Here is a 61,085-nt window from a genome sequence, read left to right on the forward strand (position 1 = left end):
ATTAAGTCGTTTTCCTGAGCACCAGGTGCTAAACTTCAGGTAAATACATGCACAGGACTTTCAAGCCTATAATATGTCCTTTTATGACCTAATCTGGACTCTACACGTATATCACCTGGTTCCACGTGCCCAGACAGGTGACCATCGGCCGAGTTCTTTTAGTCTCCTTGAACTACGACGTTTTAAGTCGTTTTCCTGAGCACCAGGTTCTAAAAAAGCTCCTAAGTACGGGCAAAATCCTTCAAAGCCTGCAATATGGTCTTTTGCGGCCTAATCAGGACTCTAGACGTAAATGACGTGACTCCACCTGCCCAAACAGGTGGCCACGGGTCTAGCCCTTTCAACCTCATTGGACTCCGAGGTATTAAGTCGTTTTCCTGAGCACCAGGTACTAAATTGCTAGTAAATACGTGCACAGGCCTTTAAAGCCTATAATATGTCCTTTTATGGCCTAATCAGGACTCTACACGTGGATCACCTGGTTCCACGTGCCCAGACAGGTGGCCATTGGTGTAGATCTTTTAGTATCTTTGGACTACGATGTATTAAGTCGTTTTCCTGAGCACCAGGCGTTAAGAACGCTCCTAAGTACGGGCAAAAGCCTTCAAAGCCTGTAATATGGTCTTTTGCGGCTTAATAAGGACTCTAGACGTAAATGACGTGGTTCCACTTGCTCAAACTGGTCGTTACCGATCTAGTCATTTCAGTGTGATTGGACAACGATTCAGAAAGACGTTTTTATGAGCACCAGGTACTAAATTGCTGGTAAATACGTACATAGGACTTTAAAGCCTATAATATGTCCTTTTATGGCGTAATCAGGACTCTACACGTATATCACCTGGTTCCACGTGCCCAGACAGGTGGCCATCGGTTGAGTTCTTTTAGTCTCATGGGACTACGAAGTTTTAAGTCGTTTTCCTGAGCACCAGCCTCTAAGAACGCTCCTAAGTACGGGCAAAATCCTTCAAAGCCTGTAATATTGTCTTTTGCGGCTTAATCGGGACTCTAGACGTAAATGACGTGGTTCGACCTGACCAAACTTGTGGCCACCGGTCTAGTCCTTTCAGTCTCATTGGACTACGATGTATTAAATCGTTTTCCTAAGCAACAGGCACTAAGAACGCTGCTAACTTCGCGCACAGGCCTTTAAATCCTTACGGCCTAATAAGCACCCTACGCGTAAATGACGGGGTTCCACCTGTCCAGACAGGTGGCCATCGGTCTAGTTAATTCAGCCTTAGTGTACTACGATTTACTAAGTTCTTTTCCTGAGCACCAGGTACTAAAAACGCTGGTAACTACGTACACAGGCCTTTAAAGCCTATAATATGTCCTTTTATGGCCTAATCAGGACTCTACACGTATACATCTGGTTCCACGTGCCCAGACAGTTGGCCATCGGTCTAGTTCTTTCAGTCTCCTTGGACTACGATGATTTAAGTCGTTTTCCTGAGCACCAGTCTCTAAAAACGCTGCTAAGTACGGGCAAATGCCTTCAAAGCGTGTAATATGGTCTTTTACGGCCTAAAAAGAACTCTAGACGTAAATGACGTGGTTCCACCATGCTCAAACTGGTGATTACTGGTCTAGTCATTTCAGTCTCCTTGGACTACGTTGTATAAAGTCGTTTTCCTGAGCACCAGGTACTAAATTGCTGGTAAATTCCTTTCACAGGCTTTTAAAGCCTATAATATGTCCTTTTATGGCCTAATCAGGACTCTACACGTATATCACCTGGTTCCACGTGCCCAGACAGGTGGCCATCGGTCTAGTTCTTTTAGTGTCATTGGACTACGATATATTAAGTCGTTTTTCTGAGCACCAGGCTCTAAGAACGCTGCTAAGTACTTGCAAAATCCTTCAAAAACTGGAATATGGTCTTTTACGGCCTAATAAGGACTCTAGACGTAAATGACGTGGCTCCACCTGCCCAAACAGGCGGACACGGGTCTAACCCTTTCAACCTTATTAGACTACGAGGTATTAAGTCGTTTTCCTGAGCACCAGGTACTAAATTTCTACTAAATACCTGCACAGGACTTTAAAGCCCATAATATGTCCTTTTATGGCCTAATCAGGACTCTACATGTATATCACCTAGTTCCACGTGCCCAGACAGGTGGCCATCGGCGAGTTCTTTTAGTCTATTTGGACTACGACGTATTAAGTCGTTTTCCTGAGATCCAGGCTCTAAGAACGCTGCAATGCAAAAGCCTTTATAACCTATAATATGTCCTTTTATGGGCTAATCAGGACTCTACACGTATATCACCTGGTTCCACCTGCCCAAACAGGTGGCCACGGGTCTAGCCCTTTCTGTCTTACTGGACTACGATGTAATAAGTCGTTTTCCTGAGCACTAGGTGCTAAATTTCCGGTAAATACGTGCACAGGACTTTAAAACCTATAATATGTCCTTGTATGGCCTAGTCAGGACTCTACACGTAAATCACCTGGTTACACGTGGCCAGACAGGTGGCCATCGGTCGACTTCTTATAGGTGGCCACCAGTCTAGTCCTTTCAATCTCATTGGAATACAATGTATTAAATCGTTTTCCTTAGCAACAGGCACAAAGAACGCTGCTAACTACGCGCACAGGCCTTTAAATCCTGTAATATGGTCTTTTTCGGCCTAATAAGGACTCTAGACGTAAATGACGTGGTTCCACCTGCCCAAACATATGGCCACGGGTCTAGCACTTTCAGTCTCATTGGACTGCGATGTATTAAGTCGTTTTCCTGAGCATCAGGCATTAAAAACGCCGCTAGCTACATCCACAGGCCTCCCAAGCTTGTAATATGTCCTTTTATGGCCTAATCAGGACCCTACATGTATATCACCTAGTTGCACGTGCCCAGGCAGGTGGCCATCGGTCTAGTTCTTTTAGTGTCATTGGACTACGATGTATGAAGTCGTTTTCCTGAGCACCAGGTGCTAAATTGCTGGTAACTACGTGCACAGGCCTTTAAAACCTATAATATGTCCTTTTATGGTTAATCAGGACTCTACACGTATATCACCTGGTTACACCTGCCCAAACAGGTGGCCACGGGTCTAGCCCTTTCAGTCTCACTGGACTACGACGTATTAAGTCGTTTTCCTGAGCAGCAGGTGCTAAACTTCAGGATAATACCTGCACAGGACTTTCAAGCCTATAATATGTCCTTTTATGACCTAATGTGGACTCTACACGTATATCACCTGGTTCCACGTGCCCAGACAGGTGACCATCGGTCGAGTTCTTTTAGTCTCCTTGAACTACGACGTTTTAAGTCGTTTTCCTGAGCACCAGGTTCTAAAAAAGCTCCTAAGTACGGGTAAAATCCTTCAAAGCCTGCAATATGGTCTTTTGCGGCCTAATCAGGACTCTAGACGTAAATGACGTGACTCCACCTGCCCAAACAGGTGGCCACGGGTCTAGCCCTTTCAACCTCATTTGACTCCGAGGTATTAAGTCGTTTTCCTGAGCACCAGGTACTAAATTGCTAGTAAATACGTGCACAGGCCTTTAAAGCCTATAATATGTCCTTTTATGGCCTAATCAGGACTCTACGCGTAGATCACCTGGTTCCACGTGCCCAGACAGGTGGCCATTGGTGTAGATCTTTTAGTATCTTTGGACTACGATGTATTAAGTCGTTTTCCTGAGCACTAGGCGTTAAGAACGCTCCTAAGTACGGGCAAAAGCCTTCAAAGCCTGTAATATGGTCTTTTGCGGCTTAATAAGGACTCTAGACGTAAATGACGTGGTTCCACTTGCTCAAACTGGTCGTTACCGATCTAGTCATTTCAGTCTGATTGGACAACGATTCAGAAAGACGTTTTTATGAGCACCAGGTACTAAATTGCTGGTAAATACGGACACAGGACTTTAAAGCCTATAATATGTCCTTTTATGGCGTAATCAGGACTCTACACGTATATCACCTGGTTCCACGTGCCCAGACAGGTGGCCATCGGTCGAGTTTTTTCAGTCTCATGGGACTACGAAGTTTTAGGTCGTTTTCCTGAGCACCAGCCTCTAAGAACCTTCCTAAGTACGGGCAAAATCCTTCAAAGCCTGTAATATGGTCTTTTGCGGCTTAATCGGGACTCTAGACGTAAATGACGTGGTTCGACCTGACCAAACTTGTGGCCACCGGTCTAGTCCTTTCAGTCTCATTGGACTACGATGTATTAAATCGTTTTCCTAAGCAACAGGAACTAAGAACGCTGCTAACTTCGCGCACAGGCCTTTAAATAATTACGGCCTAATAAGCACCCTACGCGTAAATGACGGGGTTCCACCTTTCCAGACAGGTGGCCATCGGTCTAGTTAATTCAGCCTTAGTGTACTACGATTTACTAAGTTCTTTTCCTGAGAACCAGGTACTAAAAACGCTGGTAACTACGTACACAGGCCTTTAAAGCCTATAATATGTCCTTTTATGGCCTAATCAGGACTCTACACGTATACATCTGGTTCCACGTGCCCAGACAGTTGGCCATCGGTCTAGTTCTTTCAGTCTCCTTAGACTACGATGATTTAAGTCGTTTTCCTGAGCACCAGTCTCTAAAAACGCTGCTAAGTACGGGCAAATGCCTTCAAAGCGTGTAATATGGTCTTTTACGGCCTAAAAAGGACTCTAGACGTAAATGACGTGATTCCACCATGCTCAAACTGGTGATTACTGGTCTAGTCATTTCAGTCTCCTTGGACTACGTTGTATAAAGTCGTTTTCCTGAGCACCAGGTACTAAATTGCTGGTAAATTCCTTTCACAGGCTTTTAAAGCCTATATTATGTCCTTTTATGGCCTAATCAGGACTCTACACGTATATCACCTGGTTCCACGTGCCCAGACAGGTGGCCATCGGTCTAGTTCTTTTAGTGTCATTGGACTACGATATATTAAGTCGTTTTTCTGAGCACCAGGCTCTAAGAACGCTGCTAAGTACTTGCAAAATCCTTTAAAAACTGGAATATGGTCTTTTACGGCCTAATAAGGACTCTAGACGTAAATGACGTGGCTCCACCTGCCCAAACAGGCGGACACGGGTCTAACCCTTTCAACCTTATTGGACTACGAGGTATTAAGTCGTTTTCCTGAGCACCAGGTACTAAATTTCTATTAAATACCTGCACAGGACTTTAAAGCCCGTAATATCTCCTTTTATGGCCTAATCAGGACTCTACACGTATATCACCTGGTTCCACGTGCCCAAAGAGGTGGCCGTCGGTCGACTTCTTATAGTCTCATTGGACTACGACGTATTAAGTCGTTTTCCTTAGCAGCAGGCAAAAAGAACGCTGCTAACTACGCGCACAGGCGTTTAAATCCTGTAATATGGTCTTTTTCGGCCTAATAAGGACTCTAGACGTAAATGACGTGGTTCCACCTGCCCAAACAGGTAGCCAAGGTTCTAGCACTTTCAGTCTCATTGGACTGCGATGTATTAAGTCGTTCTCCTGAGCATCATGCACTAAGAACGCCGCTAGCTACATCCACAGGCCTCCCAAGCTTGTAATATGTCCTTTTATGGCCTAATCAGGACCCTACATGTATATCACCTAGTTCCACGTGCCCAGACAGGTGGCCATCGGCGAGTTCTTTTAGTCTATTTGGACTACGACGAATTAAGTCGTTTTCCTGAGCACCAGGCTCTAAGAACGCTGCTAAGTATGTGCAAAAGCCTTTAAAGACTGGAATATGGTCTTTTACTGCCTAATAAGGACTCTAGACGTAAATGACGTGGTTCCACTTGCTCAAACTGGTCGTTACCGATCTAGTCATTTCAGTCTGATTGGACAACGATTCAGAAAGACGTTTTTTTGAGCACCAGGTACTAAATTGCTGGTAAATACGTACACAGGACTTTAAAGCCTATAATATGTCCTTTTATGGCGTAATCAGGACTCTAGACGTAAATGACGTGACTCCACCTGCCCAAACAGGTGGCCACGGGTCTAGTCATTTCAGTCTCCTTGGACTACGTTGTATAAAGTCGTTTTCCTGAGCACCAGGTACTAAATTGCTGGTAAATTCCTTTCACAGGTTTTTAAAGCCTATGATATGCCCTTTTATGGCCTAATCAGGACTCTACACGTATATCACCTGGTTCCACGTGCCCAGACAGGTGGCCATCGGTCTAGTTCTTTTAGTGTCATTGGACTACGATATATTAAGTCGTTTTTCTGAGCACCAGGCTCTAAGAACGCTGCTAAGTACTTGCAAAATCCTTTAAAAACTGGAATATGGTCTTTTACGGCCTAATAAGGACTCTAGACGTAAATGACGTGGCTCCTCCTGCCCAAACAGGCGGACACGGGTCTAACCCTTCCAACCTTATTGGAATACGAGGTATTAAGTCGTTTTCCTGAGCACCAGGTACTAAATTTCTACTAAATACCTGCACAGGACTTTAAAGCCCATAATATGTCCTTTTATGGCCTAATCAGGACTCTACACGTATATCACCTGGTTCCACGTGCCCAAATAGGTGGCCGTCGGTCGATTTCTTATAGTCTCATTGAACTACGACGTATTAAGACGTTTTTCTGAGCACCAGGCTCTAAGAACGCTCCTAAGTACGGGCAAAAGCCTTCAAATCCTGTAATATGGTCTTTTGCGGCCTAATAAGGACTCTAGACGTAAATGACGTGGTTCCACCTGCCCAAATTGGTTGCCACCGGTCTAGTCCTTTCAGTCTCATTGGAATACGATGTTTTCAGTCGTTTTCCTGAGCACCACGCAATAAGAATGCTGTTAAGTACGTGCACAGGCCTTCAAAGCCTGTAATGTGTCCCTTTACAGCCTAATATGGACTCTACACGAAAATCACCTGGCTCTACGTGCCCAGAGAGGTGGCCATCGGTCGACTTCTTATAGTCTCATTGGACTACGACGTACTAAGTCGTTTTCCTTATCAGCAGGCACAAAGAACGCTGCTAACTTCGCGCACAGGCGTTTAAATCCTGTAATATGGTCTTTTTCGGCCTAATAAGGACTCTAGACGTAAATGACGTGGTTCCACCATGCTCAAACTGGTGATTACTGGTCTAGTCATTTCAGTCTCCTTGGACTACGTTGTATAAATTCGTTTTCCTGAGCACCAGGTACTAAATTGCTGGTAAATTCCTTTCACAGGCTTTTAAAGCCTATAATATGTCCTTTTATGGCCTAATCAGGACTCTACACGTATATCACCTGGTTCCACGTGCCCAGACAGGTGGCCATCGGTCTAGTTCTTTTAGTGTCATTGGACTACGATATATTAAGTCGTTTTTCTGAGCACCAGGCTCTAAGAACGCTGCTAAGTACTTGCAAAATCCTTTAAAAACTGGAATATGGTCTTTTACGGCCTAATAAGGACTCTAGACGTAAATGACGTGGCTCCACCTGCCCAAACAGGCGGACACGGGTCTAACCCTTTCAACCTTATTGGACTACGAGGTATTAAGTCGTTTTCCTGAGCACCAGGTACTAAATTTCTACTAAATACCTGCACAGGACTTTAAAGCCCATAATATGTCCTTTTATGGCCTAATCAGGACTCTACACGTATATCACCTGGTTCCACGTGCCCAAATAGGTGGCCGTCGGTCGACTTCTTATAGTCTCATTGGACTACGACAAATTAAGTGGTTTTCCTGAGCACCAGGCTCTAACAATGCTGCTAAGTATGTGCAAAAGCCTTTAAAGACTGGAATATGGTCTTTTACGGCCTAATAAGGACTCTAGACGTAAATGACGTGGCTCCACCTGCCCAACAGGTGGCCACGGGTATAGCCCTTTCAACCTCAATGGACGCCGAGGTTTAAGTCGTTTTCTTGAGCACCAGGTACTAAATTGCTGGTAAATACGTGCACAGGCCTTTAAAGCCTATAGTATGTCCTTTTATGGCCTAATCAGGACTCTACACGTATATCAGCTGGTTCCACGTGCCCACACAGGTGGCCATCGGTCTAGTTCTTTCAGCCTCATTGGACTACGATTTATTAAGTCGTTTTCCTTAGCACCAGGTACTAAAAACGCTCCTAAGTACGTGCAAAAGACTTCAAAGCCTATAATATGGTCTTTTGCGGCCTAATAAGGACTCTGGACATAAATGACGTGCTTCCACCTGCCCAGACATGTGGCCATCGGTCTAGTTCTTTCAGTCTCATTGGACTACGATGTATTAGGTCGTTTTCCTGTGCACGATGCACTAAGAACGCTGATAACTACGTGCACAGGCCTTTAAATCCTGTAATATAGCCTTCAACGGATTAAAAAGGACTCTACACGTAAATGACGTGGTTCCATCTGCCCAGATAGGTGGCCATCGCTCTAGTTCCTCCTGTCTCATTGGACTGCGATGTATTAGGATCACAAATAACTGATAACTACTTGCACAGGCCTTTAAAACCTGTAATATGGCCTTTTACGGCCTAGTCAGGACTCTAGACGTAAATGACGTGGTTCGACCTGACCAAACTTGTGGCCACCGGTCTAGTCCTTTCAGTCTCATTGGACTACGATGTATTAAATGGTTTTCCTAAGCAACAGGCACTAAGAACGCTGCTAACTACGCGCACAGGCCTTTAAATCCTTACCGCCTAATAAGCACTCTACGCATAAATGACGTGGTTCCACCATGCTCAAACTCGTGGTTACCGGTGTAGTCATTTCAGTCTCATTGGACTCCGAGGTGTTAAGTCGTTTTCCTGAGCACCAGGTACTGAATTGCTAATAAATACGTGCACAGCCCTTTAAAGCCTATAATATGTTCTTCTATGGCTTAATCAGGACTCTACTCGTATATCACCTGGTTCCACGTGCCCAGACAGGTGGCCATCGGTCGAGTTCTTTTAGTCTCATTGGACTTCGACGTACTAAGTTGTTTTTTCTGAGCACCAGACTCTAAGAACGCTCCTAAGTACGGCAAAAGCCTTCAAAGCCTGTAATATGGTCTTTTGCGGCTTAATAAGGACTGTTGACGTAAATAACGTGGTTTTACCTGACCAAACTTGTGACCATCGGTCTAATCCTTTCAGTTTCATTGGACTACGATGTATTTAATCGTTTTCTTAAGCAACAGGCACTAAGAACGCTGCTAACTACGTGCACAGGCCTTTAAAGCCTATAATATGTCCTTTTATGGCGTAATCAGGACTCTAGACGTAAATGACGTGACTCCACCTGCCCAAACAGGTGGCCACGGGTCTAGCCCTTTCAACATCATTGGACTCCGAGGTATTAAGTCGTTTTCCTGAGCACCAGGTACTAAATTGCTAGTAAATACGTGCACATGCCTTTAAAGCCTATAATATGTCCTTTTATGGCCTAATCAGGACTCTACACGTAGATCACCTGGTTCCACGTGCCCAGACAGGTGGCCATTGGTATAGATCTTTTAGTATTTTTGGACTACGATGTATTAAGTCGTTTTCCTGAGCACCAGGCGTTAAGAACGCTCCTAAGTACGGGCAAAAGCCTTCAAAGCCTGTAATATGGTCTTTTGCGGCTTAATAAGGACTCTAGACGTAAATGACGTGGTTCCACTTGCTCAAACTGGTCGTTACCGATCTAGTCATTTCAGTCTGATTGGACAACGATTCAGAAAGACGTTTTTTTGAGCACCAGGTACTAAAATGCTGGTAAATACGTACACAGGACTTTAAAGCCTTTAATATGTCCTTTTATGGCGTAATCAGGACTCTACACGTATATCACCTGGTTCCACGTGCCCAGACAGGTGGCCATCGGTCGAGTTCTTTTAGTCTCATGGGACTACGAAGTTTTAAGTCGTTTTCCTGAGCACCAGCCTCTAAGAACGCTCCTAAGTACGGGCAAAATCCTTCAAAGCCTGTAATATGGTCTTTTGCGGCTTAATCGGGACTCTTGACGTAAATAACGTGGTTCTACCTGACCAAACTTGTGACCATCGGTCTAATCCTTTCAGTTTCATTGGACTACGATGTATTTAATCGTTTTCTTAAGCAACAGGCACTAAGAACGCTGCTAACTACGTGCACAGGCCTTTAAAGCCTATAATATGTCCTTTTATGGCGTAATCAGGACTCTAGACGTAAATGACGTGACTCCACCTGCCCAAACAGGTGGCCACGGGTCTAGCCCTTTCAACATCATTGGACTCCGAGGTATTAAGTCGTTTTCCTGAGCACCAGGTACTAAATTGCTAGTAAATACGTGCACATGCCTTTAAAGCCTATAATATGTCCTTTTATGGCATAATCAGGACTCTACACGTAGATCACCTGGTTCCACGTGCCCAGACAGGTGGCCATTGGTATAGATCTTTTAGTATCTTTGGACTAGGATGTATTAAGTCGTTTTCCTGAGCACCAGGCGTTAAGAACGCTCCTAAGTACGGGCAAAAGCCTTCAAAGCCTGTAATATGGTCTTTTGCGGCTTAATAAGGACTCTAGACGTAAATGACGTGGTTCCACTTGCTCAAACTGGTCGTTACCGATCTAGTCATTTCAGTCTGATTGGACAACGATTCAGAAAGACGTTTTTTTGAGCACCAGGTACTAAAATGCTGGTAAATACGTACACAGGACTTTAAAGCCTTTAATATGTCCTTTTATGGCGTAATCAGGACTCTACACGTATATCACCTGGTTCCACGTGCCCAGACAGGTGGCCATCGGTCGAGTTCTTTTAGTCTCATGGGACTACGAAGTTTTAAGTCGTTTTCCTGAGCACCAGCCTCTAAGAACGCTCCTAAGTACGGGCAAAATCCTTCAAAGCCTGTAATATGGTCTTTTGCGGATTAATCGGGACTGTAGACGTAAATGACGTGGTTCGACCTGACCAAACTTGTGGCCACCGGTCTAGTCCTTTCAGTCTCATTGGACTACGATGTATTAAATCGCTTTCCTAAGCAACAAGCACTAAGAATGCTGCTAACTTCGCGCACAGGCCTTTAAATCCTTACGGCCTAATAAGCACCCTACGCGTAAATGACGTGGCTCCACCTGCCCAAACAGGCGGACACGGGTCTAACCCTTTCAACCTTATTGGAATACGAGGTATTAAGTCGTTTTCCTGAGCACCAGGTACTAAATTTCTACTAAATACCTGCACAGGACTTTAAAGCCCATAATATGTCCTTTTATGGCCTAATCAGGACTCTACACGTATATCACCTGGTTCCACGTGCCCAAATAGGTGGCCGTCGGTCGACTTCTTATAGTCTCATTGGACTACGACGTATTAAGACGTTTTTCTGAGCACCAGGCTCTAAGAACGCTCCTAAGTACGGGCAAAAATCTTCAAATCCTGTAATATGGTCTTTTGCGGCCTAATAAGGACTCTAGACGTAAATGACGTGGTTCCACCTGCCCAAACTGGTGGCCACCGGTCTAGTCCTTTCAGTCTCATTGGAATACGATGTTTTCAGTCGTTTTCCTGAGCACCACGTAATAAGAATGCTGTTAAGTACGTGCACAGGCCTTCAAAGCCTGTAATGTGTCCCTTTACAGCCTAATATGGACTCTACACGAAAATCACCCGGCTCTACGTGCCCAGAGAGGTGGCCATCGGTCGACTTCTTATAGTCTCATTGGACTACGACGTATTAAGTCGTTTTCCTTAGCAGCAGGCACAAAGAACGCTGCTAACTTCGCGCACAGGCGTTTAAATCCTGTAATATGGTCTTTTTCGGCCTAATAAGGACTCTAGACGTAAATGACGTGGTTCCACCTGCCCAAACAGGTAGCCAAGGTTCTAGCACTTTCAGTCTCATTGGACTGCGATGTATTAAGTCGTTTTCCTGAGCATCAGGCACTACGAACGCCGCTAGCTACATCCACAGGCCTCCCAAGCTTGTAATATGTCCTTTCATGTCCTAATCAGGACCCTACATGTATATCACCTAGTTCCACGCTCCCAGACAGGTTGCCATCGGCGCGTTCTTTTAGTCTATTTGGACTGCGACGAATTAAGTCGTTTTCCTGAGCACCAGGCTCTAAGAACGCTGCTAAGTATGTGCAAAAGCCTTTAAAGACTGGAATATGGTCTTTTACGGCCTAATAAGAACTCTAGACGTAAATGACGGGGTTCCACCTGTCCAGACAGGTGGCCATCGGTCTAGTTAATTCAGCCTTAGTGTACTACGATTTACTAAGTTCTTTTCCTGAGCACCAGGTACTAAAAACGCTGGTAACTACGTACACAGGCCTTTAAAGCCTATAATATGTCCTTTTATGACCTAATCAGGACTCTACACGTATACATCTGGTTCCACGTGCCCAGACAGTTGGCCATCGGTCTAGTTCTTTCAGTCTCCTTGGACTACGATGATTTAAGTCGTTTTCCTGAGCACCAGTCTCTAAAAACGTTGCTAAGTACGGGCAAATGCCTTCAAAGCGTGTAATATGGTCTTTTACGGCCTAAAAAGGACTCTAGACGTAAATGACGTGGTTCCACCATGCTCAAACTGGTGATTACTGGTCTAGTCATTTCAGTCTCCTTGGACTACGTTGTATAAATTCGTTTTCCTGAGCACCAGGTACTAAATTGCTGGTAAATTCCTTTCACAGGCTTTTAAAGCCTATAATATGTCCTTTCATGGCCTAATCAGGACTCTACACGTATATCACCTGGTTCCACGTGCCCAGACAGGTGGCCATCGGTCTAGTTCTTTTAGTCTATTTGGACTACGACAAATTAAGTGGTTTTCCTGAGCACCAGGCTCTAACAATGCTGCTAAGTATGTGCAAAAGCCTTTAAAGACTGGAATATGGTCTTTTACGGCCTAATAAGGACTCTAGACGTAAATGACGTGGCTCCACCTGCCCAACAGGTGGCCACGGGTATAGCCCTTTCAACCTCAATGGACGCCGAGGTTTAAGTCGTTTTTTTGAGCACCAGGTACTAAATTGCTGGTAAATACGTGCACAGGCCTTTAAAGCCTATAGTATGTCCTTTTATGGCCTAATCAGGACTCTACACGTATATCAGCTGGTTCCACGTGCCCACACAGGTGGCCATCGGTCTAGTTCTTTCAGCCTCATTGGACTACGATTTATTAAGTCGTTTTCCTTAGCACCAGGTACTAAAAACGCTCCTAAGTACGTGCAAAAGACTTCAAAGCCTATAATATGGTCTTTTGCGGCCTAATAAGGACTCTGGACCTAAATGACGTGCTTCCACCTGCCCAGACATGTGGCCATCGGTCTAGTTCTTTCAGTCTCATTGGACTACGATGTATTAGGTCGTTTTCCTGTGCACGATGCACTAAGAACGCTGATAACTACGTGCATAGGCCTTTAAATCCTGTAATATAGCCTTTAACGGATTAAAAAGGACTCTACACGTAAATGACGTGGTTCCATCTGCCCAGATAGGTGGCCATCGCTCTAGTTCTTCCTGTCTCATTGGACTGCGATGTATTAGGATCACAGATAACTGATAACTACGTGCACAGGCCTTTAAAACCTGTAATATGGCCTTTTACGGCCTAGTCAGGACTCTAGACGTAAATGACGTGGTTCGACCTGACCAAACTTGTGGCCACCGGTCTAGTCCTTTCAGTCTCATTGGACTACGATGTATTCAATGGTTTTCCTAAGCAACAGGCACTAAGAACGCTGCTAACTACGCGCACAGGCCTTTAAATCCTTACCGCCTAATAAGCACTCTACGCATAAATGACGTGGTTCCACCATGCTCAAACTCGTGGTTACCGGTGTAGTCATTTCAGTCTCATTGGACTCCGAGGTGTTAAGTCGTTTTCCTGAGCACCAGGTACTGAATTGCTAATAAATACGTGCACAGCCCTTTAAAGCCTATAATATGTTCTTCTATGGCTTAATCAGGACTCTACTCGTATATCACCTGGTTCCACGTGCCCAGACAGGTGGCCATCGGTCGAGTTCTTTTAGTCTCATTGGACTTCGACTTACTAAGTTGTTTTTTCTGAGCACCAGACTCTAAGAACGCTCCTAAGTACGGCAAAAGCCTTCAAAGCCTGTAATATGGTCTTTTGCGGCTTAATAAGGACTCTTGACGTAAATAACGTGGTTCTACCTGACCAAACTTGTGACCATCGGTCTAATCCTTTCAGTTTCATTGGACTACGATGTATTTAATCGTTTTCTTAAGCAACAGGCACTAAGAACGCTGCTAACTACGTGCACAGGCCTTTAAAGCCTATAATATGTCCTTTTATGGCGTAATCAGGACTCTAGACGTAAATGACGTGACTCCACCTGCCCAAACAGGTGGCCACGGGTCTAGCCCTTTCAACATCATTGGACTCCGAGGTATTAAGTCGTTTTCCTGAGCACCAGGTACTAAATTGCTAGTAAATACGTGCACATGCATTTAAAGCCTATAATATGTCCTTTTATGGCCTAATCAGGACTCTACACGTAGATCACCTGGTTCCACGTGCCCAGACAGGTGGCCATTGGTGTAGATCTTTTAGTATCTTTGGACTACGATGTATTAAGTCGTTTTCCTGAGCACCAGGCGTTAAGAACGCTCCTAAGTACGGGCAAAAGCCTTCAAAGCCTGTAATATGGTCTTTTGCGGCTTAATAAGGACTCTAGACGTAAATGACGTGGTTCCACATGCTCAAACTGGTCGTTACCGATCTAGTCATTTCAGTCTGATTGGACAACGATTCAGAAAGACGTTTTTTTGAGCACCAGGTACTAAAATGCTGGTAAATACGTACACAGGACTTTAAAGCCTTTAATATGTCCTTTTATGGCGTAATCAGGACTCTACACGTATATCACCTGGTTCCACGTGCCCACACAGGTGGCCATCGGTCTAGTTCTTTCAGCCTCATTGGACTACGACCTGTTAAGTCGTTTTCCTGAGCACCAGGTACTAAAAACGCTGGTAACTACGTGCACAGGCCTTTAAAGCCTATGATATGTCCTTTTACGGCCTAATCAGGACTCTGGACGTATATTATCTGGTTTCACGTGCCCAAACAGGTGTTCATCAATACAGTCTTTTCAATCTCAATGGACTACGATGTACAAAGTCGTTTTCCTGAGCACCAGGCTCTAAAAACGCTCCGAAGTACGGGCAAAAGCCTTTAAATCCTGTAATATGGCCTTTTGCGGCCTAAAAAAGGACTCTAGACGTAATTGACGTGCTTCCACCTGCCAAGACATGTGGCCATGGATCTAGTCCTTTCAGTCTCATTAGACTACGATGTATTAAGTCGCTTTCCTGTGCACGAGGCACTAAGAACGCTGCTAATCAGGACTTTACACGTATATCACCTGGTTCCACCTGCCCAAACAGGGGGCCATCGGTCTAGTTCTTTTAGTCTTATTGCCTTACGATGTATTAAGCCGTTTTCCTGTGCACGATGCACTAAGAACGCTGATAACTACGTGCACAGACCTTTAAATTCTGTAATATGGCCTTTTACGGATTAATAAGGACTCTACACGTAAATGACGTGGTTCCACTTGCCCAAACTGGTGGATACCGGTCTAGTCATTTCAGTCTCATTGGACTACGTTGTATTAAATCGTTTTCCTAAGCAACAGGCACAAAGAACGCTGCTAACTACGCGAACAGGCCTTTAAATCCTGACGGCCTAATAAGCACTCTGCGCGTAAATGACGGGGTTCTACCTGTCCAGACAGGTGGCCATCGGTCTAGTTAATTCAGCCTCATTGTACTACGATTTATTAAGTCGTTTTCCTGAGCACCAGGTACTAAAAACGCTGGTAACTACGTACACAGGCCTTTAAAGCCTATAATATGTCCTTTTATGGCCTAATCAAGACTCTACACGTATATCACATGGTTCCACGTGCCCAGACACTTGGCCATCAGTCTAGTTCTTTCATCCTCATTGGCCAAGGATTTATTAAGTCGTTTTCCTGAGCACCAGGTACTAAATTGCAGGTAAATACGTGCACAGGCCTTTAAAGCCTATAATATGTCCTTTTATGGCGTAATCAGGACTCTACACGTACATCACCTGGTTCCACGTGCCCAGACAGGTGACCGTCGGTCGAGTTCTTTTAGTCTCATTAGACTACGAAGTATTAAGTCGTTTTCCTGAGCACCAGGCTCTAAGAACGCTCCTAAGTACGGGCAAAATCCTTCAAAGCCTGTAATATGGTCTTTTGCGGCCTAATCAGGACTCTAGACGTAAATAACGTGGTTCGACCTGACCAAACTTGTGGCCACAGGTCTAGTCCTTTTAGTCTCATTGGACTACGATGTATTAAATCGTTTTCCTAAGCAACAAGCACAAAGAACGCTGCTAACTACGCGAACAGGCCTTTAAATCCTTACGGCCTAATAAGCACTCTGCGCGTAAATGACGGGGTTCTACCTGTCCAGACAGGTGGCCATCGGTCTAGTTAATTCAGCCTCATTGTACTACGATTTATTAAGTCGTTTTCCTTAGCACCAGGTGCTAAAAACGCTGGTAACTACGTACACAGGCCTTTAAAGCCTATAATATGTCCTTTTATGGCCTAATCAAGACTTTACACGTGTATCACCTGGTTCCACGCGCCCAGACAGGTGGCCGTCGGTCGAGTTCTCTTAATCTCCTTTTACCACGATGTATTAAGTCGTTTTCCTGAGCATCGGGCTCTAAGAACGCTACTAAGTACGGTCAAATGCCTTCAAAGCGTGTAATATTGTCTTTTACGCCATAAAAAGGATTCTAGACGTAAATGACGTGGTTCCACCATGCTCAAACTGGTGGTTACCGGTCTAGTCATAACTGCCTCATTGGACTACGATGTATAAAGTCGTTTTCCTGAGCACCAGGTACTAAATTGCTGGTAAATGCGTGCACAGGCCTTTAAATCCTATAATATGTCCTTATATGGCCAAATCAGGACTCTAGACGTATATCACATGGTTCCACTTGCCCAGACACTTGGTCATCAGTCTAGTTCTTTCAGCCTCATTGGACTACGATTTATTAAGTCGTTTTCCTGAGCACCAGGTACTAAATTGCTGGTAAATACGTGCACAGGCCTTTAAAGCCTATAATATGTCCTTTTATGGCCTAATCAGGACTCTACACGTATATCACCTGGTTCCACATGCCCAGACAGGTGGCCATCGGTCGAGTTCTTTTTGTCTCATTGGACTACGAAGTATTAAGTCGCTTTCCTGAGCACCAGGCTCTAAGAACACTCCTAAGTACGGGCAAAATCCTTCAAAGCCTGTAATATGGTCTTTTGCGGCCTAATCAGGACTCTAGACGTAAATGACGTGGTTCGACCTGACCAAACTTGTGCCCACCGGTCTAGTCCTTTCAGTCTCATTGGACTACGATGTATTAAGTCGTTTTCCTAAGCAACAGGCACAAAGAACGATGCTAACTACGCAAACAGGCCTTTAAATCCTTACGGCCTAATAAGCACTCTGCGCGTAAATGACGGGATTCTTCCTGTCCAGACAGGTGGCCACGGGTCTAGCACTTTCAACCTCATTGGACTCCGAGGTATTAAATCGTTTTGCTAAGCAACAGGCACTAAGAACGCTGCTAACTACGTGCACAGGCCTTCAAAGCCTATAATATGTCCTTATATGGCCTAATCAGGACTCTAGACGTATATCACATGGTTTCACGTGCCCAGACACTTGGCCATCAGTCTAGTCCTTTCAGTCTCATTGGACTACGATGTATTAAATCGTTTTCCTAAGCAACAGGCACTAAGAACGCTGCTAACTACGCGAACAGGCCTTTAAATCCTTACGGCCTAACAAGCACTCTGCGCGTAAATGACGGGATTCTGCCTGTCCAGACAGGTGGCCATCGGTCTAGTTTTTACGGTCTTATTGACCTACGATGTATTTAGACTTTTCCGGATCAACAGGCTCTAAGTACGCTGCTAAGTACGTGTAAATGCCTTCGAAGCCTGTAATAAGGTCTTTTACAGACTAATAAGGACTCTACATGTAAATGACGTAGTTCCATGTGCCCAAACAAGTGGTCATCAATACAACCTTTTTAATCTCAATGGACTACGATGTACGAAATCGTTCTCCTGAGCACCAGGCACTAAGAACGCTGCTAACTATGCGCACAGGCCTTTAAATCCTGTTATATGGACTTTTACGGCCTAATAAAGACTCTACGCGTCAATGACGGGGTTCCACCAGGCCAGACAGGTGGCCATCCGTCTAGTTCTTTCAGTCTCATTGGAGTACGATGTATTAAGTTGTTTTCCTGTGCACGAGGCCCTAAGAACGCTGATAACTATGTGCACAGGCCTTTAAATCCTGTAATATGGCCTTTTACGGACTAATATTTATTCTACACGCAAATGACGTGGTTCCACCTGCCCAGACAGATGGTCATCGGTCTAGTCCTTTCAGTGTCATTGGACTACGATGTATTAAGTCGTTTTTCTGAGCATTAGGCACTAAGAACGCTGCTAGCTACATGCACAGGCCTCTCAAGCTTGTAATATGTCCTTTTATGGCCTAATCAAGATTTTACACGTGAATCACCTGCTTCCACTTTCCCAGGCAGGTGGCCATCGGTCGATTTCCTTTAGTCTCCTTGGACTCCGATGATTTAAGTCGTTTTCCTGAGCACCAGTCTCTAAAAACGCTGCTAAGTACGGGCAAATGCCTTAAAAGCGTGTAATATGGCCTTTTACGGCCTAATAAAGACTCTAGACGTAAATGACGTGGCTCCACCTGCCCAAACAGGCGGCCACGGGTCTAACCCTTTCAACCTTATTGGACTACGAGGTATTAAGTCGCTTTCCTGAGCACCAGGTACTAAATTTCTACTAAATACCTGCACAGGACTTTAAAGCCCATAATATGTCCTTTTATGGTCTAATCAGGGCTCTACACGTATATCACCTGGTTCCACGTGCCCAGATAGGTGGCAGTCGGTCGACTTCTTATAGTGTCATTGGACTACGACGTATTAAGTAGTTTTCCTGAGCACCAGGCTCTAACAACGCTCCTAAGTACGGGCAAAAGCCTTCAAATCCTGTAATATGGTCTTTTGCGGCCTAATAAGGACTCTAGACGTAAATGACGTGGTCCGACCTGACCAAACTTGTGGCCACCGGTCTAGTCCTTTCAGTCTCATTGGACTACGATGTATTAAATCGTTTTCCTAAGCAACAGGCACTAAGAACGCTGCTAACTACGCGAACAGGCCTTTAAATCCTTACGGCCTAACAAGCACTCTGCGCGTAAATGACGGGATTCTGCCTGTCCAGACAGGTGGCCATCGGTCTAGTTTTTACGGTCTTATTGACCTACGATGTATTTAGACTTTTCCGGATCAACAGGCTCTAAGTACGCTGCTAAGTACGTGTAAATGCCTTCGAAGCCTGTAATAAGGTCTTTTACAGACTAATAAGGACTCTACATGTAAATGACGTAGTTCCATGTGCCCAAACAAGTGGTCATCAATACAACCTTTTTAATCTCAATGGACTACGATGTACGAAATCGTTCTCCTGAGCACCAGGCACTAAGAACGCTGCTAACTATGCGCACAGGCCTTTAACTCCTGTTATATGGACTTTTACGGCCTAATAAAGACTCTACGCGTCAATGACGGGGTTCCACCAGGCCAGACAGGTGGCCATCCGTCTAGTTCTTTCAGTCTCATTGGAGTACGATGTATTAAGTTGTTTTCCTGTGCACGAGGCCCTAAGAACGCTGATAACTACGTGCACAAGCCTTTAAATCCTGTAATATGGCCTTTTACGGACTAATATTTATTCTACACGCAAATGACGTGGTTCCACCTGCCCAGACAGATGGTCATCGGTCTAGTCCTTTCAGTGTCATTGCACTACGATGTATTAAGTCGTTTTTCTGAGCATCAGGCACTAAGAACGCTGCTAGCTACATGCACAGGCCTCTCAAGCTTGTAATATGTCCTTTTATGGCCTAATCAAGACTTTACACGTGAATCACCTGCTTCCACTTTCCCAGGCAGGTGGCCATCGGTCGATTTCCTTTAGTCTCCTTGGACTCCGATGATTTAAGTCGTTTTCCTGAGCACCAGTCTCTAAAAACGCTGCTAAGTACGGGCAAATGCCTTCAAAGCGTGTAATATGGCCTTTTACGGCCTAATAAAGACTCTAGACGTAAATGACGTGGCTCCACCTGCCCAAACAGGCGGCCACGGGTCCAACCCTTTCAACCTTATTGGACTACGAGGTATTAAGTCGCTTTCCTGAGCACCAGGTACTAAATTTCTACTAAATACCTGCACAGGACTTTAAAGCCCATAATATGTCCTTTTTGGTCTAATCAGGGCTCTACACGTATATCACCTGGTTCCACGTGCCCAGATAGGTGGCAGTCGGTCGACTTCTTATAGTGTCATTGGAGTACGACGTATTAAGTAGTTTTTCTGAGCACCAGGCTCTAACAACGCTCCTAAGTACGGGCAAAAGCCTTCAAATCCTGTAATATGGTCTTTTGCGGCCTAATAAGGACTCTAGACGTAAATGACGTGGTCCGACCTGACCAAACTTGTGGCCACCGGTCTAGTCCTTTCAGTCTCATTGGACTGCGATGTATTAAATCGTTTTCCTAAGCAACAGGCACTAAGAACGCTGCAAAGTACGCGAACAGGCTTTTAAATCCTTACGGCCTAATAAGCACTCTGCGCGTAAATGACGGGGTTCTACCTGTCCAGACAGGTGGCCATCGGTCTAGTTCTTTCAGTCTCATTGGACTACGACGTATTAAGTCGTTTTCCTGAGCACCAGGCTCTAAGAACGCTGCTAAGCACGTGCAAAAGCATTTAAAGACTAGAAATTGTTTTTTTACGGCCTAATAAGGACTCTAGACGCAAATGACGTGGCTCCACCTGCCCAATCAGGTGGCCACGGGTCTAGCCCTTTCAACCTCATTTGACTTCGAGGTATTAAGTCGTTCTCCTAAGCAACAGGTACTTAATTGCTGGTAAATGCGAGCGCAGTCATTTAAAGGGTATAATATGTCCTTTTATGGTCTAATCAGGGCTCTACACGTATATCACCTGGTTCCACGTGCCTAGATAGGTGGCAGTCGGTCGACTTCTTATAGTGTCATTGGACTACGATGTATTAAGTCGTTTTCCTGACCACCAGGCTCTAAGAACGCTACTAAGTACGTGCAATATCCTTTAAAGACTGGAATATGGTCCTTTACGGTCTAATAAGGACTCTAGACGTAAATGACGTGGCTCCACCTGCTCAAACAAGTGGCCACGGGTCTAGCTCTTTCAACCTCATTGAACTACGAGGTATTAAGTCGTTTTCCTTAGCACCTGCTACTAAATTGCTGGTAAATACGTGCACAGGCCTTTAAAGCCCATAATATGTTCTTTTATGGCCTAATAAGGACTCTACACGTGGATCACCTGGTTTCACGTGCCCAGACACGTGACCATCGGTCTAGTTCCTTTAGTCTCATTGGACTACGATGTATTAAGTCGTCTTCTTGAGCATCAGGCACTAAGAACGCCGCTAGCTACATGTACAGGCCTCCCAAATTTGTAATATGTCCTTTTATGGCCTAATCAGGACTCTACACGTATATCACCTGGTTCCACGTGCCCAGACAGGTGGCCATCGGTCTAGTTTTTACGGTCTTATTGACCTACGATGTATTTAGCCTTTTCCGGATCAACAGGCTCTAAGTACGCTGCTAAGTACGTGTAAATGCCTTCGAAGCCTGTAATAAGGTTTTTACAGACTAATAAGGACTCTACATGTAAACGACGTAGTTCCATGTGCCCAAACAGGTGGTCATCAATACAACCTTTTTAATCTCAATGGACTACGATGTACGAAATCGTTCTCCTGAGCACCAGGCACTAAGAACGCTGCTAACTATGCGCACAGGCCTTTAAGTCCTGTTATATGGACTTTTACGGCCTAATAAAGACTCTACGCGTCAATGACGGGGTTCCACCAGGCCAGACAGGTGGCCATCGGTCTAGGTCTTTCCGTCTCACTGGAGTACGATGTATTAAGTTGTTTTCCTGTGCACGAGGCCCTAAGAACGCTGATAACTACGTGCACAGGCCTTTAAATCCTGTAATATGGCCTTTTACGGACTAATATTTGTTCTACACGCAAATGACGTGGTTCCACCTGCCCAGACAGGTGGTCATCGGTCTAGTCCTTTCAGTGTCATTGGACTACGATGTATTAAGTCGTTTTCCTGAACACCAGGTTCTATAAACGCTGCTAAGTAAGGGCAAAAGCCTTTAAACCTGTCATATGGTCTTTTACGGCCTAATAAGGACTTTGGACGTAAATGACGTGGTTCCACCTGCCCAAACAGGTGGTCACCATTACAGCCTTTTCAGTCTCATTGTACTACGATGTTTTAATTCGTTTTTCTGAGCATCAGGGACTAAGAACGCTGCTAGCTACATGCACAGGCCTCTCAAGCTTGTAATATGTCCTTTTATGGCTTAATCAAGACTTTACACGTGAATCACCTGCTTCTACGTTCCCAGGCAGGTGGCCATCGGTCGATTTCCTATAGTCTCCTTAGACTCCGATGATTTAAGTCGTTTTCCTGAGCACCAGTCTCTAAAAACGCTGCTAAGTACGGGCAAATGCCTTCAAAGCGTGTAATATGGCCTTTTACGGCCTAATAAAGACTCTAGACGTAAATGACGTGGCTCCACCTGCCCAAACAGGCGGCCACGGGTCTAACCCTTTCAACCTTATTGGACTACGAGGTATTAAGTCGCTTTCCTGAGCACCAGGTACTAAATTTCTACTAAATACCTGCACAGGACTTTAAAGCCCATAATATGTCCTTTTATGGTCTAATCAGGGCTCTACACGTATATCACCTGGTTCCACGTGCCCAGATAGGTGGCAGTCGGTCGACTTCTTATAGTGTCATTGGAGTACGACGTATTAAGTAGTTTTCCTGAGCACCAGGCTCTAACAACGCTCCTAAGTACGGGCAAAAGCCTTCAAATCCTGTAATATGGTCTTTTGCGGCCTAATAAGGACTCCAGACGTAAATGACGTGGTTCCACCTGCCAGACAGGTGGTCATCAATCTAGTCCTTTCAGTCTCATTGGACTACGATGTTTTAAGTCGTTTTTATGAACACCCGGCTCTATAAACGCTGCTAAGTACGGGCAAAAGCCTTCAAAGCCTGTAATATGGTCTTTTGCGGCCTAATAAGGACTCTAGACGTAAATGACGTGGTTCCGCCTGCCCAAACTGGTGGCCACCGGTATAGTCCTTTCAGTCTCATTGGAATACGATGTTTTCAGTCGTCTTCCTGAGCACCACGCAATAAGAACGCTGTTAAGTACGTGCACAGGCCTTCAAAGCCTGTAATGTGTCCCTTTACAGCCTAATATGGACTCTACACGAAAATCACGTGGTTCTACGTGCCAAGACAGGTGGCCATCGGTCGACTTCTTATAGTCTCGTTGGACTACGATGTAATAAGTCATTTTTCTGAGCATCAGGCACTAAGAACGCTGCTAGCTACATGCACAGGCCTCTCAAGCTTGTAATATGTCTTTTTATGGCCTAATCAAGACTTTACACGTGAATCACCTAGTTCCACGTGCCCAGGCAGGTGGCCACCGGTCGAGTTTCTTTAGTCTCATTGGACTACGATGATTTAAGTCGTTTTCCTGAGCACCAGTCTCTAAGAACGTTGTTAAGTGCGGGCAAATGCCTTCAAAGCGTGTAATATGGTCTTTTACGACCTATAAAGGACTCTAGACGTAAATGACATGGTTCCACCATCCTCAAACTGGTGGTTACCGGTCTAGTCATTTCAGTCTCATTGGACTACGTTGTAAAAAATCGTTTTCCTGAGCACCAGGTACTAAATTGCTGGTAAATACGTGCACAGGCCTTTAAAGACTATAAAATGTCCTTTCATGGCCTAATCAGGAATCTACATGTATATCACCTAGTTCAACGTGCCCAGACAGGTGGCCATCGGCGAGTTCTTTTAGCCTATTTGGACTACGACGTATTAAGTCGTTTTCCTGAGCACTGGGCTCCAAGAACGCTGCTAAGTACGTGCAAAAGCCTTTAAAACCTATAATATGTCCTTTTATGGCCTAATCAGGACTCTACACGTATATCACCTGGTTCCACCTGCCCAAACAGGTGGCCACGGATCTAGCCCTTTCAGTCTCACTGGACTACGATATAATAAGTCGTTTTCCTGAGCACTAGGTGCTAAATTTCTGGTAATTACGTGCACAGGACTTTAAAGCCTATAATATGTCCTTGTATGGCCTAATCAAGACTCTACACGTATATCACCTGGTTCCACGTGGCCAGACAGGTGGCCATCGGTCGACTTCTTATAGTTTCATTGCACTACGACGTATTAAGTCGAATTCCTGAGCACCAGGCTCTAAAAACGCTCCTAAGTACGGGCAAAAGCCTTCAAAGCCTGTAATGTGTCTTTTTACAGCCTAAAATGGACTCTACACTTAATCACCTGGTTCTACGTGCCCAGACAGGAGGCCATCGGTGCAGTTCTTTCAGTCTCGTTGGACTACCATGTATTAAGTCGTTTTCCTGTGCACGAGGCACTAAGAACGCTGCTAACTACGTGCACAGGACTCTAAAGCCTATAGTATGTCCTTTTATGGCCTAATCAGGACTCTAGACGTAGATGACGTGGCTCCACCTGACCAAACTTGTGGGCACCGGTCTAATCCTTCCAGTCTCATTGGACTACGATGTATTAAGTCGTTTTCCAAAGCAACAGGCACTAAGAGCGCTGGTAACTACGTGCACAGGCCTTTAAAACCTATAATATGTTCTTTTATGGCCTAATCATGAGTCTAGACGTATATCATCTGGTTTCTCGTGCCCAGACAAGTGGTCATCAATACAGCCTTTTAAGTCTCATTGGACTACGATGTATTAAGTCGTTTTTGTGAGCATCAGGCACTAAGAACGCTGCTAGGTACATGCACGGTCCTCTCAATCTTGTAATATGTCCCTTTATGGCCTAATCAAGACTTTACACGTGTATCACCTGGTTCCACGCGCCTAGACAGGTGGCCATCGGTCGAGTTTTTTAGTCTCATTGGACTACGATGTATTAACTCGTTTTCCTCAGCAACAGGCACTAAGAACCCTGCTAACTACGCGCACAGGCCTTTAAATCCTTACGGCCTAATAAGCACCCTACGCGTAAATGACGGGGTTCCACCTGTCCAGACAGGTGGCCATCAGTCTAGTTTATTCAGCCTCATTGGACTATGATTTATTAAGTCGTTTTCCTGAGCACCAGGTACTAAAAACGCTGGCAACTACGTACACAGGCCTTTAAAGCCTATAATATGTCCTTCTACGGCCTAATCAGGACTCTACACGTATATCATCTGGTTCCACGTGCCCAGACAGTTGGCCATCGGTCTAGTTCTTTCAGTCTCATTGGCCTACGATGTATTTAGCCTTTTCCTGATCACCAGGCTCTAAGAACGCTGCTAAGTACGTTCAAATGCCTTCGAAGCCTGTAATATGTTCTTTTACAGACTAATAACGACTCTAAACGTAAACGACGTAGTTCCACGTGCCCAAACAGGTGTTCATCAATACAGTCTTTTCAATCTCAATGTACTACGATGTACGAAGTCGTTTTCCTGAGCACCAGGCTCTAAGAATGCTCCTAAGTACGTGCAAAAGACTTCAAAGCCTATAATATGGTCTTTTGCGGCCTAATAAGGACTCTGGACCTAAATGACGTGCTTCCACCTGCCCAGAAATGTGGCCATCGGCCTAGTTCTTTCAGTCTCATTGACCTACGATGTATTAGGTCGTTTTCCTGTGCACGATGCACTAAGAACACTGATAACTACGTGCACAGGCCTTTAAATCCTGTAATATGGCCTTTAACGGATTAAAGAGGACTCTACACGTAAATGACGTGGTTCCATCTGCCCAGATAGGTGGCCATCGCTCTAGTTCTTTCAGTCTCATTGGACTGCGATGTATTAGGAGCACAGATAACTGATAACTACGTGCACAGGCCTTTAAAACCTGTATAATGGCCTTTTACGTCCTAGTCAGCACTCTAGAAGTAAATGACGTGGTTCGACCTGACTAAACTTGTGGCCACCGGTCTAGTCCTTTCAGTTTCATTGTACTACGATGTATTAAATCGTTTTCCTAAGCCGCAGGCACTAAGAACACTGCTAACTACGCGCACAGGCCTTTAAATCCTTACCGCCTAATAAGCACTCTACGCATAAATGACGTGGTTTCACCATGCTCAAACTGGTGGTTACCGGTCTAGTCATTTCAGTCTCATTGGACTCCGAGGTGTTAAGTCGTTCTCCTGAGCACCAGGTACTGAATTGCTAATAAATACGTGCACAGCCCTTTAAAGCCTATAATATGTTCTTCTATGGCTTAATCAGGACTCTACTCGTATATCACCTGGTTCCACGTGCCCAGACAGGTGGCCATCGGTCGAATTCTTTTAGTCTCATAGGACTTCGACGTACTAATTTGTTTTTTCTGAGCACCAGACTCTAAGTACGCTCCTAAGTACGGCAAAATCCTTCAAAGCCTGTAATATGGTCTTTTGCGGCCTAATCGGGACTCTAGACGTAAATGACGTGGTTCGACCTGACCAAACTTGTGGCCACTGGTCTAGTGCTTTCAGTCTCATTGGACTACAATGTATTAAATCGTTTTCCTAAGCAACAGGCACTAAGAACGCTGCTAACTACGCGCACAGGCCTTTAAATCCTTACGGCCTAATAAGCACCCTACGCGTAAATGACGGGGTTCCACCTGTCCAGACAGGTGGCCATCGGTCTAGTTAATTCCGCCTCATTGTACTACGATTTATTAAGTCGTTTTCCTGAGCACCAGGTACTAAAAACGCTGGTAACTACGTACACAGGCCTTTAAAGCCTATAATATGTCCTTCTATGGCCTAATCAAGACTTTACACGTGTATCACCTGGTTCCACGCGCCCAGAAAGGTAGCCATCGGTCGAGTTCTCTTAATCTTCTTTTACTACGATGTATTAAGTCGTTTTCCTGAGCACCGGGCTCTAAGAACGCTGCTAAGTACGGGCAAATGCCTTCAAAGCGTGTAATATTGCCTTTTACGCCATAAAAAGGATTCTAGACGTAAATGACGTGGTTCCATCATGCTCAAACTGGTGGTCACCGGTCTAGTCATTTCAGCCTCATTGGACTACGATGTATAAAGTCGTTTTCCTGAGCACCAGGTACTAAATTGCTGGTAAATGCGTGCACAGGCCTTTAAAGCCAATAAAATGTCCTTTTATGGCCTAATCAGGACTCTACATGTATATCAACTAGTTCCACGTGCCCAGACAGGTGGCCATCGGCGAGTTCTTTTAGTCTATTTGGACTACGACGTATTAAGTCGTCTTCCTGAGCACCAGGCTCTAAGAACGCTGCTAAGTACGTGCAAAATCCTTTAAAGACTGGAAAATGGTCTTTTACGGCCTAATAAGGACTCTAGACGTAAATGAAGTGGCTCCACCTGCCCAAACAGGTGGCCACGGGTCTAGCACTTTCAACCTCATTGGACTCCGAGGTATTAAATCGTTTTGCTAAGCAACAGGCACTAAGAACGCTGCTAACTTCGTGCACAGGCCTTTAAAGCCTGTAATATGTCCTTATATGGCCTAACAAGGACTCTAGACGTATATCACATGGTTCCACGTGCCCAGACACTTTGCCATCAGTCTAGTTCTTTCAGCTTCATTGGACTACGATTTATTAAGTCGTTTTCCTGAGCACCAGGTACTAAATTGCTGGTAAATACGTGCACAGGCCTTTAAAGCCTATAATATGTCCTTTTATGGCGTAATCAGGACTCTACACGTATATCACCTGGTTCCACGTGCCCAGACAGGTGGCCATTGGTTGAGTTCGTTTAGTCTCATTGGACTACGAAGTATTAAGTCGTTTTCCTGAGCACCAGGCTCTAAGAACACTCCTAAGTACGGGCAAAATCCTTCAAAGCCTGTAATATGGTCTTTTGCGGCCTAATCAGGACTCTAGACGTAAATGACGTGGTTCGACCTGACCAAACTTGTGGCCACCGGTCTAGTCCTTTCAGTCTCATTGGACTACGATGTATTAAATCGTTTTCCTAAGCAACAGGCACTAAGAACGCTGCTAACTACGCGAACAGGCCTTCAAATCCTTACGGCCTAATAAGCACTCTGCGCGTAAATGACGGGGATCTACCTGTCCAGAAAGGTGGCCATCCGTCTAGTTAATTCAGGTACCAGGTACTAAAAACGCTGGTAACTACGTACACAGGCCTTTAAAGCCTATAATATGTCCTTTTATGGCCTACTCAGAACTCTACACGTATATCATCTGGTTCCACGTGCCCAGACAGTTGGCCATCGGTCTAGTTCTTTCAGTCTCATTGGCCAACGACGTATTTAGCCTTTTCCTGATCACCAGGCTCTAACAGCGCTGATAAGTACGTGCAAATGCCTTCCAAGCCTGTAATATGGTCTTTTACAGACTAAAAAGGAGTCTACACGTAAATGACGTAGTTCCACGTGCCCAAACAGGTGGTCATCAATACAGCCTTTTCAGTCTCATTGGACTACGATGTATTAAGTTGTTTCTCTGAGCATCAGGCACTAAGAACGCTGGTAGCTACATGCACAGGCCCCTTAATCTTGTAATATGTTCTTTTATGGCCTAATCAAGACTTTACACGTGTATCACCTGGTTTCACGCGCCCAGACAGGTGGCCATCGGTCGAGTTCTCTTAATCTCCTTTTACTACGATGTATTAAGTCGTTTTCCTGAGCACCGGGCTCTAAGAACGCTGCTTAGAACGGGCAAATGACTTCGAAGCGTGTAATATTGTCTTTTACGCCATAAAAAGGATTCTAGACGTAAATGACGTGGTTCCACCATGCTCAAACTGGTGGTCACCGAACTAGTCATTTCAGCCTCATTGTACTCTGATGTATAAAGTCGTTTTCCTGTGCACCAGGTACTAAATTGTTGGTAAATGCGTGCACAGGCCTTTAAAGCCAATAAAATGTCCTTTTATGGCCTAATCAGGACTTTACATGTATATCACCTAGTTCCACGTGCCCAGACAGGTGGCCATCGGTCTAGCTTTTACGGTCTTATTGGCCTACGATGTATTAAGTAGTTTTCCTGAGCACCAGGCTCTAAAAACGCTGCTAAGTACGGGCAAATGCCTTCAAAGCGTGTAATATGGTAATATGCTGCCCAAACAGGCGGCCACGGGTCTAACCCTTTCAATCTTATTAGACTACGAGGTATTAAGTCGTCTTCCTGAGCACCAGGTACTAAATTTCTACTAAATACCTGCACAGGACTTTAAAGCCCATAATATGTCCTTTTATGGCCTAATCAGGACTCTACACGTATATCACCTGGTTCCACGTGCCCAGATAGGTGGCAGTCGGTCGACTTCTTATAGTCTCATTGGACTACGACGTATTAAGTAGTTTTCCTGAGTACCAGGCTCTAACAACGCTCCTAAGTACGGGAAAAAGCCTTCAAAGCCTGTAATGTGTCCCTTTACAGCCTGCCCAGACAGGTGGCCATCGGTCGAATTCTTATAGTCTCATTGGACCACGATGTAATAAGTCATTCTTTTGAGCATCAGGCACTAAGAACGCCGCTAGCTACATCCACAGGCCTCCCAAGCTTGAAATATGTCCTTTTATGGCCTAATCAGGACCCTACATGTATATCACCTCGTTCCACGTGCCCAGACAGGTGGCCATCAGCGAGTTCTTTCAGTCTATTTGGACTACGACGAATTAAGTCGTTTTCCTGAGCACCAGGCTCTAAGAACGCTGCTAAGTACGTGCAAAAGCCTTTAAAGACTGGAATATGGTCTTTTACGGCCTAATAAGGACTCTAGACGTAAATGACGTGGCTCCACCTGCCCAAACAGGTGGCCACGGGTATAGCCTTTTCAACCTCAATGGACGCCGAGGTTTAAGTCGTTTTCCTGAGCACCAGGTACTAAATTGCTGCTAAATACGTGCACAGGCCTTTAAAGCCTATAAAATGTTCCTTTATGGCCTAATCAGGACTCTACACGTAGATCGCCTGGTTCCATGTGTCCAGACAGGTGGGCATCGGTCTTGTCCTTTTAGTCTCATTGGACTACGATGTATTAAGTCGTTTTCCTGAGCGCCAGGCTCTAAAAAGGCTGGTAACTACGTCAACAGGCCTTTAAAACCTATGATATGTCCTTTTAGGGCCTAATCAGGACTCTGGACGTATATCATATGGTTTCACGTGCCCAAACAGGTGTTCATCAATACAGTCTTTTCAATCTCAATGGACTACGATGTACGAAGTCGTTTTCCTGAGCACCAGGCTCTAAGAACGCTCCTAAGTACGGGCAAAAGCCTTCAAATCCTGTAATATGGCCTTTTGCGGCCTAAAAAAGGACTCTAGACGTAATTGACGTGCTTCCACATGCCAAGACATGTGGCCATGGATCTAGTCATTTCAGCCTTATTGGACTACTATGTATAAAGTCGTTTTCCTGAGCACCAGGTACTAAATTGCTGGTAAATGCGTATACAGGCGTTTAAAGCCAATAAAATGTCCTTTTATGGCCTAATCAGGACTCTACATGTATATCACCTAGTTCCACGTGCCCAGACAGGTGGCCATCGGCGAGTTCTTTTAGTCTATTTGGACTACGACTTATTAAGTCGTCTTCCTGAGCACCAGGCTCTAAGAACGCTGCTAAGTACGTGCAAAAGCCTTTAAAGACTGGAAAATGGTCTTTTACGGCCTAATAAGGACTCTAGACGTAAATGACGTGGCTCCACCTGCCCAAACAGGTGGCCACGGGTCTAGCACTTTCAACCTCATTGGACTCCGAGGTATTAAATCGTTTTGCTAAGCAACAGGCACTAAGAACGCTGATAACTACGTGCACAAACTGGTGGATACCGGTCTAGTTCTTTCAGCCTCATTGGACTACGATTTATTAAGTCGTTTTCCTGAGCACCAGGTACTAAATTGCTGGTAAATACGTGCACAGGCCTTTAAAGCCTATAATATGTCCTTTTATGGCGTAATCAGGACTCTACACGTATATCACCTGGCTCCACGTGCCCAGACAGGTGGCCATCGGTCGAGTTCTTTTAGTCTCATTGGACTACGAAGTATTAAGTCGTTTTCCTGAGGACCAGGCTCTAAGAACACTCCTAAGTACGGGCAAAATCCTTCAAAGCCTGTAATATGGTCTTTTGCGGACTAATCAGGTCTCTAGACGTAAATGACGTAGTCCGACCTGTACAAACTTGTGGCCACCGGTCTAGTCCTTTCAGTCTCATTGGAGTACGATGTATTAAGTTGCTTTCCTGTGCACCAGGCCTAAGAACGCTGATAACTACGTGCACAGGCCTTTAAATCCTGTAATATGGCCTTTTACGGACTAATAAATATTCTACACGCAAATGACGTGGTTCCACCTGCCCAGACAGGTGGTCATCGGTCTAGTCCTTTCAATTTTATTGGACTACGATGTATTAAGTCGTTTTCTTGAACACCAGGCTCTATAAACGCTGCTAAGTAAGGGCAAAAGCCTTCAAACCTGTCATATGGTCTTTTACGGCCTAATAAGGACTTTGGACGTAAATGACGTGGTTCCACCTGCCCAAACAGGTGGTCACCATTACAGCCTTTTCAGTCTCATTGGACTACGATGTATTAATTCGTTTTTCAGAGCATCAGGCACTAAGAACGCTGCTAGCTACATGCACAGGCCTCTCAAGCTTGTAGTATGTCCTTTTATGGCATAATCAAGACTTTACACGTGAATCACCTGCTTCCATGTTCCCAGGCAGGTGGCCATCGGTCAATTTTTTTTAGTCTCCTTGGACTCCGATGATTTAAGTCGTCTTCCTGAGCACCAGTCTCTAAAAACGCTGCTAAGTACGGGCAAATGCCTTCAAAGCGTGTAATATGGTAATATGCTGCCGAAACAGGCGGCCACGGGTCTAACCCTTTCAACCTTATTGGAGTACGAGGTATTAAGTCGTCTTCCTGAGCACCAGGTACTAAATTTCTACTAAATACCTGCATAGGACTTTAAAGCCCATAATATGTCCTTTTATGGCCTAATCAGGACTCTACACGTATATCACCTGGTTCCACCTGCCCAAACAGGTGGCCACGGGTCTAGCCCTATCAGTCTCACTGGACTACGATGTAATAAGTCGTTTTCCTGAGCACTATGTGCTAAATTTCTGGTAATTACGTGCACAGGACTTTAAAGCCTATAATATGTCCTTGTATGGCCTAATCAGGACTCTACACGTATATCACCTGGTTCCACGTGGCCAGACTTGTGGCCCAAGCTTGTAATATGTCCTTTTATGGCCTAATCAAGACCCTACATGTATATCACCTAGTTCCACGTGCCCAGACAGGTTGCCATCAGCGAGTTCTTTTAGTCTATTAGGACTACGACGAATTAAGTCGTTTTCCTGAGCACCAGGCTCTAAGAACGCTGCTAAGTACGTGCAAAAGCCTTTAAAGACTGGAATATGGTCTTTTACGGCCTAATAAGGACTCTAGACGTAAATGACGTGGCTCCACCTGCCCAAACAGGTGGCCACGGGTATAGCCTTTTCAACCTCAATGGACGCCGAGGTTTAAGTCGTTTTCCTGAGCATCAGGTACTAAATTGCTGCTAAATACTTGCACAGGTCTTTAAAGCCGATAATATGTTCCTTTATGGCCTAATCAGGACTCTACACGTAGATCGCCTGGTTCCATGTGTCCAGACAGGTGGACATCGGTCTTTTCCTTTTAGTCTCATTGGACTACGATGTATTAAGTCGTTTTCCTGAGCACCAGGCTCTAAAAAAGCTCCTAAGTACGTGCAAAATCCTTCAAAGCCTACAATATGGTCTTTTGCGGCCTAATCAGGAATCTAGACGTAAATGACGTGGCTCAACCTGCCCAAACAGGTGGCCACGTGTCTAGCCCTTTCAACCTCATTGGACTCCGAGGTATTAAGTCGTTTTCCTGAGCCCCAGGTACTAAATTTCTACTAAATACCTGCATAGGACTTTAAAGCCCATAATATGTCCTTTTATGGCCTAATCAGGACTCTACACGTATATCACCTGGTTCCACGTGCCCAGATAGGTGGCAGTCGGTCGACTTCTTATAGTCTCTAGACTACGACGTATTAAGTAGTTTTCCTGAGCACCAGGCTCTAACAACGCTCCTAAGTACGGGAAAAAGCTTTCAAATCCTGTAATATGGTCTTTTGCAACCTAATAAGGACTCTAGACGTAAATGACGTGGTTCCACCTGCCCAGACAGGTGGCCATCGTTCTAGTCCTTTTAGTCTCATTGGACTACGATGTTTTAAGTCGTTTTCATGAACACCAGGCTCTAACAACGCTCCTAAGTACGGGAAAAAGCTTTCAAATCCTGTAATATGGTCTTTTGCAACCTAATAAGGACTCTAGACGTAAATGACGTGGTTCCACCTGCCCAGACAGGTGGCCATCGTTCTAGTCCTTTTAGTCTCATTGGACTACGATGTTTTAAGTCGTTTTCATGAACACCAGGCTCTATAAACGCTGCTAAGTACGGGCAAAAGCCTTCAAAGCCTGTAATATGGTCTTTTGCGGCCTAATAAGGATTCTAGACGTAAATGACGTGGTTCCGCATGCCCAAACTGGCGGCCACCGGTCTAGTCCTTTCAGTCTCATTGGAATACGATGTTTTCAGTCGTTTTCCTGAGCACCACGCAATAAGAACGCTGTTAAGTACGTGCAAAGGCCTTCAAAGCCTGTAATGTGTCCCTTTACAGCCTGCCCAGACAGGTGGCCATCGGTCGACTTCTTATAGTCTCATTGGATTACGATGTAATAAGTCATTTTTTTGAGCATCAGGTATATCACCTGGTTCCACCTGCCCAAACAGGTGGCCACGGGTCTAGCCCTTTCAGTCTCACTGGACTACGATGTAATAAGTCGTTTTCCTGAGCACGCTCCAAGAACGCTGCTAAGTACGTGCAAAAGCCTTTAAAACCTATAATATGTCCTTTTCTGGCCTAATCAGGACTCTACACGTATATCACCTGGTTCCACCTACCCAAACAGGTGGCCACGGGTCTAGCCCTTTCAGTCTCACTGGACTACGATGTAATAAGTCGTTTTCCTGAGCACTAGGTGCTAAATTTCTGGTAATTACGTGCACAGGACTTTAAAGCCTATAATATGTCCTTGTATGGCCTAATCAGGACTCTACACGTATATCACCTGGTTCCACGCGCCCAGACAGGTGGCCATCGGTCAACTTCTTATAGTTTCATTGCACTACGACGTATTAAGTCGATTTCCTGAGCACCAGGCTCTAAGAACGCTCCTAAGTACGGGCAAAAGCCTTCAAAGCCTGTAATGTGTCTTTTTACAGCCTAATATGGACTCTACACTTAATCACCTGGTTTTACGTGCCCAGACAGGAGGCCATACGTGTAGTTCTTGTAGTCTCGTTGGACTACCATGTATTATGTCGTTTTCCTGTGCACGAGGCACTAAGAACGCTGCTAACTACGTGCACAGGACTCTAAAGCCTGTGATATGTCCTTTTATGGCCTAATCAGGATTCTACAGGTATATCACCTGGTTCCACGTACCCAGACAGGTGGCCATCGGTCTAGTTCTTTTAGTGTCATTGGACTACGATGTATTAAGTCGTTTTCCTGAGCACCAGGCTTTAAGAACGCTGCTAAGTACGTGCAAAAGCCTTTAAAGAAGGTAATATGGTCTTGTGCGGCTTAATAAGGACCCTAGACGTAAATGACGTGGTTTCACCTGCCCAAACTGGTGGCCACCGTTCTAGTCCTTTCAGTCTCATTGGAATACGATGTATTAAATCGTTTTCCTTAGCAACAGGCACAAAGAACGCTGGTAACTACGCGCACAGGCCTTTAAATCCTGTAATATGGTGTTTTTCGGCCTAATAAGGACTCTAGACGTAAATGACGTGGTTCCACCTGCCCAAACAGGTGGCAACGGGTCTAGCACTTTCAGTCTCATTGGACTGCAATGTATTAAGTCGTTTTCCTGAGCATCAGGCACTAAGAACGCCGCTAGCTACATCCACAGTCCTCCCAAGCTTGTAATATGTCCTTTTATGGCCTAATCAGGACCCTACATGTATATCACCTAGTTCCTGGTGCCCAGACAGGTGGCCATCGGCGAGTTCTTTTAGTCTATTTGGACTACGACGTATTAAGTCGTCTTCCTGAGCACCAGGCTCTAAGAACGCTGCTAAGTACGTGCAAAATCCTTTAAAGACTGGAAAATGGTCTTTTACGGCCTAATAAGGACTCTAGACGTAAATGAAGTGGCTCCACCTGCCCAAACAGGTGGCCACGGGTCTAGCACTTTCAACCTCATTGGACTCCGAGGTATTAAATCGTTTTCCTGAGCACCAGTTACTAAATTGCTGCTAAATACGTGCGCACGCCTTTAAAGCCTATAATATGTTCTTTTATGGCCAAATCAGGACTCTACACGTATATCACCTGGTTCCACGTGCCCAGACAGGTGGCCATCGGTCTAGTTTTTACGGTCTCATTGGCCTACGATATATTTAGCTTTTTCCGGATCAACAGTCTCTAAGAACGCTGCTAAGTACGTTCAAATGCCTACGAAGTCTGTAATAAGGTCTTTTACAGACTAATAAGGTCTCTACACGTAAATGACGTAGCTCCACGTGCCCCAACAGGTGGTCATCAATACAGCCTTTTTATTCTTAATGGACTACGATGTACAAAGTCGTTTTCCTGAGCAACAGTCACAAAGAACGCTGCTAACTACGCGCACAGGCCTTTAAATCCAGTAATATGGTCTTTTACGGCCTATTAAGGACTCTAGACGTAAATGACGTGGTTGCGCCTGCCGAAGCAGGCGGCCAAGGGTCTAGCACTTTCAGTCTCATTGGACTACGATGTATTCAGTCGTTTTCCTGAGCACCACGCAATAAGAACGCTGTTAAGTACGTGCACAGGCCATTAAAGCCTGTAATATGTCACTTTACAGCCTAAACGTAAATCACCTGGTTCTACGTGCCCAAACAGGAGGTCATCGGTGTAGTTCTAGCAGTCTAGTTGGACTACTATGTATTAAGTCGTGTTCCTGCGCACGAAGCACTGAGAACGCTGCTAACTACGTGCACAGGACTCTAAAGCCTGTGATATGTCCTTTTATGGCCTAATCAGGAGTGTACAAGTATGTCACCTGGTTCCACGTGTCTGGACAAGTGGCCATCGGTGTAGTTCTTTCAATCTTATTAGACTACGATGTAATAAGTCGTTTTCCGTATCACCAGGCTGTAAGAACAGTGCTAAGTACGTGCAAAAGCCTTCAAATCCGGCAATATGGTCTTTTACAGCATAATAAGGACTTTACACGTAAGTCAAGTAGTTCCACCCGCCCACACCAGTAGCCATTGGTCTACTTCTTTCAGTGCCATTGGACTACGATGTGTTAAGTCGTTTTCATGATCGCCAGGCTCTTATGAGCTGCTAACTATGTGGAAAGGCTTTTAAAGCTTGTAATATGGTCTTCTATGGCCTAATCAAGACTCTACACGTATATCACCTGGTTCCACGTGGCCAGACAGGTGGCCATCGGTCTAGTTCTTTCAAACTCATTGGACTACGATGCATTATGATGTTTTCCTAATTACCAGGCTCTAAGCACGCTACTAACTACCTGCACACGTCTTCAAAGCCTGTAGTATGGCCTTTTACCGCCTAATAAGGGGCTTGCACGTACATCACGTGGTTCCACTTGCCCAGACACGTGGTCATCGGTGTAGTTCTTTCAATCTTATTAGACTACGATGTAATAAGTCGTTTTCCTGGGCACCAGGCTCTAAGAACAGTGCTAAGTACGTGCAAAGGCCTTCAAAGCCTCCAATATGGTCTTTTACAGCATAATAACGACTCTACACGTACATCACGAAGTTCCACCCGCCCACACTAGTAGCCATTGGTCTACTTCTTTCAGTGCCAATGGACCACGATGTGTTAAGTCTTTGTCCTGAACACCAGGCGCTGTGAACGCTGCTAACTACGTGAACAGAACTGTAAGGCCAGTATAGTGGACTTTTCGGATCTAATAAGGAATCTACACCTCAGTCACCTCGTTCCACGTGCCAAGACAGGCGGCCATCGGTCTAGTCCTTTCAGTGTCATTGGAATACAATGTTTCAATTCGGCTTCCAAAGCGCAAGGCCCTTTGGACGCTGCTAAGTATGTGTAAATTTAAATCCTGTAATATGGTCTTTTACAGCCTAATAAGTAACCTACACGTAAATCACCAGTTTCAACGACCCCGGACAGGTGGTCATCGGTCCGGTTCGTTCGGTCTAGTTGTACTACGACGTATTAAGTGGTTTGCCTCATCACCACGCACTATGAACGCTGCTAACTACTTGCACAGGTCTTTAAATCCTGTAGTACGATCTTTTACAGACTAATAGGGATCCTACACGTAAGTGACGAAGTTTCACGTGCCCAAACAGGTTGTCATCAGTACAGTCTTTCAATATCAATGGAATACGATGTATTCAGTCGTTTTCCTGAGCACCACGCAATAAGGACGCTGTTAAGTACGTGCACAGGCCATTAAAGCCTGTAATGTGTCACTTTACAGCCTAATATGGACTCTAATCGTAAATCACCTGGTTCCACGTGCCCAGACAGGAGGCCATCGGTGTAGTTCTAGCAGTCTAGTTGGACTACTATGTATTAAGTCGTGTTCCTGCGCACGAGGCACTGAGAACGCTGCTAACTACGTGCACAGGACTCTAAAGCCTGTGATATGTCCTTTTATGGCCTAATCAGGAGTGTACATGTATGTCACCTGGTTCCGCGAGTCTAGACAAGTGGCCATCGGTGTAGTTCTTTCAATCTTATTAGACTACGATGTAATAAGTCGTTTTCCGTATCACCAGGCTGTAAGAACAGTGCTAAGTACGTGCAAAGGCCTTCAAAGCCTGCAATATGGTCTTTTACAGCATAATAAGGACTCTACACGTAAGTCAAGTAGTTCCACCCGCCCAAACCAGTAGCCATTGGTCTACTTCTTTCAGTGCCATTGGACTACGATGTGTTAAGTCGTTTTCATGATCGCCAGGCTCTTATGAGCTGCTAACTATGTGGAAAGGCTTTTAAAGCTTGTAATATGGTCTTCTATGGCCTAATCAAGACTTCACACGTATATCACCTGGTTCCACGTGGCCAGACAGGTGGCCATCGGTCTAGTTCTTTCGGTCCCATTGGACTACGATGTATTAAGTCGTTTTCCTGACCCCCAGTCCTTAAAAACACTGCTAAGTAAGTGGGAAGGCCTTCAAAGCCTGTAATATGCACTTTTACAGGATAATAAGGACTCTACACGTAAATCACTTAGTTCCCCATGCCCAAACAGGTGGTCATCAGTACAGTCTTTTCAATATCAATAGACTACGATGTATTAAGTCGTTCTCCTGAGCAGAAGGCACTAAGAACGCTTCTAACTACGTGCACAGGCCTTTAAAACCTGTAATGTGGTCTTTTATGGCTTAATCAGGACTGCACACGTATGTCACCTGATTCCACATGTCCAGACAGGTGGCAATTAGTCTCGTACTTTCAGTCTCAATAGACTTCGATGTCTAAGTCGTTTTCCTGAACACCAGACACTAAGAAAAGTGCTAACTACGTGAACAGAACTTTAAAGCTTGTAATATGGTCTTTTACGGCCTAATAAGGACCCTACACGTAAATCAACAGGTTTAACGAACCCGGACAGGTGCCCATCCGTCTAGTTCTTTCAAACTCATTGGACTACGATGCATTATGATGTTTTCCTAATTACCAGGCTCTAAGCACGCTACTAACTACCTGCACACGTCTTCAAAGCCTGTAGTATGGCCTTTTACCGCCTAATAAGGGGCTTGCACGTACATCACGTGGTTCCACTTGCCCAGACACGTGGTCATCGGTGTAGTTCTTTCAATCTTATTAGACTACGATGTAATAAGTCGTTTTCCTGGGCACAAGGCTCTAAGAACAGTGCTAAGTACGTGCAAAGGCCTTCAAAGCCTCCAATATGGTCTTTTACAGCATAATAACGACTCTACACGTACATCACGAAGTTCCACCCGCCCACACTAGTAGCCATTGGTCTACTTCTTTCAGTGCCAATGGACCACGATGTGTTAAGTCTTTGTCCTGAACACCAGGCGCTGTGAACGCTGCTAACTACGTGAACAGAACTGTAAGGCCAGTATAGTGGACTTTTCGGATCTAATAAGGAATCTACACCTCAGTCACCTCGTTCCACGTGCCAAGACAGGCGGCCATCGGTCTAGTCCTTTCAGTGTCATTGGAATACAATGTTTCAATTCGGCTTCCAAAGCGCAAGGCCCTTTGGACGCTGCTAAGTATGTGTAAATTTAAATCCTGTAATATGGTCTTTTACAGCCTAATAAGTAACCTACACGTAAATCACCAGTTTCAACGACCCCGGACAGGTGGTCATCGGTCCGGTTCGTTCGGTCTAGTTGTACTACGACGTATTAAGTGGTTTGCCTCATCACCACGCACTATGAACGCTGCTAACTACTTGCACAGGTCTTTAAATCCTGTAGTACGATCTTTTACAGACTAATAGGGATCCTACACGTAAGTGACGAAGTTTCACGTGCCCAAACAGGTTGTCATCAGTACAGTCTTTCAATATCAATGGAATACGATGTATTCAGTCGTTTTCCTGAGCACCACGCAATAAGAACGCTGTTAAGTACGTGCACAGGCCATTAAAGCCTGTAATGTGTCACTTTACAGCCTAATATGGACTCTAATCGTAAATCACCTGGTTCCACGTGCCCAGACAGGAGGCCATCGGTGTAGTTCTAGCAGTCTAGTTGGACTACTATGTATTAAGTCGTGTTCCTGCGCACGAGGCACTGAGAACGCTGCTAACTACGTGCACAGGACTCTAAAGCCTGTGATATGTCCTTTTATGGCCTAATCAGGAGTGTACATGTATGTCACCTGGTTCCGCGAGTCTAGACAAGTGGCCATCGGTGTAGTTCTTTCAATCTTATTAGACTACGATGTAATAAGTCGTTTTCCGTATCACCAGGCTGTAAGAACAGTGCTAAGTACGTGCAAAGGCCTTCAAAGCCTGCAATATGGTCTTTTACAGCATAATAAGGACTCTACACGTAAGTCAAGTAGTTCCACCCGCCCAAACCAGTAGCCATTGGTCTACTTCTTTCAGTGCCATTGGACTACGATGTGTTAAGTCGTTTTCATGATCGCCAGGCTCTTATGAGCTGCTAACTATGTGGAAAGGCTTTTAAAGCTTGTAATATGGTCTTCTATGGCCTAATCAAGACTTCACACGTATATCACCTGGTTCCACGTGGCCAGACAGGTGGCCATCGGTCTAGTTCTTTCGGTCCCATTGGACTACGATGTATTAAGTCGTTTTCCTGACCCCCAGTCCTTAAAAACACTGCTAAGTAAGTGGGAAGGCCTTCAAAGCCTGTAATATGCACTTTTACAGGATAATAAGGACTCTACACGTAAATCACTTAGTTCCCCATGCCCAAACAGGTGGTCATCAGTACAGTCTTTTCAATATCAATAGACTACGATGTATTAAGTCGTTCTCCTGAGCAGAAGGCACTAAGAACGCTTCTAACTACGTGCACAGGCCTTTAAAACCTGTAATGTGGTCTTTTATGGCTTAATCAGGACTGCACACGTATGTCACCTGATTCCACATGTCCAGACAGGTGGCAATTAGTCTCGTACTTTCAGTCTCAATAGACTTCGATGTCTAAGTCGTTTTCCTGAACACCAGACACTAAGAAAAGTGCTAACTACGTGAACAGAACTTTAAAGCTTGTAATATGGTCTTTTACGGCCTAATAAGGACTCTACACGTAAATCAACAGGTTTAAGGAACCCGGACAGGTGCCCATCCGTCTAGTTCTTTCAAACTCATTGGACTACGATGCATTATGATGTTTTCCTAATTACCAGGCTCTAAGCACGCTACTAACTACCTGCACACGTCTTCAAAGCCTGTAGTATGGCCTTTTACCGCCTAATAAGGGGCTTGCACGTACATCACGTGGTTCCACTTGCCCAGACACGTGGTCATCGGTGTAGTTCTTTCAATCTTATTAGACTACGATGTAATAAGTCGTTTTCCTGGGCACCAGGCTCTAAGAACAGTGCTAAGTACGTGCAAAGGCCTTCAAAGCCTCCAATATGGTCTTTTACAGCATAATAATGACTCTACACGTAAATGACGTAGTTCCACCCCCCCACACCAGTAGCCATTGGTCTACTTCTTTCAGTGCCAATGGACCACGATGTGTTAAGTCGTTGTCCTGAACACCAGGCGCTGTGAACGCTGCTAACTACGTGAACAGAACTGTAAGGCCAGTATAGTGGACTTTTTGGATCTAATAAGGAATCTACACCTCAGTCACCTCGTTCCACGTGCCAAGACAGGCGGCCATCGGTCTAGTCCTTTCAGAGTCATTGGAATACAATGCTTCAATTCGGCTTCCAAAGCGCAAGGCCCTTGGGACGCTGCTAAGTATGTGTAAATTTAAATCCTGTAATATGGTCTTTTACAGCCTAATAAGTAACCTACACGTAAATCACCAGTTTCAACGACCCCGGACAGGTGGTCATCGGTCCCGTTCGTTCGGTCTAGTTGGACTGCGACGTATTAAGTGGTTTGCCTTATCACCACGCACTATGAACGCTGCTAACTGCTTGCACAGGTCTTTAAATCCTGTAGTATGGTCTTTTACAGACTAATAAGGATCCAACACGTAAGTGACGTAGTTTCACGTGCCCAAAGAGGTTGTCATCAGTACAGTCTTTCAATATCAATGGAATACGATGTATTCAGTCGTTTTCCTGAGCACTAAGCTCTAAGAAAGCTGCTATGTACATGCACAAGCCCTTAAATCCTGTAATATGTTCTTTCATGGCCTAATCAGGACTCTATACGTATATCATCTTGTTCCACGTGCCCAGACAGGTGACCATCCGTTTCTTTCCTTCAATCTCATTGGACTACGATGCATTAATATGTTTCCCTAAGCACCAGGCTCTAAGAACGCTGCTAAGTTTGTGCACAGGCCTGCAAAACCGGTAATTTGTCCCATTACAGTCTAACAAGAACTCCACTCGTAAATCACCTGGTTCTACGTGCCCAGACAGGTGGCCATCGGTGCGGTTTTTTCGGTCTCATTTGACTATGATGTATTAAGTGGCCTTCCTGTGCACGAGGCACTAAGAACGCTGCCAACTACGTGCACATGTCTTCAAAGTCTATACCATAGCCTTTTACAAGGGGCTTACACGTAAATTACGTGGTTCCGCGTGCCCAAACAGGTGGACATTGCTTTTGTTTTTTCAATCTCAATGGACTACGATATATTAAGTGGTTTTCCTGTGCACGAGGCAGCAAGAGCGCTGCGAACTAAGGGCACTGGCCTGCAAAACCTGTAATGTGCCCTTTTACGGCCTAATAATTAGTCTACATGTATATCACGTAGTTCCACGTGCCCGAACAGGTGGTCATTAGTACAGTCTTTTCAATCTCATTGCACTACGATGTATTATGTCGTTCTCCTGAGCACGAGGCACTATGAAAGCTGCTAACTACGTGCACAGGCCTTTAAATCCTGTAATATGGTCTTTCACGGCCTTATGAGGACTCTACACGTAAATGACGTGGTTCCACCTGCCCAGACAGGCGGTCATCTGTCTAGTCGTTTCAGTGTCATTGGACTACGACGTAATAATTCGTTTTCCTGAGCACCAGGTACTAAGACGCTGGTAACAAAGTGCACAGGCCCTTAAAACCTGTAATATATCCTTTCATTGCCCAATCAGGACTCTATCCGTATATCACCTGGTTCCACGTGCCCAGACAGGTAGCCATCGGTCTAGTTATTGCAGTCTCATTGGACTCCGATGTGTCAGGTCGTTTTGCTGAGCTCAAGGCTCTTAGGACGCTGCTAACTATGTGTAAAAACTTTTAAAGCCTGTAATATGGTCTTTTACGGCCTACACGTAAATCAGCAGGTTCCACCTGCCCAGCCAGGTGGTCATCTGTCTAGTCCTTTCAATCTCATTGGACTACGATGTATTAAGTTTTTTTCCTGAGCACCAGGCACTATGAACGCTGCTGACAACAAGCACAGGCCCTTAAAGCCTGTAATATGTTCTGTTATGACCTAATCAGGACTCTATACGTATATCACCTGGTTCCACGTTTCCAGACAGGTGGCCATCGTTCTAGTTATTGCAGTCTCATTGCACTACGATGTATGAGGCCGTTCTGCTGAATTCAAGGTTCTTAGGACGCTGCTAACTATGTGCAAAGACTTTTAAAGCCTTTAATATGGTCTTTTACGGCCTACGCGTAAATTACCAGGTCCCACGAGGCTAGACAGGTGGCCATCGGTCTATTTCTTTACGTCCAATTGGACTACGATGTATTAAGTCGTTTTCCTGAGCACCAGACGCTATGAACGCTGCGAACTAAGGGCACAGGCCTGCAGAACCTGTAATGTGCCCTTTTACGGCCTAATAAGTAGTCTACATGTATATCACGTAGTTCCACGTGCCCAAACAGGTGGTCATTAGTATAGTCTTTTCAATCTCATTGCATTACGATGTATTATGTCGTTCTCCTGAGCACCAGGCACTAAGACCGCTACTAACTGCGTGCACAGGCCTTTAAAGCCTGTATTATGCCCCTTTACAGCCTAGTAAGGACTCTACACGTACATCGCCAGGTTCCACGAAGCCGGACAGGTGGCCATCGGTCTAGTTCCTTTAATCTCATTGGACTACGATGTATTACGTCGTTTTCCTGAGCACCAGGCACTACGAAAGCTGCTAACTACGTGCACAGTCCTTTAAAGACTGCAATATGTCCTTTTATGGGCTAATCAGGACTCTACACGTATATTACCTGGTTCCACGTGCCCAGACAGGTGGCTATTGGTCTAGTTCTTTTAATCTCATTGGACTACCATGTATTAAGTCGTTTTCCGGAGCACCAGGCACTAAGAACGCTGCTAACTACGTGTACAGGCCTTTAAAGACTGCAATATGTCCTTTTATGGCCTAATCAGGACTCTACCCGTATAATACCTGGTTCCACGTGCCCAGACAGGTGGACATCGGTCTAGTTATTGTAGTCTCATTGCACTACAAGGTATCAGGTCGTTTACCTGAGTGCAATGCCCTTAGGATGACGCTAACTATGTGTAAAGACTTTTAAAGCCTGTAATATGGTCTTTTCCAGCCTACACGTAAATCACTAGGTTCCTCGAGGCTAGACAGATGGCCATCGTTCTAGTTCTTTAAGTCTAATTGAACTACGATGTATTAAGTCGTTTTCCTTAGCATAAGGCACTATGAACGCTGCTAACAACATGCACCGGCCCTTAAAGCCTGTAATATATTCTTTTATGGCCTAATCAGGACTCTATACGTATATCACGTGGTTCCACGTTCCCAGACAGGTGGCCATTGGTCTAGTTCTTTCAATCTCATTGAACTACGATGCATTAAGATGTTTTCCTAAGCACCACGTTATAAGAACGCTGCTAAGTACGTGCGCAGGCCTTCACAGTCTGTAATATGTCCCTTTAGAGCCTAGTAAGGACTCTACACGTATACCACCTGGTTCCACGTGCCTAGACAGGTGACCAACCGTCTCGTTCTTTTAATCCCATTGGACTACAATGCATTAAGATGTTTTCCTGAGCACAAGGCTCTAAGAACGCTGCTAACTACGTGCACACGTCTTCAAAATCTATAACATGGCCTTTTGCCGCCTAATAACGGGTTTACACGTAAATCACGTGGTTCCACGTGCCCAGACAGGTGGTCATCGATCTAGTTCTTTCCGTCACATTGAACTACGATGAATTAAGTCGTTCCCTTGAGCACCAGGCTCTAAGAACGGTGCTAAGTACTTGCAAAGGCTTTCACAGCCTGTAATATGGCCTTTTACAGACTAATAAGGACTCTACATGTATATCACGTAGTTCCACGTGCCGAAACAGGCGGTCATCAGTACAGTCTTTTCAATCTCAATGGAATACAATGTATTTAGTCGTTCTCCTGAGCTCCAGGCACTATGAACGGTGCTAACTACGTGCACAACCCTTCAAAGCCTGTAATATGGCCTTTTAATGGCTAATAAGGAGTCTAAACGTAAATCACGTGGTTCCACGTGCTCAAACAGCTAGACATTAGTATGGTACTTTCAGTCTCAATAGACTACGATGTATGAACTTTAAGGCCTGTGGCCGTTTAGGGCCTAATAAAGACCCTACACGTATATCACTTGGTTCCACGTGGCCAGACAGGTGGCCATCGGTCTAGTTCTTTCAGTCTCATACTTGTCTTTGTTGGTAACCAGTTGAATGTTACAGTTGTTTGGGATATTTCCCATCTTCTTTCCAAACACCGAGACGTTCATGAGCTTGTAGAAGTCCATCTCAAAGTCATATTTTGCAGCAGTCCTCAACCCTGTGTTGTGATCTATGTATCCCTTAAGCCATGGCTATTGATTAAATTGAATAACCCTATGTACTTTCTTCAGTTCAAGCACATGCTTTATGGCCTCGTGGAGGGCTCTATTATTTACCACGTACCCACGCTTGTTTTTTAAATTCGTTACCAATTTTTCGACTTTGCTGTTCGTCATACGTTCAGGTAGAAATGGTAACTCATTATGTGTGTCATCTTTCCTTCAAGGTGTCATGCAACCTTTCGGGATAGTCTATATGAACCTCCAAAATGTACTCATGTCTATTGTCCCTAACGAGCTTCGCGATTCGCTTTTCAGTAAATTCCTCAACGTTGGAGCTCCATTTCAAGTCATCCGTGGGTAGGTCTTGACGCATGGCCCATCCGTACAGGTTATTAGCATATAGGTACTGCAGGTAGGAGGATTCGTCATCCGGGTTATACTGATCTCCAATATACTTGTTGTTTGCCTTGGCATACCTGTGTACCGCCTGGGTTATACATCCACGGATACCTTTTTCAAACATCAGGAGCATGTCAGGGTCTGTGAGGAGCTCGAGGTTGATTCCAGTAAATTTGAGTGCCGCCTTCCATGCCAGACCGGGTGCTGAGTAAAAGTGAGCAGGATCAAGCTTGTAGTTTGTCAAGCATACGTCTCGAAACGTTTTAAAAACTTCGGCTAATAGCAGGACGTCTGTGGCGAGGTACACATCGTGATAGTCGCCCATAGTAACCTTATCACCCTCTGGGGTGATGCAATTCCATACCTTTTTCGCATAGACATAATCCTCATCACTTATCCCGCTCATATTCAGCTTGCTGTGGAATGCATCCTTCTCAGATCGTTGCCATCCATCCATGCCATCCATCCATGTACTCGTAAGGGTATACGCCCTTCCTGCGCATGAGTTGAAACGTGTAATCCTCATTGAACCACCTAATTTTAACACCTCTGTCAGTTCTAGAATTGGTTGTTGCGGGAATGTCTTGTATAACCGCCTCACCTTATCTTCCAGATGGTTTCCGAACCGTATGACGCAATCCTTACCACGATACACTGTTAGTGGGTCTGGTACATTTCCATATGCAAATGTGCTATATGTACACCATCTAGATGGTACATGTTTGTTCAGCGTTTTCATCTTCATACCCCTGGCATCCTCCACTGGTCCGCATATATAGCAAAAGGTACCTTGAATTGTTGATGGCCATCCTTATATTTTAACCATTTTTCGGATTCTTTTGGCATCGCAATTTTAACCGCCTCGTGATCCTTGCAGTAGCCATAATGCTGGTCCCTTGATTCAACTGTGTTAAAGGCCTGTAGGCAGTTTAGGCAGAAATACATTGATTTTGTGTTCTTTGAGGTCCTACTACCTAATAGTCGCGATAGGCTCTTGACAGCTGTGTAGTGGGTCTTTTTACAATCAGTGATAAGCAGCAGGTTCACCCGCTTGCTACGCTTAATGCTGTGCCCAGATCGTCGCAGGATGTTGATCTTCTTTCCCATTACGTACAGGACGTTTACCGCGATGTCCGTGTTATTCTTCTCAAACTTAGATATGCTTTCGATAGTTGTTGGAAATTCTATACCCTCCCGATTGTAGAGGGGAATATAGCGATGCATTTGTGATATTCGATTTGGATTTTTTCCAATTTCTTCATGATGTAATGATGCTATGACTGCATACTTGAAACATTTCTCGTCCTCATTCACTGGTTGATGATGTCCTTCTTTGAGGCTATCCATTTAGGTAGTTTTATATATGAGGAACCCCTTGTTAGTCGCAGTTTATGAAAGTCTACATCAAGGTGTAGAATTCGACTAATCGTGAATCCACTCTGGAGTAGTGCTGGATGTTCCACGTGTGTCTTGATATCAGCAAACATCCTTTCCAACACGTCGCCTGCGTCTATACCCCGGAAAATTTGCTGTTAAAGGCTTTCTTCACCTCAATGTACTCGTCGTTGGCCTCCTCTGATTTTGGTACTATTTTCTTCTTCCACATGATCCATAGGGTCATCTGTGTGCGGATCCTATTTCCCCCACCTGGTTCCCAATCAAGGTTTTCACGTTGGGTCGCACCATCCCTATATACCCGTCGACGTGGGATCCTCCTATACCAGGAATGCGAAAACTTTTAAATGTTTTGTGCAGTGCACGCTTATGTTCCTGGGGCGTAAAATCTTGTTCCGGCTGATCATATTGATTTTGAATATCTTCTAGGTAGTCTTCTTCAGCCTCTTTTTCCACTTCATAATGAAGAGTAGGTTTCGCGATGATGTTAGTGGCACTATCATAGAAATTCATCACCTAGCGCTTGAATGCTGCATAGGTTCTCTTCACTCCCTCTTTTATAGGCTTTGGAACACCATCCACTAACCAGTTGTACCATCCATGCATCTTGGTTTTCACGATAGATTTTTTGACATTTCTTGTCTCTCGAAAACATCCATAGCCTCCGGTGTTGGTAGTATAGTCATGGGCCTGACCAGTTTTCGTTGTCCAGCCTTTCTGGGGGCTCTCTGTGGTACATCCTCCAATAGAGCAACCAATTCGACCTTACGTAGCCCGTAATAACCAGACAGCCCACGGCTTTTCGCAATATCACGTAATTGTTTTACAGTTTGTGTGTTCATCTTTATTGTATGAATTTACTCATTTTAGTATAATTTTTGATATGCATGACTAAACACAGCATCATAAGAATTTGTTGGGTTTGACCGTGGGTATGCGCGTGCGTGCGCAGTAAGAACTTGTGAGGATGCGCGTGCGCGTGTGCGCGTGTGCGCGTGTGCACCTATGCGCCTGTGCGCCTGTGCCAGAACTATTTTTACTCATTGTTGTATGATTTGATATGCATGACTACGCAGGGTACATCATAAGGTACTCCCACGCATGGATAAGCACCGCATGGTAAGGACTTTACCTTGATGTACATGACTAAGCACAGCATCATAGGGACTTGTGTTTGATGATCAGTGGATTTGTTGTGTTTGACTGTGGGTATGCGCGTGTGTGCGCAGTAAGAACTGCAATCGTGCTCCTTTCCCGAATACTTCCTTGGTAAAGAGAAATTTGCCGTCTTCTTTACTGCTCTCAGCCACAACCTGGTGTTATGCCGGGGGTACTGCCGTCAATGCCGTCAAAACAAAAAAAAACGAGAAAGCAAACACCTTTTGGAAATTTGGTGATGTACTCTAACTTGCCAAAATATTTTGTAGATGTTAAAGTACGTATAACTTCGAACGCGTTTTTAGTCTTTTTAGAGATGTTGCGCTTCTTTGCCATGAAGTATTTTTGCTTGTTACGTACTCTGGGAAGACAAAAAGTTTTTTACACATGGAACTCTACAGGATAATACATTTTTTTGGTTGGTTATGTAAGCTTTCTTGTTGACACATCCCAGCGTGGTCACTAAGAAGTCTCTTTTCTCTCTTTGAGTGATGCTTTTCTTTTCAGACAACATTTTTATCTTTGCACTGATGACATTGGTATTTTCTATCACCAAGATATATATATGGTCTACACAACCTCGTCCCCAGGGCATTTGGTATCTTTTCTGACCCCGGGACGGCGATACGAACATGGCCCTAGAGGAGGCTGGTTTGATATGAAGCTTGATTGGCGCAAATACGTCACATAATTATTGCGTTATGCAAAACATTTTGACGAAGCGGCGAGTCTGTGACGAATAGGAGGAAGCTGTTCGTATTAAAATGGCGGTGGAGCTGTATCAGTATCATGTTTTTTCAAAGGGAAAAATTTAATTAAAGGCATTACTAAGAAATGAGAGTATAAAATAAGACATCATAAAGTAATACTGCTTACATAAAAATTTTTCAATAGCTGGGAAAGTTTAATAAAACTAGAAAAGTAGCTAGCTAGCACTCTATGAAGATACGAACAAAAGAAAGAAACTTAACTTGTTTCCAACTGGCCAGGTTTAATTTGCAGCTTTATGCAAAGAAAGACGTTACATAAAATTACTAGCTGAGAGACCTAGTGCCGCCCATGTCCAAATTAATTCTTAAGTTTTAAATTATATCAGGTTGTTATTGGTAGGCATGTTTTACTACTTTATGCTTTGGCTGCCATAAAAAATATAAAAAACCAGTAGGTTAACCGTCGGAGCCATTTTATCATTGACTGCACATTTACCCGGCCTAATTCAAGAAAATTCAAAGCGCAATAACTCATTCATAGTTTTACTTGAATGCTGCATATGACGGTTGTATTCTTCGCTTCAAGTCTTCATAACATCCAAGTAGACTTACTACTATGTAGGGAGGCATGATGAGTAAGTTTTGTGTTTTCGACGGTCAAACCCTTATTAAAAAACGCTCCCTCAATACCCCCTGTGACGTCACAGATTTCATCATGCCTCAAATGAGTAAAACAAGTCACGTGATCTTTTTTCGATGCATGCGCAAAACCTTCAAAGAGCGATAGCCTTCGGTCTGGCAAAATCCCACGGTTTTTTGAGTAGTGGGGGAATTCCCTACTCAAAGTTCTGTCCACTTCAGAAAAAATCCGAAAGCTAATAAAGAGAAATGAGTTGGTACAAGAATGCAATCAGCAAACTATACAGCACTGTATCAGCGCCAGTAGCAGCAACTCGCCAAACAGCAGACTTGATGTACACATCGGAGCATATCCCGGTAAGTGTCGCCATTCACGACGTCTTAATGAAGATCCAACGTTTATCGAGCACAAGGATCCCAAGGTTTTGGTTAAACAGTTCGTTGGGCAGCGGGAAAAAGACAAGCCCTCATCGTTGAAGAAGTCGAGAGAATGCACCCGAGGCCTGACGACTTTGACATGCTTTCAAAGAGGGCTCAAGAAGCTTGGAATGAGTGGGTGAAACGGGTAGCGTTGATCGGTTATAATAGCGGAAAGTATGACATCAACATGATCAAGCGGTACTTTGTCGAGCAAATCGCTGAAAACGTCAACGAGAAAATCAACGTAGCAAGGAAAGACAACGACTACATGTTCCTCACAACCTCGAGGTTCAAATTTCTCGATATCAAGAATTTTCTTGCCCCTGGGATGAGCTATGACAGTTGGTGAAGTCTTTGGAATTTCTGATTTTTGTGTTATCATCGCCAATCTGATTTTTACTTAGTTGTGACTGGGGTTAGCTACCTCTAGCTAAAATGTAAAAGTATAACCAAATACAGTTGGCTGCAGCAGAATTTTTAAGTAATCTTTTTCATACTAAATGCAATTAAGTAGTTAGCTACCACTTTACTGTAATATAAACTTTAGCAAAAGTCAAAAGTTTATTAATGAGACATGAAGTACCTATGCTATGTGCCTATCCTGTGTTGTTAAACGACGGTCTGTTTCCTGTATTTTTATTTAAACTGGAGTATTTTGGAAAAGGCTATTAAACTTATAGGCACGTGCGCCACATTTTATTTGTACTAAGCGCTAAGCTTAGTGTTAACAATGGACTGTTTTTTTGGAAAAGGCTGTTTGGCTAGGCGCATGTGCGATGTGGTTTGCCTGTACTACAAGGGTGCAACACAATTCTTAATTCTTATGCTAAATGCAGTTAGGCAGCTACCAATTTTATTACTGCTATGAAAGCTTATGCTGAAAAATAAAATTGCTGAGTATATTTTTTTAATTGAACTTGATAACGACAGGTGGTTTCCTGATTTTTTTTAAACTGAAGTCGCAGTAAAATATTTTTAAAAATGGTGTTATGCCTATACTCATGTGCGACACAGTCTACCTGTACTAAGCGCTTAGTCCAGTGTTAACAACAGGCTGTTTCCTGTGTTTCTGTTCAACCGAAGTTGTGATAACGTTTTTTTACAGAAAAAAGTGCACATTGTTTACCTATACTAAGCGCTCAGCTTAACATTTTTTTGAACTTTTCCCTGGGAACATTTCCTGAAAAATAAAGGTTGGCCAGCTGCTTTCGCTATGACGGGGTAACAATGAATTGTAACCTGTGTTTTTATTTTACCTAAGTTGTCGAAAGTTATTTTTCGAATAGTATGTTACACCGGAAACACCATAAAGTTGTGTGCACTTCACTTGATTTTCTACACACTATATGGCTGTACTAAAGTGCTTTACCTGAATGTGTGGCACAGTTGACGGTTCTTATTAATCACTCAATCTGGGGTTTAACGCTGGGTAACACAGCTACTTGTGGCTTAACCCGCCGTTTCAACAGAGTGTATCCTGTGTTTTGTAAACCAAAACTGCAATAGTTTTTTTTAAATAGGGTCTTCAGCCTAAACGCAGGTGCCGCACGATTTACCTGTACTAAAGCGCTTCACCTGACCGTGTCACATGGTTTGCGGTTCTTATTAAGCGCTTCTTAGGGCTTTCAACAACAGTTACTTTTAGCTTACCCTGGCATTTCGACGTCAGGTTTCCCGGCTATCTCTTTAATAATAGCCGTATTATGTCTGTGTGTCCGCGAGAGCCGCGTCCCGTAACGGAATCACGAAATTTTTATAATGCGCACTAATACCAAACGCGATATATTTTTGTCCACTTTGTTGCAACAGGTAAATTTAAAGGACGGGCGAACCTGTGGATTTTTCCACGGGCTAACGACTAGTCTCTATAATAATAGCCGTATTCCGTCTGTCTGTCTTTCCGCGATTTTTAGAAACCAAGTGGTTGTTTAATCGCAAATCTTATTATTGATTAAAATAAATTTCAAAAATTAATTTTTTTCGTTAATTAATTGAATTACTTTAATTTATTGCCATAAGTAAGAAAATTAAATTTAGTGAAAAAAAATGAATGCATTATTTTAATACGCCTTTTTTATAATAATTACCCTCGTGACCTCAATCGCCGTTTTAACTCAGAAGCTTCAAATAACAAATGGGACAGTTTACTGATAGTTTTACTGACTTTGTTTTGACCGCTCGCGCATAATACACCAATCAAAACGCTTGATTGTTTAAAAAACCAATCCAAGACTTTCGCGGCCCGGGCATGCCAACGAAGAAACATGAGGACCGAAACATGATGGCCATTTTTGTTTTTAAAGTAATTCTTCGCTCCGGATTATCACGTGACATGCGTAAAAACATTACGTAATTTTTGCTACCATTTTGAATTGGGGGAAAACATTCTGACTTGCACGCCAGCGAAAAGGGAGATGCCTAAGAATTGCTGTGTTGTTTCTTGTACCAATAATGTCAACAGTCGTCCTGACTTGCAATTTTACATTCTTACAGCTAAAAAGGCACAGAGGAAGTTGTGGCTGACAGCAATAAATCGTGTTCGAACTGATGAGCTGGGAAATCCAATCAAAGGAACTTTATGGTCACCAAAATCAAAACACCACTATGTATGCTCTGAACATTTCATTTCGGGTAAGTATAACATGTTTATACAGTACATACACAAATGTAAATGTATATAAATGAATTAAGTGTTGTTACTCTTCCTCTTTTTAGGAAAGAGAGAGTTAGCTTTAAGCCATCCTGACTATGTACCATCTGTTTTCAAAGTTTTGAGTTGTGGAAAAAAAGTTGCATCACCACATTGATCAATGAGCAGATTTAATAGAAGACTTAAAAGACTACATAAGCGTCCAGGTAGGATTCACTTGACACTTTGAATGTCTTTTCAATGTTGACAAAAGTATAAGAAACCTATTATGTTTTTTTCATAGTCATTCGAAAAAAGCTAGTCACACACCTTGAAACAGAAAAAGCCAAGACAGAAAATATATCAACAACAAATGAAAATATTGAAAATCTTGATGATATTGAAGATCTTAATTCACCTTTGGAACTGGAAAATATGCAATCACCAGAAAGTGAGAGTACTATTTCGCTGGCCTCCCCAATTTCTGTGTCAGAGAGGGAGGAATTATATAGAGAAATGGATAATCTTCGCGCTGAGAATAGAAAACTGAGAGCAAATCTTCCCGTTGATTTGAGTGTTGCTTCAATTCGAAGAAACCCGGACAAGTGTTTGATGTTAACCGGGTTGCGTTTCGAGGTATTTGAAACATTACTCACATATTTATGTACCGAAAGTGAAAGAAAACCCACAAGATTGAAAGCTGAAGACCAGATCCTATTAACAATTATCAAATTGAAACACAATATGAGTTTTGATATGCTATGCTACATCGTTAATATTAGTCGTTCCACCGCTGTTGAATATTTTTGGACATGGGTAGATGTTATGTACAAGAAGCTCAGAGGAATGATAAGAATGTCAGACAGAGATAATATATTCAAAACAATCCCCAGTGTTTTCAAAGTAAAATTTTCAAGATTGACCTCTATAATTGATTGTTTCGAAATATTCGTCGAATCTCCAGCATCACTGTTAGCAAGAGCTCAACTGTACAGTCAGTACAAAAAACATTGTACTATCAAGGTGCTCATATCATGTACACCACTTGGTGCAATTAATTTTATTTCAAAATGTTATAGTGGGCGTGCATCAGACGTTCAAATCACACGAGAATCCGGCTTCCACTTGAGTAAATACCATAGGCCTTCAGATCAGATCCTTGCAGACAGAGGTTTTACCTTGAGAGATGAATTTGCTGCCGGCAGTTCTTCTGAACTTATTGTACCATCTTTCACAAAGGGAAAAAAGCAATTAGCAGCTGAGGAGGTTAAAAGCTCGAGAAAAATAGCTTCAGTAAGAATACATATTGAACGTGTTATCGGTTTGATGCGAAATCGTTACCTTATTTTGAAAGGGACATTACCACTGAGAATTATAAAAAATATAAAGGATGAGGGGCATTCATCAACACTGGCTAATTGTGATAAAATTGTGACAGTTTGTGCTGTACTCACTAACTTGGGTGAAAGTATAGTATATAAATAAGATCGAGATTGTATATATCTATATTGCTGAAATACTTTTTGTATATCACATACATACATCATAAATCTTCATCATATTTGCATTATGTGTCTTTTTTTCTCTTTTTTAATTTCCTACAGTCTATACAATACCATATTTTCCGAGTAGGCAATTTTTTCAATTTTAAACATGTGGGATGGAACCATTCATCACATTTGTAAGCCTCTAAAGCTTTGTAGTTTTCCATTGCTTCGGGTGTGAAAATTCCTACAAATGGAAAGTCAACATTACAGTGGCTGTGTCATGGATGAGATAGAACAAGGGGGGGGAGATCATTCAGGGTCATATGTATATACTTACTTGGTGTTTTTATCAAGTAGTGATATAGGTGGTGATAGGTCAAACTTGGCCACTCAGTCGGATCGTCAATCCAATCGTCAGCAGGGAGCTTGTAAGGGCATTTTTCAAGGCCTAAAACGAAAACAGTAATTAGCCATGTCAGTTCAGTTTATTACGGTTGTTTGTGCCATGAAAACTTGAAAAAAAATATTTACCAAGCGATTGTAGTTTCTCTTGATAACGTTTGGCAGCTTCTGCAGGCAGTGAATCACTGTAATCGTATGACATATCTTTTCTTTTTGAAGTTTTATCTACTCTATAAACAAGAAACCCTAGTTACTGGCTTGAAAACTGAAGTAATGTCGTAATGTTTTCCCCTAATTCATAATGGTAGCAAAAAATGGCGCGAACCGTGACGTCACATCGGAGCGAAGAATGGTGGGTCAGTGCTGTTTGTTTGTCTGTTTCACCTTTTTGTCTTCTATAAGCTTTTTATTTTCGTAATTTTGTTTTTTTGTATGTTCTAAAATGTTAAGATAAATATATTGTCACGTTTTTAGTCACGTACAGATCTTAAACGCACCAGTTTTAGGATTTTTGGCTAGGAACGAAGATTTTGGAGGCTAGCTAGCTAGAACCTTACTTATTACTATTCTGTATGGTATAACAGCTTTTTATCCTACCCACCATTTATTTTTGTGTTGAGACTGTAGCCATTTAGCTAGGTCCTATCTTTTGCAAAAAATTGAGAGTATAAAAATGCAGTTTGGCTACAACAATATTCTTAAACCAAAAGTGTTATGCTAAATGCAGTTAGCTAGGTAGCTACATCTTTTATTATTTTTTCCTGAAAACTTTTTGTGCAAATAAAATGACTGACAGATTATTTTAGCTGAACCGGTAATGACAGGCTGTTCTCTGTGTTTTCATTAAAACCAAAGTTGCAATGAATTTTTTTTGGAAACTCAATGTGACAATTTATTTTTAAACTTTCTTGGTAATCACGTCTGTACGGATTTGCAACAATGTTTACCTGGACTAACTGATCAGCCCTGTTGAGTCTGTGAAAAAGTTTTTTCCAAAGGCGTATTATTCCTATGCCTGTGCAACATGGTTTAACTGTAGTAAGCGCTTTGCCCGGTGTCATAATAAATTTTTAAACTTTCACAAAAACTTATTCTGCAAAATAAAATAATATTGACTGATTGTTTTTGCTATGATGGGGTAACGACTGTTGTTTGTAAACTGTGTTTTTATTTCAGCTATCGTTGCGGAAATATTTTTTGAAAGATATGTTACAGTCGCAAAACTATTATGGTGTATGCGCTTCACTTAATTTACGACATACAGTATACCTGTACTAAAGCGCTCCACCTGATCGTGTGGCACAGTTTACGGCTCTTATTAAGCGTTCCACAGAGTGTTCAATGTTAGGTCACACCTTGACTTTGGCTTACCCCGGCGTTTCGACACTGGGGTAAGCCAAACGCGAGACGTGCTTAAGTGGTATAAAAAGGATGGGCAGACCCGTGGATTTTTCTCCGAGCCATCGATTATCTACATTATAATGCCTGTATACGTCTGTCCGTCCGTCTGTGTGTCATGCAAAATGGTAGCTTAGCTGCGACGGGCGAACCCGTGGATTTTCCACGGGCTAACGACTAGTTTTTAAATAATGTCGAAAATTTAATCAAAACTTATCTCCACGTAATAATAAACCAAAGAGATACTCACAACGTCCATCAAAACCAGTTGGCTCAGTTGAACAAGAATTTCAATCTAATTCAGACTCAGACAGTTCAGACAATGAATTCTTTCTGAGATCAATCGAACTTGAACCAACCTCCGAAAGCGAACGGCATCAACGAAATATCCGATCCAACTGCATCAGACCATCCAGACTGGCTAATCGATCTCTCAGCCAATAATACAATGGTTACATATAAAATAGACACTGGTGCTCGTGTAAACGTTCTATCGATCTCTGTCTTTCAACGTCTCAGAAAAAAGCAATGCGTGTGACATCCTACTTGTATATTTTATATACATACCACACAAAAACCTGCTTGAAAAGTTTCACTCTGAAATTATTCTTGAATTAATGTATACAAAAAAGTTGTGTAGTATTATTTTTATCTTTAATATATTATAAAAAAATATTTACACCTGTGAAAAACATGTCAATTTCCTATGTGCTCATGCAAGTTTTTGAATTTGATATCTTAAGAACTGCCCTAGATTTTTAATAGTGGGGAGATTCCTCTATGCTGCTTTTCAAAAAAATTTACAGAAAAAAAGAAAAAAAAGTATTTATGTAGCATATTTTTAAGATTGTAGTAACTGTTTTACTTATGTGTTAAGTATTTTTACTTGTATATGTATATTATAAATTCCCGAAATACATTTCTAAAAATTGTCACCCAAAAACGTCCTTCCTCAAATCTTCAGAGTGTTGACTTTGTAATTGAAATTTGCTTGTGCGAATTTAGGTTCTCTGAGTCAGTGTTTGTCCACGCACGGTGTAATACAATTTGAATATTTTTCGGTCCTAGTATTTATTTTTCGTTATTGATAATGATTAATATTTTTTGTCCCCAGTATATTAATAAATTTATGTACATTTTTTAGCCTGAATTAACAAGGCAATAAAAACTCCAATGATCTATCTAATGTTTTTTTCTGCGCAATGAACGCGTAACGGGAACTATTATTACTCATTGAAACCCTTTACGGACTCAGTGACGGGGTGCCTGTGGGGAGTACATAAAAAGAGTCATAGAAAAATTGACTCCTGCAAAGGAGTCGTTTTGAATTTATTTATTTATTTATTTATTTTATTTATTTAAAAATATTTATACAGGATGAGGACTTCAGTAATTTGCAAATATATACATAAATACAAAAAAACTGCTATCAATGTCCGTCCTGTCTGAGAATAAAAATGGAAAAAAGCAGTAAAAACAGTAAAAACGATAAAAACAAACAAAAAATTGATCAACTAGAAATGCAACAGTATGCGCACAAGGTGTGAAGTGACTTCATGGGGGAGCTAAATAAGACATAGGCATAGTTCAAAACATTAATCCCACGCAATGAGCAACAAGAAGGAGTCATTAACCATGACAACTTAAAAGGAGTCATTTGAGCACTTATTTTGACTCCTTTAATGTGCTCTTAATGACTCCCTAAAGGAGGTCCCCATAGGCACCGTAAAAAGAAACCTTTTTAAGTTTCATTTGACTCTTCTAAATTTATCAGTGTGGCAAATATTTCAGTATATCGAATACTGCCTATTTAACAAAAACGTTTTTAAAATCTTACACAAAATGTCAAATGTCAAATCCTCCCAACAAAAATCCAGACGAAATATAAAAAACAACGGCTTGTAAGGTGTAAAATCTAGTTGAAAGAAAGTTACAACATTGACATGCACAACACCGGCAGTTACGACACCAATAATAACAATGTCAGAAATAACACATCTCAAATATGTATAATAAATCTTATGTGATTATGTTGAAGACCTTTAATATTTTATTCTTAAGTGTCGAAAAGAAAGACTTGCAAGAGTAAGCACAGATCTATGAGAATAAGTTCTTTGTGTATTTTAAACATTGTCTTTTCCCTAACTGCTTATACAACATTATCAAAAAGCTATAATTTGTAAAACATCAAATTTATATAAATTTTGAAAAATCTATTATTCGGTTACATACCATCCTCTTCCCCCAAAATATGCCCAAAATGTAAAAATTACCTGTTAACAAAAATTTTATTTTGTTTAACGATCCGTACTGCCCTTTACTAAACATTTTAACTGAAATGTCAAAAAAGCAATAAACCAAGAGTAAAATTCAAATCAACAAAAACCATTATTTTGAAAATAATGTATATGTATATGGTCCTTCCTCACAAAAGTGCTTACTAAAGGTTTCTGAGGAGTAAATTAAAATGAACAAAAATCAGTTCCATTGGCATGTTCTATATATTGTGTCCACTCATAAAATCTTTCAAAAAAGGATAACATCAAATTTAAGTACAGAAAAAGCGGTATTTCAGTGCATACAAAAATACAACTTGGAAAGTGAAGAATATCCAAAAAATTTTTTAGTATATATACTTGCATATGGTCCTTCCTTACAAAATTTAAACATAAAATGTCAAAAAGAAAAAAAAAACAGTTTCAGTTTGAACATTCAGAAATTTTTTATCATCACCAAATACTTTTTCCTGCAGAATTTTGTGAAATTCTTAAGAAATACACGTGTAACCGTGGAATTTTCTTCCAGCAAAACTGACATCACAAACAGTTAGTTTAAAGTTAAAAAAATTGATAACACAAGATATAAATATAAAAAAACTACTTACAAAACAGCTCGTCTGATGGTACGAAAAGTTGTTCTTTCAGTATGTTGATATATTAGTTTTTTTCCACTAAAGTTTACACATCATTCTAAAAAACAGCAGTTTGCAACACAAATAATATAAACGGACAACCATACTATCATTTTCTGAGAATTTTTAACAACAAATGTCAAAAACCCGTGTAAATTCCCCCAAAATGCCAACAACCTTTGTAAAAATATCAACCACCACCCTTGTAAAAATATATAACCTGGTAATTTATATGCTTGCTCACAAACGTTTAACAGGATGTCAACAACAAAACAATAATACTTACTGCAATTAACGCACACACTTTAAGTTTTAGTAATCATCCCTTTAGAAAAGGCTACAGGAAGAATTATTCCTCTCACCATCCTAAAAGTTCTAAAATATTTGAAAGTTTTCGTTGCTTGTTACATCATAATTCGTTTTTATTATCATTTTATTATTATTACTGTTATTTACACAGGATAGCCTCTTTAGTTCCTATTGGTACTGCTATCAACGAGGGTCCTGCGAAGGGGGTCCTAGCGCATTTAAAGCTTCCATTTGAGTTACGAAAGTCGTGGAAGCACAGCAATCGCTCAACTAGACAACAGCCTAAGATATCAATCCTATTCTCACCCTGAGCGCTAAGCAGAAAGGATAGATTCACACTTTTATAGTCTCTGGTATGACGCGGCCGGGGTTTGAACCCAAGACCTCCCGCACTGGAAGCGAACGCTCTACGTCAAGGCTATCAGTTGGTCTAAGTCGGTGCTTAAATAACATCTCTAAGGTAGATATAAAGAGCTAAAAAGAGAAATAACAACATTAATCATTGGTTAGCTAGCTATGAAGCTTGAAGATAACATTAAGTAAGACAGATACCCAGTTAAATATAGTTAAACTGGGAAGACGCATATAGTCAGCTACCTATTTATGCTTAGTAATATATAAATAGAAACAATAGCAATATAAAAATTATGACATTTGCAGCAAGTTTAACACACAAGATTTTCTGTTTTGCTACCACATTTGGTCTGTTACTCAGTAGTTTGCCATAAGTGCCAAAAAATATTTAACGTTCCAACATGCCGTACGTGCCAACACAGTTGACGTGCCAACGTGTCATGATTTTTGACGTGCCATGATATTTTGACGTGCGAAGATATTTTGACGTGCCATGATTTTTCAGTGAAGACTTTTTTGCTACAAATTTTTACGCGGCAAATCTTTTATCGCAATTTTATTTTGAATGAAGGCAGATGGAAACTGGGATTTTCGTTGAGTCTCGCTCTACCCAGATACTTTTTCTTCTGTCGCTATTTTCAGAATTGGAATTTTTTTTCGCAGTAGCAGATGAGAGAGGGAGAGAGAAGAAAGTGGTTGTTAGATGCAGGGTTAATTGGAAGAATTTTAAGTGATAACGTTAACAGAACTCATTCTATAATTTATTTTTATATGCAATTTTTATTGGTGGCTTCAGTTTGTTCTATTCCGCGTGTGTACGTTTTCTTGTTAATAAAAACAATTAGCGTGTATTCAGGTCTTTATGGCTAAAAATGCAAATGAAGATGCTGGCCATTTTCTTTCTACTGAATTATGTTGTTTTGATGGAAAGGTCAAGCGTACAAAGAACTTAACTACACTGACTGCGAGCTTGTGTAATCCATTATTAGCAGCTGCCAATTGCGATAATGGAGTGTGTTAGTGAACATGCTGAGAACATCCATGCCTTTTGGAAAGATTTTTCATTTGTGTTTTTAAGGAAGCTAACAATTGCGAAGCGAAACTTAATTTAACTGGCTGGGTGGTAGACATGACTACAGCAAATTTTACGGGTCTGGAGAGAATATATGGCGAAGATGTTTTAAATTAAATTAAAGGTTGTGAATTTCATTTTTTAAGACCAGTAGATGAACAATCAAGGAATTAGTAGCATGGGTAGATGATGTCGAAATGCATGTGAAACAGTTACTTCACGCAGCGACAC

The 61,085-nt window shown here is 43.0% G+C and overlaps 3 protein-coding genes across 3 annotated transcripts; 2 read left to right on the forward strand and 1 right to left on the reverse strand.

Moving 5' to 3' along the window:
* Positions 1 to 52,649: 52,649 nt before the first annotated feature.
* LOC130622149 (uncharacterized) lies at positions 52,650 to 54,488 on the forward strand. Its single transcript, XM_057437565.1, has 3 exons — positions 52,650 to 52,923; positions 53,008 to 53,148; positions 53,226 to 54,488. Exons 2-3 carry the CDS (start codon positions 53,103 to 53,105, stop codon positions 54,404 to 54,406), a joined length of 1,227 nt encoding a protein of 408 aa, XP_057293548.1. The 5' UTR covers positions 52,650 to 52,923; positions 53,008 to 53,102; the 3' UTR covers positions 54,407 to 54,488.
* LOC130621271 (THAP domain-containing protein 11-like) lies at positions 52,707 to 53,099 on the forward strand. Its single transcript, XM_057436575.1, has 2 exons — positions 52,707 to 52,923; positions 53,008 to 53,099. The coding sequence occupies exons 1-2, from the start codon at positions 52,707 to 52,709 to the stop codon at positions 53,097 to 53,099; spliced, it is 309 nt and encodes a 102-aa protein (XP_057292558.1).
* LOC130622151 (uncharacterized) lies at positions 54,422 to 60,106 on the reverse strand. The gene is made up of 5 exons (XM_057437566.1): positions 59,093 to 60,106; positions 55,136 to 55,247; positions 54,940 to 55,040; positions 54,746 to 54,856; positions 54,422 to 54,652 (listed from the first exon to the last, which is right to left on the reverse strand). The coding sequence occupies exons 3-5, from the start codon at positions 55,010 to 55,012 to the stop codon at positions 54,489 to 54,491; spliced, it is 348 nt and encodes a 115-aa protein (XP_057293549.1). The 5' UTR covers positions 55,013 to 55,040; positions 55,136 to 55,247; positions 59,093 to 60,106; the 3' UTR covers positions 54,422 to 54,488.
* Between the last annotated feature and the right edge of the window lie 979 nt (positions 60,107 to 61,085).

This window comes from Hydractinia symbiolongicarpus, chromosome 12 (assembly GCF_029227915.1).
Source record: "Hydractinia symbiolongicarpus strain clone_291-10 chromosome 12, HSymV2.1, whole genome shotgun sequence".
Lineage (NCBI taxonomy): Eukaryota > Metazoa > Cnidaria > Hydrozoa > Anthoathecata > Hydractiniidae > Hydractinia > Hydractinia symbiolongicarpus.

Coding starts and splice junctions, on each gene's coding strand:
- LOC130621271 (XM_057436575.1), top strand. CDS start 52,707: ATGCCTAAGAATTGCTGTGTTGTTTCTTGTACCAATAATGTCAACAGT. Junction 52,924..53,007: donor CTCTGAACATTTCATTTCGG/GTAAGTATAACA, acceptor TCCTCTTTTTAG/GAAAGAGAGAGTTAGCTTTA.
- LOC130622149 (XM_057437565.1), top strand. CDS start 53,103: ATGAGCAGATTTAATAGAAGACTTAAAAGACTACATAAGCGTCCAG. Junction 53,149..53,225: donor AAGACTACATAAGCGTCCAG/GTAGGATTCACT, acceptor TTTTTTTCATAG/TCATTCGAAAAAAGCTAGTC.
- LOC130622151 (XM_057437566.1), bottom strand. CDS start 55,012: ATGTCATACGATTACAGTGATTCACTGCCTGCAGAAGCTGCCAAACGT. Junction 54,857..54,939: donor AGAGAAACTACAATCGCTTG/GTAAATATTTTT, acceptor TTTTCGTTTTAG/GCCTTGAAAAATGCCCTTAC. Junction 54,653..54,745: donor CTACTTGATAAAAACACCAA/GTAAGTATATAC, acceptor TTCCATTTGTAG/GAATTTTCACACCCGAAGCA.